The sequence below is a fragment of the Battus philenor genome, unplaced genomic scaffold, assembly GCF_028537555.1.
Source record: "Battus philenor isolate CCGP_79_NKW_IND1 unplaced genomic scaffold, ilBatPhil1.0.hap1 SCAF_23, whole genome shotgun sequence".
Lineage (NCBI taxonomy): Eukaryota > Metazoa > Arthropoda > Insecta > Lepidoptera > Papilionidae > Battus > Battus philenor.
The window spans coordinates 4,305,393-4,366,340 of NW_027181686.1; the positions used below are offsets into that span (position 1 = coordinate 4,305,393).

At 33.7% G+C, this 60,948-nt stretch overlaps 1 protein-coding gene across 2 annotated transcripts; it reads right to left on the reverse strand.

The window, feature by feature from the left end:
* Positions 1 to 11,046: 11,046 nt before the first annotated feature.
* Positions 11,047 to 60,589, reverse strand: Kdm2 (Lysine demethylase 2). Of its 2 annotated transcripts, none has more exons than XM_068767302.1 (21): positions 60,446 to 60,589; positions 59,009 to 59,235; positions 35,997 to 36,108; positions 27,766 to 27,930; positions 26,375 to 26,510; positions 25,449 to 25,576; positions 25,075 to 25,224; positions 24,409 to 24,585; positions 23,702 to 23,861; positions 23,085 to 23,217; positions 22,695 to 22,818; positions 22,091 to 22,172; positions 21,216 to 21,370; positions 20,432 to 20,527; positions 19,713 to 19,812; positions 18,983 to 19,134; positions 17,757 to 17,927; positions 16,706 to 16,842; positions 15,623 to 15,911; positions 14,408 to 14,574; positions 11,047 to 13,578 (listed from the first exon to the last, which is right to left on the reverse strand). In XM_068767302.1, the coding sequence occupies exons 1-21, from the start codon at positions 60,491 to 60,493 to the stop codon at positions 13,461 to 13,463; spliced, it is 3,027 nt and encodes a 1,008-aa protein (XP_068623403.1). In that variant the 5' UTR covers positions 60,494 to 60,589; the 3' UTR covers positions 11,047 to 13,460. The 2 variants fall into 2 exon arrangements, with proteins under 2 accessions (XP_068623403.1, XP_068623402.1); XM_068767301.1 differs by having other exon boundaries at positions 22,082 to 22,172.
* Positions 60,590 to 60,948: the final 359 nt, after the last annotated feature.

Consider the following 60,948-nt stretch of genomic DNA (forward strand, 5'->3'; position numbering starts at 1 on the left):
GCAAACACAACTTTAAAGGACCTTTTTAATTTTGTGATCTGATGTAAAAGTTTTAAAGAGGTAAATTTTCAGCTCATTTGCTATAAACTAATGTACAGTAGTTATAACTTACAAAAATCAATAGTATCAGAAATAATAAAAAAAATTACAATAATATAGAATTAAAAATTACAATAACTTTGTAATGATAGATGTAATCGGTTTGTCGCTATTCGGTAAAAAAATAATGTAACAGTGTTAATGTATACAAGTATATGTGCAAGTTTATTATACTCTGAAATGTATAGCACATTTTAATTTTATCGTGTACACCCAAAACTGCCCTCTCCTTAAAATATTTCATCGCCATCCAAAAGTTGCCTGATAGAGTTCGCCTGGAGCGATAAGACCGCCTCTTGGCCCTCTATACAAATTTTCTATTTTTAGCCATTATCTATGCTATTTTGTTACATTTCCTTTTTGGTGTATTTTTATAGCTATTTAGTGTATATCTGTGATTCAGAGTGATCTCTTTAATCTTGGTGATGGGAAATAGATGTAAAACTTTTTGCTGACATATGGGAAATACATTGATCCCTTCAAAGCTTTTCACTAATAACCAATAACCTTGTATAATATATATATTTAATATTAAAAATACGTTAATGTCACGGGTACAGATATTAATAATAAGAATACTATTTAAATACAAAAAGATTTCTGAAATTTAAACTTTTCGTGACTTCTGGTGTGTGGGTTGCCGCTGAGAGAATGATCAACAAATACACTATACGACACATTATGGTGGGAAATAGGCACCGCGACTGATGGTAATTCAATCTGATTGTAGTTCCTATAAAATTGAACTCTTCTGGACTTCCCATGATTTACAAAAGTACAAATATATAATTCTATGTAGATAGTATATGAATAAAGAACGCAAAATATGGTACGTTCAAATATACTGTAACAAATAGAACTTTTGCTCCTTTTCCTCGTGACTGTACTGCAAGCAGCTGCTAGACATACGTCACTTGTCAACGGCGACGCGAGAATCAGCGGTTAGCGGCATCGCGTGCGGCGAGCAGCGCGTTCGAATCCGATCGATATCTACCCTCCGAGCCCCGGCCGCACTCGACTAGCGGAAATCTTCAAAGCTAATCTTTGTAGACATTTCAATGATTTTTATTCATGCTAATATTATTTACAAATAATCATCATCGTGTAAGCCGATAGACGCCGCTGTAAGGCATTGGCTTCCCGCAAAGATCGTCACAACAATCACACCAAACCTACGCTGCCAACATTGACTATGTCATCAGTCCTAAGTGGACTTTTAAGGCCAACCCCTAACGAGTCAACCGACTCTTGATCACTGCTCGCGAACCTTTCAGAGTAATAATAGTATAAATTGAAGAAACGATTAATAAAGTTGCGTACGTTGACATATTTCTATTTTTCAGAATCTTTCAGAGCAAGTTCTTGTCATTTTTTTTCTACTACTCTGTGACACACACATGTCCTCAAATCCTATTTATAATCAAGAAAGTTGAAGTGGCAGTAGACTGGCCACATAGCTCGGAGAACAGAAAGCCGCTAGATCTTTAGATTTTGGAGTGGAGACAACACAACGGCAAGTGCGGCGTAGATCGTCCGCTCACAAGGTGAACAGACAAAACTATTCAATAGACGCAGGAGCTTTCAACCGATCATATTTTAAATCTATGGAGGATGATTAATACCAAACGTGATCCTAAGCCTAAAATGAGAATGAAGTCATCATTGTCCGCCGACTTAGCCACGCTCTTTAACTAATGCGTTCATCATTTGCCGATGCTTTCGAAATTAGTTGTCACTGTTAAATAGATTTTTAAATTTGAACGTTATGATTGCATAATGAGCATAGCTAGGCCGGCGGACAATTGTAATTCGAGGCTATCTTAAGGCAAACGGACAATAATCGTAACTATTAATTTGAGTGAATATCAACATAAACATTCAGTATCATTTAATTTACATTAAATTGTATTAATAAATAATTAATATAAACTGGGGTTGTAGGTTTTACAGTATCAAAAATAGGTGGTTTTATTTTTCCGCATTACTCGTCTCTGTTCTTTTCTGTGGTTATTCTTGTCCTATTACAAAAATATCTCGCGTTCCATTTTTATTTCTCAATATATTCAAAAGACACAGCCACATGTTTTACTTCATATGGATTGCATATATTACATAACATTAAATCACATTATCTATGTGTACCACCTATGTCCAGCAGTGGATGTCGTATGAAGATGACATTATTTTATGTTAATGATAGTATGGTGTATATGGGCATAATGACGGTATGGATGGAGGGGATGGTATGAATGGAATGGTGGATGTAATGACATATTTAAATAATGAATTCATAATATTATAAAAACAGACGCGATTTTATAATCACAGTAAATGTTATGATTGTAAAATTCATCTGATATAGACAGAGATTGATGAAAACCTTTAGTATGGCATTTTCTTCCATACAACCATAGCCATACAAAAGAAGTATAAATAACGGGTAGTTAATGTGTACAAAACAAACATAAGTGTTTGAACACGTATACATGTTTATTACATTTTATTCATTTATACATATGTCTATAGCATATTTACTTTTAATAAATAAGGTATACATTTTATAAGTAACAATAACAAATAGAAACATAAAACTGACATTGATCGCACTTACCTCAGAGTGAATAAAAAAACTGAGAAAGAAAATAAAATGAATTAAAGGATAAACAATCATAGGTCTAGTAATCCTTTAACCATTTTCTTAAAAATAGATAGTGACATAGCACGCCTTATATTCAGCGGTGAATCATTCCATCCAATCTTTTGCTAATGTTAACACTTGACGTACGGAGCTACATGAATAACATTACATTTCACCACACCCTAAGCCTTGTAAAAACTTGTTATCTCCTCATTTTCTATTTGAGTTACTTTCCTTCTGTCACGACCCCTCTGTAGACCACAAACCCCGAGGTCGGTAAAATGTGAAACAAATATATTTGCTCTCATTTATATTCTATTGCTTCTGGGGACGTCAATTGCCTTCATGCTATTAATTACGCTAACATCTGTCCACATGCTCTGATGTACTAACAGTTTTATTACACAAATCGGTAGTTTTGGTAGAAATATTGCTTACTTACTTGACATTAAGTATGTAATTGTTGTTAATTTTATTTCTTTATACAGGGACAAATCCTCACATGTTTTTTTATGTTGTTTGCTAGTAATAATGATTAATTTATGAAACTTAATAGACTTTAACAAAATAATTGTTAATTGTAATATTTGTCAAATTAAATCTAAAAATTTGTTTTATAGCAAATGGAACTTGATTTATAACGTAATTTGTAATCTTCGTGAACTGGTCTACTTTTTTCTTTGATTGATTTGTTGTTCATAACAAAAAAAATTGTAGGAATTTTTGTTTTAATTTAATTTTAATTTGAATTTTAGTTTTCGTAAATAAAGAACATGCCTGATGTTGTTATTTAACAGTATGTAACGTATATTTTTGCGACTGCTATTTTTTTTTCATAATCATTTTCGTACTCCCCAATTTCTTCTTTTCAGTCGTGCACTCTTGTCACACTGGTTGTGGTCGTGCCCTGGTCGGGTTTGGTGCCCCCGCTGCTCTCGTTAAGCGTCGCCATGAAAGATCTGATCATGTTTTTCCAAGTTAAACCTTAAACATATCAATAGTTTTAAATTACATGTAGCTGTGTATGTTATTTGTCAGTACATATATTATAAATTTTGATTAACAGTTAGTGATAAATTAAATAAAGATTTAAGATTAAAGAGATAAAAATGTGTTTCTAAAATATAAAATCTGTGTAATCTAAAATTTGCATGATCAATTAAGCATTTTTTCTTTAAATTTTTGTTACAGTGACCAAGAAAAGTATTTATAGATAGCAAAATGAAAAAAAAATGCGAAGTAACCGGTAAAAACTTTCTCCTACAACATAACCATACGAAACCTACGAGTATATCGGCACACTTGTCATTGTCTGTCAAACATTTGACGACAATCAAAACTAAAGTCGAAATATTAAGATCTATCTTATACCATAAAGCAATGAAATGAATACATAATCACATTATTATTAAAGTCTTGCAATGTACTACATAGACAACTTATTTTTTAGAGTAACCGTTGTTTATTATTATAACATTAAGTCAAAAAAATTAATTACTCCCAAAAGTTTTATTTAATCTTTATATTTATCATCATCATCTATTTACAAATGACTTTAACCTTCGTTTAGACTTCATACACTTACACAGGCCATCTTTTAAATTTGCCTTATGATCAGTGAATTTTATGATTTAATAATTTATAAACGTTTGTTCACAATAGCTCACTAAAAAGTGTGACGTAATTAATATACTTCCGATATATTATGTACTTCATAAATATTTAAAATTCATCAGACTGATTCTAGGTTAATTTTTCTTAAGTTTCTAAATTTAATTATCTAAAACTAAACTGTTTTATTATTTTTGAAAACAAAATGATCTAATTGTATTAGTATTTGTATATATCTGTTTAAACTGTTACATAAATATTTATTTATCGTCATAATTAAAATGTATTTAGAATTATAAAATCATAAACTGTTTATCTCACGGGATAATAACATTATATTCACTTATTTTTTATTTTATGTAACAAAAAGAATGAAATTAACAAATGTCATATATTTATAATCTGTATAGGAGATGTGAAATACTTTAGCAATTTAGTGGATTTATTCACAAAATATTTATCCTTTGTTTTCCTGATTCATCTCGATTTATGAATCCAGATCGTAAATTGCTCGGATTGGCTCCGATTTGGCCGCGTGTTACTAGGGAAAATAGACTAGATAATAGTTCGGGTAGTTATTGCTAAAAGAATCACAAATTCTAGTGTATACTATACTTAAATTTTTTTTTAAATAAGTCATCTGTCTTATGTTGTTTATTTGGATATGTTTTATTTCATTTCAACTATACCGTTTAATAAAACAGATTTTTTTGTTTAAAAAACAAACCATTGAAACATTTGTAAGACATATTCGTTGAGGGATTCGTACGATTTATTATGGGGACATAAATCTCTCATATCTTTTATTAACAACAACAATGATTAGTGCCTTCTAAATAAACAAGACTGTTCACGCTACCACTTTCATTTTTAAATGCAAAAAATTAATCGAAACGCAGTTTCTCGGTGAAGTTACTAATAAAAAAATTAAAAAAAAGTAGTAGACCCATTTTGACAGTTTGAAAATTTCGTCCAATGCAACCATATGTACATATTCACCATCATCACTAACTCATTTTGAGCAATCACCCTGTATAAAGTGATTACTTTGAATAATCTTTTAATATGTAGTTATGTAAAATTACGTTATTTGTTATTAATGTAAACATTAATTCTTGGATATAGTATACCATGTATTAATTGATAGTAAATGGCAAATTTTTTTCCTCCTTTTATATCTGCAATACCCTTGTTTAAGTATAAAGTATTTTACTAGCGATGTACATAAATACTAATTGTAACAATAAATGTAAACGTATTTATTGAATTGAATTAAATATCTATGGAAATAGCAGCTTCAAAGAAAATTATTATTATTTTATTACTGCTACTAAACCAAAGCATTGAAGAAAATATATTAGCATACCTAACCTTTTAGCATGTGTGTATTTAGAATATTTTAATGAGAATTCGATGAGGCCTACGAAAGTTTACCGCTACGTACATTGGACGTCAGTAGTAAAGCTTTCCTGTCTTTCAGAAATGAAAATAAAGAAATGTGCACTATTTGAATTGTTCGACAACAAATCCCCGCGAGGCGGGCGCCTCTCGTTTGTTGGCACCGTTCACACTAACGACCGCGTTCGTATATTCCATCCCGCTCGCACTTATTGCTTTCCCATCAGTCCCAACGACGCTCCAACCGAAGACACGTTTATTTTTCATTTCTTAAAGGGGCGAAGAAAATAATTTTCTGTGAGCTTTGAACCCGCGTTGAGGAAAAAATGGGATATTTCTAAAATGTAATTGGATTCTCGACTAATCTCGACGCCTCTTGCGTCTTATGAGGGGACGCGGTGAAATAGAAATATCTACCTACTGGTAACGACATTTTGGATAATTATATATACGTTCATAATATATTGAACTTTAAATAACAAGATATTTCACAACTGCTCAGTAAAATTTTAAAAATACAATTATCACACACTATTCTTTTGACAAGAAAACTTTTTCTTTTGCAACTAATGTATGAAAGAGATAATTTAAGCGCTTTAATGCCATCATACTGTTTTTACATTTGAAAAGATTTACTTTCACCAGGAAGGCAGCCTGTATATGCCTAAATCAGTATTTTATTTATAAATTACTTCACTGTTAACAACTGTATACATACACACACTTATATATATATATATATATATATATATATATATATATATATATATAATACTATATATATATATATATAATACTATATAGATATATATATATAATACTATATATATATATATATATATTTATATATATATATATATACTATATATTCACATACCTTTGGAAATAATATCAAGGATTCTCACAGCTACGCGGGTTGTTGTGATGTATTTTTTCAATCCGTTTCTTGTTGCAATTTAGGCGTTAATAGCTAACGGTGGAAGCCTAGCGCACCTAATAGTACCATTCTTATTTTAAAATAAACTCCTTATTTTTAAAACACAGTTTTCGTTTCTGAATACGACTCGAACAATGTTTACGATCATCAGCGAATCTGGATTAAGAAAATTCCTCACCTGCAAACTTTAAGTTTGCAAAACGTTTTGCCTGTGAAGGTTAGAAAGGCTAAATCTCAGCCAGTTTTAAAAGGCTATTAAAGCTTCAGTACTTATCACTATAGTTGTGTACTTCTGACTAACTTCTGGATATACATATTTACATATATAACACTGGAAATATCAATATAAATATGTATTTGTATTACAGTCCTATGTAGTTTTTATTTATGGTACATGTGTTAAGTAATTGTTTTTTGATATGTAAATATCAGAGATATATACATTATATGTTTGTACAAATGAAGGTCGTTGTGGCCGAAAAGTCAGTGGTTGCGGGTAGCTTGCCGTACAGTATCTATCAGCTCACATGATGATGATGATGACACATCAAATCCCTTCTATCACTTGATGATCGCCCGCTCCATTTCTGAAAACCATGTCCATTTAATAGTTGTCTGCAAAAATCGTCATTTGTGATAAAACCTTTTGTACTTCATCTTTTGCATATTAAACACAATTTAAATTTTCATATTTTAATGTACTATAAAGAGTATTGATTAATAAAATGCAGCCTGGTGATACGTATTGTTAGTTTTACATAAGGGAATATATACCTTCCCATACTAATGTGGCAAGTTTGGATCACACCTTCGCGGATTCATTAAAGTTTACCATCCAATGACCAGGGAGACTTAGAAAGTGAACACTAATTAGTACGCCTTTCTCAACTCTTTTCTGCGGATCTGGTCTTTAGCTCCTCCGCCAAAGCCGACACATTCCCGGTGCGACTAATTAGTCACAGAGGGCGTGGAAAACGATGCAACGTTATACAGACACTCCTCTCCCTCAACGAATACTTTCCCTCTGTGAAAAAGGAGGCAGAGGCATCCACCCGATTATCTTAAAAGAATTAAATGATCCTACACCAGGCGGTCTCGGGTCAGCTAAAAGAAGCCTTTTTTTACATCCAGGAAATGTTTTCGAACATCCGTTGCCTTATGAAGGCACAAGGACGTTATGTTAAGCTAAAACCTCCACGAAGATCCTCCATCTTTACTTTATGGCATGGCTTCAAATATCCACCCAGTCTCAGAAAAATCGCCATTTTCTCACCTGAGTAAAAATCCGCCAAAACAGCGCGATTTAATTCTCGACCGAAAAGGAAAACAACGAAATTAAATTAATATTTATGGACAAACTTTTTCAAATTTGTAATTCACATATGTATTTATGAATACACTAAAAGTTATAGGTCTAAAAAATATTTAATGACATTCAGAAGAAACTTTCAATAGTAGTTGTAGTATACAAACAATACAAAAATCATATCATATAGAGACTATAAGATTTAAGTCGTAAAATTAGAGTAGAATGATCTAGATCATTGTACTAATGTACATCAGAAACATAAAGAATATTAAAATGCTAGATGGCATAAATTTTGAAATTGACGCTTAATAGAAATTAAATTATCTATGTATATACTTATTCAAAGAACGTTCTGCACGCCTCGATACTTCACAATACAAAATTAAATGAAAAACAATTCATTTCAGTTTGTTCCGAAATAATTATTTGAAGTTGTTTTATACCTTGCATGGCAGCAAAGTTAATTTCTTCAAAATTTTTCAAGATTTCTATAAAACTATGAAAATTAAGCAAAACATGGTGATGGATGTTCCTAAAACACCTAAAAATTAAGATCACCGAACTATAAATGCAGAAAAATATATAAAATTGCGCCATCTGTTCTTTATTACTAAAAATTCAAACACTGTTCACACGACTGTAATACAATTCTCAATTCGACTGTAATAAATTTCCATATTTGTCGTATAGAGGGCGTTGTTACTAAACTATGTGCCCTGTAAAAGAAAAACCTTTGTAGATTTATAGATTTTTTAAAATCATCCGATCCACAATCAGCTTTGATTAGGCTCGATATTTTTTCTTTAGATTAAAGAAGATGATGGAAATTTGAATCTCATAATCATCGCAATTGAAAAGCAGCAGGAAAAATTAGGACTTGGCTGGTCTTTCTATACCAGAAATTTTAAAACGACCAACCATAATATTAACCGACACTTATTTTGTGAACATAATTTTAAAACTAGTAATTTTTAACCACGTTAACCATAAAAGCGTTTTGCGCAAATCTATTATCATTCGATATAATTACTATTTTATTTATATCACTATATTTTTATTAGCAAATATATGCTAACATATTGGCGAACTTTATAAGTGTTGGAAATGATTTTTCCAGTTATACTTATGTGTATATAACACGTCCGATATACTCATTTTCGAAAATATAAAATCTGTTGAATAAATATTCATTTTTAAGAAGTTATTGGTATCAATAGCTGTAAATTAATATTCTGATATTGCCATTAAATTCTATTTAGGCGATACTAAAGAAATTAGGAAAACCTGTTCGTTTGTCTAAATGAAACAAAAATTTAATATTATAATTGAAGACATTTATCATAACATATTTAATTAAATTATTTGTTTGGTAGGACTTATAAACAGGCTCAAGGTCACCCAGACATCAATGGACAGTAATGCTCAGTTTCAGAAACAGAAATGCGGCGATCCGTAGAACCAACATCACCAACGTAGCTCTGGATTACTTGTCTGTCCTTAGGGACGAAGGGTTCTAAAGTGGCGACCTCTAAGTGGACCAACGACATTGTTAAAATCAAGAAAGTCAGTGATGCAGACAGCCCTAGACAGGTCATCGTGATGATCTTTGTGGGAGGCTTACACCTTGCTATGAGCTGACATAATGATAATCATTTACTTAATTAAAAAATTTAATAAGATTGGTAGAATTTCCAGTTATGGGTCAAGCAAAAAAAACCTTGGTATGATTTTCCGGAACAAATGTGTAAGCAAATACAACCAAAAGACGTTTTCAATGTAAATATTTATTTCAAATACTATAAGTGCTTATGGTAACCAATGATACAATGTCACGATTCTTATCGCATCAAATTTACATAACATAGCTTAGTCATACTCGGCCGTTCCCGACATAATATCACCATCTGTTACAAAGAATCGTCACCCTACGCGAGCCCGTACAAAAATCTCTGTTCCAAAAGTCCCTCGCATAAGGCATCTTAAAAAACTAAATAATATCTATGTTTTACTAAGAGTAAATTTTGTTAATAATCACCACACACTCGTCTATCTGTGGTGAGTAAAGATTGTATTATAAATGTTTCGATTTTAAAATAACTATACACAGAGGCACACAATGCTTAGTTCTAAATCATTTAAAAGCCTAAAATTCAAGACATACTCCTGAATTGTATAACTCGACGTAACTAATTAATATTTAATACAAAACCTCAGCAGCTCTCAAATGTAGGAAAACATGAAGTATCAAATAAAATTTATTGAGATTTTTTTGGTTATTTTTAAAATGTCAAATCAGTACTAATGAATGTAGATGTACAGAAAAACTTAGTTAATACATCTCCAGTTAACTTTGTAAAATGTTTTTTTAATAATTTCAATAACAATAAAACAGTGACGATTGAATAATACTAATGTATTTATATTAAAATCTACACATGTATGAAAAATCAATTATATGTATATAATGTTAAGTTTTGTGTGCTTCGTTATAAAATAATACACTTAATAATACGTATAATTTCTCTAATCTATCTCTACTAGGCGGCCCTCCTCTCATTCCACTACCCAAGTCTGTACTCTTATACACTACTTACATTGTCCGCTTACACAGGCTGCTTCCATCTGTTTCATTCAAAAACTAGGGTAATCCTCCTAATTTCCAATGTTAACTTCTGCTTTTGTAACCTACGTAATGAAACATGAAATTACAATTCTATACTATTTTATTAATGTTTTCACGGATCATGACTTACAATTATAATTCATAATCGAGGATGAGGCACCTATTACCGCGGTATGTAATATCTGCATTTATTACCGATGCATCTGATACGAAGGTATTTAATGCAAATTTTGTGTACCGTGGTAATAAGTGCTTATATTTAATTTATGCTGTAAATGAATAGTCGATTTTGAAATTCGCATTAAATACTATTTTTCATCGATCAAAACCTTAGCAGAGGTCATTAAGAACTTTCCAAACAAATTTTTTTCATCAGCTATACACACTTTTAACGAAAAATTTTACTTGCAATGTTATTAGGGACATTGAACAACAAGCTGTAGTTCAAACAAGCTGTGGTAGCAAACAGGTCTTTCCTTATTAACTCTTATTTCAGAAAAGAAACTAAATGATTAAACCATCATAAGCGCTTCTTCAAAGATTTAGTAAAAGGAATTAACATAAATATTTATTATTCTTCTATATTTCGATTAAAATTCATTAAATTCCTTTGTAAACAAAGAAAATAAATTGTAGATTTCCTTTTAAACTACTAGTTGTTAATTGAACTAATCTTTTGCATTAACTTGATTTTTCTATCACCACATTTATTTTTCCCTTTTCTGTAAAGCTTCGACACTGTCTATAAATTTTAAAGTAGTATGCTAGAACTTAAATTTTGAGGAAAAAGCTTAATATTTAAAATAACAAAAACAAAAATTCTTGAATTTTATCTTGTCCTCATGTTTATTGTGTGTATATTTGTCAATATAAATAAAAATTCTAAGACTTTACGGTTTGGAAAAGAAAATCAGTTTCAAATAATAACAAATGAAATAAATATCTATGCAACAACAGCACACAAATAAAATTATAAAGGTTTAATAAGCATTGATTGTGCGGAAGAAAATACTGTGCAGAAACAAAAATCACTTGCGACATATTGTTGCAAATAAAACTTAAACATAAAAACTAATTATTTTTGGCGTAACTAAAGTAACTTGACTATGTCCACAAAACTAAAATACCGTTAGTCCGTGTATGGGGCATTAAAAATACCGGCACGTACACACTAGGGCTTTCAGCGGATATTGCAATCTAAATAACCACAAAATACTTAATACTAGATATAGATCACAAATACACCAAACTATTTACAAATGTTAGTAGTCTCGTCCATCACTTAACTCCCTTTGAATACATATCCCCTCCAACAGAGCTATGAATTAAGATAGATGTAAACTAAGAAGTTTAAATGTGAACACAATGAACGATCTAGTGATATAACAGTTTATGTGTTTTGTATATTTACAAAGACAATTCAGTTTGCAATGTTCAAAATTTAAAATCACACAATCTTGGCACAATTACTGAATAATAAAGAGATTTCAAATGTCCAATTAGTCTCAATACTAATGTTGGGTCAACAAAAAAATATTTATTTCCAAATATGCTCAAGTTCTCTAGTATATAATTTGTCTGTCTGTAAAATAGATGTGTATATTTACATTTTATTACCTTCCATTTACTTTATAAAGTTAATATTAATACCCTTTTTAGTATCGCATATACAAAAGGTAAACAATAAGTGTGAAATTAGACTTTGAAAAAGTCATTTCTATTGTTGTTTTGGTCTAACAATTAAAAATATTTTTTGAAGTCATTATTCAGCAACGTTTTGTTTACCTTTCGCTTATACTGTTACAAAGAGCATAAAATCTTAATTTTCCTACTGGGACAATTATCACATCTCCAACTAGAATCAAACACCAAGACCATATCACACATTAAGACTTAACATTTATAAACATGACCACATTGGCTGATGTGTGATTTTATAGCAAATGATTAATATATGTAATTAATATTTATGAGAAAATAGAATTAAAACTATACCTATATGCATTTTCCCTTCTTAACTTTAAATGGTAATTTAATGATGTTACATCTAGTGTTAAGTAAATTAAAAATTCACATATAGATAAAGAGTGTATTGCAGAATGCTCTTTGTTGCTATGGTATGTTTTGTTAACATATTTGGACTATTTCAATAGAGATATATCAACTTCAATGTTGTATACTCAAGTCAGTAGCAGCTTAATGACGAAGGTTTGCTAAATCTTATCTATGTTACCTGTCACTCATCAGTGAAACCACCTCATGGATGATCTGATATTTGGTTTAATATAGTCATAGTTAAATTGTAGTACATACAATTAACTTTTATCATTCAAAACGTTACTCCTCAAGGAGCTTTACATTTTAATAATAATGTTTTTTTTTTATATTGTATCACTAACAATATTACAGGATAGGCTTACAAGTCTTTCTTTAAATATCTACAATGTATGTTGATAGCATAGAAAAAAAAAATGATATGTCGTGTGAACATACGTCATTAGTAACAGTCCAAAACTTTTTTTAAATTATAAAACATTAGATTTTATTTTGTTATTACAATACTTATTACCCTGATTTTTAACGAGCCTTGCGAAAACTTTAAGGAACCTCTAAAGGCCAACTTAAAAGGGGAGTGTGTAAGTTAACTTTTAATTTTGTTCAACTACACTGACTACACATGGGACTAGAACTACTGTCCAAATGAATGAGCACAAATAACTCCAAAATCCATGGTATGTAGATCCTATGCCACCAACACACACTACACAGTAACACTGCACTACATCCACGAAGTCCGCGAGCGTTATTCGCACGCCACTGCTTCCTCCTCGGAGGTACCCTCGGATCAGGTGTTCCTAAGCTCCACTAACTTGACATCCTTCACATGCAGATTATGTTTGGATTTGGCGGCGAATTTGATCACTGCCTGTGTCGAGACCAGCGGCACGTGTCGAAGGTCTAGTCTGTAGACAAAGCGAGTTATCAATTAATGTAACACAAAAACTGACTAAACAGCAATGAAATCACCTGAGCTATGAGTTGGAAATAGCAGTGTCCTAAGGGTGCTTGAGCTAAACCTCGTTTCTAGTATCTAAGGGATCCCTTGCAGTCCCGGGTACTCCGGTTGTTAAAGTACTGAGACAAAAGCAAAGGTAAATCCTTATTTCAACATTGAACATCCACTGATTAACATGCCTTCAACAGTGTCTTCAAATGACTTTCATAAGTAGTTTGTCCATCTTTTGGGTAATCATCCTCAAGTTCCGCTTGCCAGTATGTACTCCTATCCATCCAGAACTATGAGTACTCAGTAGCCATCTCTTTTGTGCGCTATGACTATAGAGGGCCCACTGCCACTTGCCCATCCGCTAGACTATGTCGGCTACTTTAGTTCATCTATGGATCACATCCTTACATTCTTTACTTCGCCGTAGCTACGGCTTTTATATTAATTGTGTCACTGTTGTTTCTTATAGTTATTTATTCCAACACTACCGAGTGTTCGTTCATTCAACCGGTAAAAACCATAAACGTTCGTTCAAATGATAGTGCAATCTACTCCAATGGCACCATCATGGCGCAATCTTTCGGTTCCGATATTATTCTTGGTTAAGCCATAGATCATTTATGCCAATTTATTTGAAATTATCGTAATTATAATGTAACTAATGATTGGATTCTCACATTATTTTAACCGGTCTATCTACTACGAGCGCCATCTAGCGGTTTCGTCAAAAGTGAAACTGTTCAGCGTTTATGTTAATTCTAATAAAAGAATTGAGATTATCTTACCGGATGAGGTTGGGGCACCTGGCGAGGTGGTCGAGCGCAGCTTCAGTAAGCAGTCGGCAGCCGGCGAGTGAAAGCCGCTGTAGCGAGTGGTGTGCCAACTGCGCAGCGCCCGCGTCCGTCAGCCGCGCACAAGACGACGCGTCCAGCTCGCACAATTTTGGTAGAGCCTGTGCACAAGTAAATCAATAGTTATTAAATATTAACTGCTTGCTTTGTCAAGATCGTAGAAAAGGGCTGGATTAAAGTCGTTTCTTCATGTCGCTTCTCACCGGGTTGGTTTTGGCAACCAAGCGGGATTGCGCTCATACATCGAATTCAAAACGGTCATATGGGAAATCCAGAGAGAAAGCTTATATCCAACAATATACGTCCTATTATTTTTATTTTATTTTTTTCATTATCCTGACACTATGAACTAAGTTAGAAAAGGACTAATATATAGCTACTTCCCCTATGTAGCAGTAGTCGTGCAATGAAGTGCACCGCCCGCCAGTCCGCTGATAAATGCGCACGCGGCAGACAAAGCGAATTACATAACTGCCACGTTAATTCACTCAACACGTGTTTCACCCCTCCACGAGGCATCCTCACACCGATTAGTGCCAAAGACCGAGTACTAATCGGCACTAATTGCTAATAAAATTACACGACTACTGCTACATAACAGAAGTAGCTATACATTAGTCCTTTAATTACTTAGGATGGACTTCCGCAAAGTAACGCCTGAATCTATTAGACACTATGAACTGTCAAGTCTTTCACAGTCATCAATCAATCTGTCACAGTCAAATTAAAAGAATAAACAACATGTAAGAGTGATTGCTGTCAGATGTTGGACATACATAGCAAAACTTTTTTTACAAATAATAATAAAAAATTTCAGACGAATTTTTAAATTTTATGCTGGGTAATACATTTTGCGATTAATTTTTATTTGCACGCATTTATTGAAAAAGTTTAACAGTTCTTCATAAAGATGTTTGCTTCGTGATACATAATATGCTTATAATGTAACAATAATATCGTGTAAGATCTTTTTCTTTTTTTTTGGCTTAAAATTTACTTTTAGTGAAAATATAACGATTTTTTATGTTAAGTTGTGGATTATTTCACTGAATTAAATCAATTGTTTTTAGCCGTTTATTTTTCATTATTGCGCCCGACAATGTACCTATCATTAACTAGACTATTCTACAAAAAGAAAAAGATAATGACCTGCACGACGTAGCGCATGGCTACATCGGTGATATCAGTGCCGGGCAGGCGCAGTATGGCGAGGGCAGCGAGGCGGGAAGGCTCGGCGCCGGTGCGAGCACCACCACCAGGCCGGGACGTCTCGGGCGGTGCCAGCACACCGCGCAGTTTCGCGTCGTCTAGCGCCCGCGCGAACGACAAGTCCAGTGACGTCAGCGGAGGACAAGCCGGCGAACGCAAGGCCAGCGCGGCTTCGGCAGGAGACCCAGCTAGCGACAGCGAGCGTAGCGTCGGGAGACGTGCCAACAACCTATAAACAATTACCAATATAAGGGTAAAATGTGGACATTATTAGCAAACAAAACTTTACTCGACGATCGTAAAGTATCGTTTAGACGTACTCAAGAAAACCGACATGGCGTTGGCAATATAGAACGTTCACTCTCTAAGGTGAACAGACAGCCTTTATTTTTGTTATTGGAAGATGTTTAATGCTGGTCATTTCCAACTAGTGTAGTTGGAATTCTATGAGGGGAAATATCCAGTAGCTGATGTTATACAGCTGATATGACGATATTTTAAGGGTACTGATAACATGGTCTACCTAATAAAGGAGCTATGATACCGTAAACTGATAAACTAACTTACTGTGTACATGTCAAAGATGAAAGTTAAATATAAACACTGAAAAAGATTGCTATAACTCACTTTCATTATTTTACAAACAAACATTATAATTAAATTGAAATGAAAAAATAATTGAAAATCTTTTAAGTATTAAAAAATAAATGTTAATAGGCTATGCTTTATTTAATTTCAATATACTTTCATTAACAATGAAGACAAAAACTGCGCTTTTAACAGTGCTTTCATTTAGCTATTAAATGCATATCGTCTTCGGCCAAAACCCTGTTGCCAAACGTCTAGTTACGATTATTAGAGTTAAATTAACATTTATTGACAATAATTATACCGTTAAATAATCGTTTCTTTGTTTTAACTGTTAAAGACGTCCTTTCATCAATAGTCGAAACTAGATCTTAGGAATAGGCGACTATATGTATTTACGGTTTAAATGCAAACAATTAAGAAGCTCGATCTTACCAAGCAAGCTGTCTCCTGGCCAAGTGACACCATTCGAGGCCAAGGGAGAGCGGCTGCCGGCGGACGATGCCGGCGAGCTGAGCCGCTGATACTCTTACTTGCACGAAAGACATGTTGCGCCACAATGACGGATCCATCTGTATTACAAATAATAAAAATTATATTTCAATATGAGTATGAGCAGGGCATTTACTTGAAAATAAGTCATAGAGTTCTCCATGGCTACACAAGATTTTACATTATGTATCAACACCATGAGACATAAGATGGTATGTCCCATTATTCCAGATGTATCACTAGGCTAAGGATCATTCAAACTTAAATAAATTAAATTTTCATATATATTTTTAAGGATATTATTTAAACATCCAGTCATACTTTGCAAACATAAACAAGATGTATATATGTATGTCGTATACAATACTAAATGCATTAAAATCTTTGCATTTCATGCTTTATGCTAAAAAGTAATATGTATGAATAGTGAATATACATTGATATAACTGGAGAACTTAAAAACAAAGGTAGAATATTTGTAGTATATGTACACAAATTTGAAGCGTAAGCTTACTTTATGTTTGCAGAGAATGAATTTTATCGTCGAAATAAATTACGGCATACGATAAAATTGCGTATGGGCGGAATACAGCAAACCAAATGAAGTATACAGAGAGACGCCCCGGAATTATATGAAGCGACGAAATAGTAGCAATAGCTGGAAAGAAATGAAGAATAAGAAAGAGACACGGAAGTTTGAATTGAGCTGGACGAAATCTATACTCAGTACTGGTCGCATTGACAGAATACAAAATGTAGATAATTTTAATGAAAAAATGTTAAATTGTTGCAATAATCATCACCATCATAACAGCCAATAGACGCTCATCGTAAGCCATAGCTCTCGACAATGTGATCTCTACGACCTTCACTATGTCGTCGTTCCACCTGGGGTGGGGGAGGGGGGATATCTCATCCACATCTTACCATGTTGCGGCCGAAATGTTCAACCTAGTTGGTATAAAGCAAGGTAATAATATCGTGTATTACTTACAGAATAGTCTGCCCATGCCTTGCAGACAAGAGCGCAATTGGCCAGCTCGTGCGGAGTAAGTTTAGCAAACACGCAGAGCATCGCCTCGCGGTCCAGCCAAGGCGAGCCTGCCACGTTGGGGCACGGCGAGTAGCCGGCTGGCCGCACCGGGTATAGCGGCTTCTTCATTACCTGCACATTAAAAGGCTCATATAAACTTTGGATCGATGTATACATGGGGGTTGGTGTAAAAGCTTCTGTGAATATATCAATTAGTTGCTGTTGATCTAATCAATATATGGGATCAATATATGGATGAGATGTACCATAAATTAGGATTGCGCATACATTCAAATTATTCATTGTTTACTATCTGTCCATGCAAACTTTGCACCGTGAAGAGTCTTTGACCTGTCACACTCTAGTAGAGACAATGAATTAATGTAACACATTTTAAAGTGATCACAATGTACAGAGTGATTGGTAATAGGTGTAAAAGCTTTTTGTTGATAAATGTAAACCCAGACAATCATTTTAAATATAATTTCTGAATTTCAAAAATAATTTCTGTCACACATTTAATTTCAACATTTAGCACTCGTGCATGAGTGCTTTGCAATCTTTTTATTTTCAAAATATTTTTAATATAATAAGTGTCCAATACATTTTATTATCACTTAAATCTCCACACTAAAATATGGATTCTAAGAGTTTTTGTTTAATAAACTTCATAAATTCATTATATGACACTTCGAGACATTACATGGGAATGTATTGTAAAATCATACACAGTTACCCTCCAGAGCTTTAAATTTTATGAAGCCTAGACTAGTAAATCACAACAACAATTATGTTCTAATATATTATTTGTATACCTAAGACTATAGAATTGATCGAAATAGCATATATTTGTGTTGGACATGCATACTCTATTACAACTATATCCGAAAAAATTATAATAATGCAAAAAAAAAAGTGTCAACAATTATTTGTGTTCTAAGGATACAGCTGTAAACGACTTCATAATAAATAACACACCTTAGAGGAATGTAAATATGTAATTATATATGTTAGGAGTTATTAAAAAAATACATAGTCTGGTTGAGTGTTATGTGCATATATTCTTCTCACATTTGAAGCATTTATAATTCAAACAAGCGGTAGGCTTAACTTTACATCAAAATCCATTGTAAGTTGAATAAATAATTATTGAATTTAAATATAAAATACTATAAGTTTTGGAGTACCTTAGCAGTGTGATGTGTTAACTGCAGCGCCAGATGCGCCCTGAGAGCTTGTTTCTTTGGAGCTTCATCCTCATGGCTGGAGCGTCGCTTCTTGGCTGTCGGCTCCCAGTTCTCTTCTGCGACGCCTTCACCGGTTTCCTCGCGCTTTATCTCTGCAAAACCAACAATGTGTAAAAATTCTTGCACAAAATTCCTCTCAGTCATTTCCTCATTTCGGGAGGTTTCCATCTATTTCCGTATGATTTGTATGTAACCTTTTGTGGAACAATGTGCAACATGTTACACTCTTTAGGTTATCCATTGTGTCCATACCACCAATAACAAAAAGGAACAAATTATGAAAAATTGCGACAACATAAGACATTTCACAAATTTCTCGCGTTAACAGATACTATTATTTTGTAGTTCAGGTATGTGATAACATTTATTATCAATGTTGTTACCAAAAGCTAAGGCCAGGTTACTTAAACATATAGACGGCAACATATATTTACAATAAATAACTTCTTGCTTGTTCCATGACGTTCACTGGTGGACATATGCCAATATAGATTTGGAAGTGGCCTACACATTGACATCTTTCCACCTAGTGGGTGGTCGTTCTTTGATGCCATTGTCACTTCAACTTGCCAATCTGCTGAGCGTTGTGGTCGAGTAATACATAGGAAACATTGCTTCACAAAAAATTGAATTAACTTAAAAACTAACATCATTGTAGGATATTACTCACCATCTTCCGATTTAATATTTAAAACTTCGTTTTTGCCTTCATTGTCAGACCCTGCCTCTGATTTTACAGGCACTGGAGGCGGAGGCGGTGGTAATTTGTTCTGTAAATAGTTAATAGGTATTGAATACTCTTATTTATAATATATCAGGTAAATATAATTTTGATCATATGATAGACTCCTTGGTCGTTTATCTGAATTCTTGAGCCTCAACAAGAATAAACCTTAAACATCTTGTTGTTTATAACTATACCATTAAAAAGTTTCTTTTTTGAATGCCGCAATTTCATCCTAATTTTATTGCTTTAAACAAACTCACGTGCCCATGAAATTCCTCACACACTAAATTGTATTAAAATTAAATTAAATTTCTATATCAAAAATATACTAAATCAGAGAGAAGTAATGACTGACATTATACGATCATCATCAGCGCCTTCCGACGACCTTAACAAGATGGTCTGTGTGGCTCATCCACTACGCTATATCGGTTACTTTCGTTAGTCTACGGATCTCCTCATTCCTGATTTGATCTCCTTGAGAAATCTCGGGCTTAGTCCTCTTCATGGCTCAATGAACAACTGTGAGCTCGCCAGTGAGGAAATTTTTTGGTTTAAGGATATGCCATTTCACGAGAAATTTAATAATGACCTTAACAACCTAACCTCCATTGCTTTAATCTTAGCAAAATAAAAAATAATCAAGTATTAAGTTTACTGACTTGTAAGTTATGATGTTGTCCGAGCTGGCTGACATCCGACCCCACGCTCATGCGCCGTAGGTCCGAAGATTTCTGGCGCGCGCGGAAGTGTCGCGGCTGTGCAATAAAAACATATTTCACAAAACTTTTTTAAATGTTAATTACAAAATATTATTTTCACATCAGCAAGTAATAAAAAAGATACACATTTATTTAATAAGCTGTAAATTAGCTTTTGAAACATACTGAAGCAACAAGAGTTATTAATAAGCAAAAAAAGATGAATGACAATTTTTAAAAAGTTAAAGTGCTGCGTCTCCAAATTATAAGAAAGGAAATATTGTTTATTTCGCAATCGCTACATACTATACATAACATAACAAAAAACTATATAAAATGCAGGTAGTCGCAGTTACGACTACATTAAGTGATAACTCTATGTCATAATATTGTAAAAACTTCCTAAAATGTCAAACCAGCTTCTGCCTTCAGTAATAAGGCCACAAACTGATGCAAGATGATCGAAATGAATACAATAAACGGAACTGTCGATTACGTGCACAAAATAACGCGAACAACAAGTCGCTTGGTTGCGTCGCAGGTATACGCTACTTACGTTTATGTGTCATAATATTTACAATTAAAAATCCCAAAAACTATGTTTTATGGAGGTACAACACTGAACTAAATGCCATAGTAAAGCTTAAAAACAAAAGTTGCATGATATTATTTCATCTCGTGGACCAGTGAGTGCTGTTATTGTAATGTTGAAATAATTTATACATAAATGTGCAATGTAACAAACCTTGTAATCATGATTAAGTCCCATGGTGGTACAAGTGGGACATTCCCAAGAGTTGGGCAGGTCCTCATTAAGCTGGCCGCCAGGCGGTACGCAGCCAGGATGCACGATGCTGTAGCAAACAGAGCACTCACGAAGAGACGACGGTCCGTTCCGTCCTGTTAATCGAAATGATAAGTCAGGGAAGTGCGGCTATAAAAGACGCCATTTTATTTATAACAGCTAAAAAGAAGAAAATATTTTAATATTGCAAAATTAAAAATCACAGGTTAACAATTTGAATTCCATGTATTTGTATGCTTATTTATCTAGATATTTTCTTCTGTTAAGATCAAAACTGGTTTCAGTGCCTCACTAATATAATAAATGAAAAATAAGAAATATTTTTGGGATCTCTACCTGCAAATAAGCAAGTGAGATTTTTTGTCTCACTCACACAAGCAGGTATAAATCTAATTGTCTCACTGGTCTATCAGCTCTTTCTATATTTTAATTAGTTTTGATAGAAATGTTTAAATGATAAGCAACATTTAAATTTTAGGTAAATATGTATACACACATCCTCTCAATTATTTCTTTTTATACTATCATACTATTTGGCCAAGTCAAAATACATCAATTTAATTTTAGTGACTCAAACACTATATATGGAACAACCAATTACTTCTATCGCTCTAAATGATCGAAATTCCATATATATTCGTGTAGGTATTTACATGCGCGTTGGAATCGTAGATTATCAGCACACGTTGACCAGTCTTATGAAATACCTTATGATATCAATAAAAATAATTGGAAAAAAGTGTTTGGTAAAGTGTTAGTAAAATAACAAAAACACCCTGCTGTGACTTAGTACAGTAAGCAATTACCCGAGTTACCCTTGGCTTGTGGCGCGACGGGCGTTTGCATCCAGCCGTCCAGGTGGCACACCGCGCAAGAAGCTGTCACAGGCAACATTGGCTGAAATAAAAGTTTTCTATTAATATATTTTTTTCAGTGTTTAACCTATACATAACGTTTAATCCTTAATCATTTCCAGAAGAACAAAATTGTCACGCTGTTTTTTGTAATTGTGACCAAAAAGTTGAAATTTTTAAAAATTTCAGGTTGTTCAATTATTTTAAAGTTAAGTAGAATTTCATTTAATTTAAATCTATAGATCATAATTAATATCTTAACGATATCTTTACAAAATAAATTGAGAGTAAAGCGATAGTATTCTTTATCTTCCGAGCTAGTCAAAAAATTGTTACAGCAAGGTATTAAGATATTATCGCTTCTAGGCCTCTTCTCAAGATCGCCACGTGAACCAGACTTGCGCTGGCCCCATCCAACGACTTACCGCGAGCTTGAATATGTCGAAGCTCCAAGCATAGCATATTCTTAATATATGCACTATTACGTGTATAATTTGAGTTTTTGAATAAGTATTTTTAAATTATTGAATATAATTGACCTTAACGGTACCAAGAGTTCACTTACTTGCAAGCACTGGCGCATAACGCACGTCTGTTTGGCGCGTCCCAGTCCACCGAATTTGACCATGTCATGACAAAAGACGCACTCCCCACAGTCGGTGCGTTGGCATGCTTCACATTTCTTGCATCTGAAATTAAAGTCAGTTAATATTTTTTCTGTGAATCTATTATTATTGTAGGACCTTATATCACCCTATGTATAAAAATTATTTAATAAAAATTGGTATAATTAGGAAATTTACGAAATTAAAGTTTTTACGGGGGGAATTTCGAAAAAATTTGCTGTGTTCAATGACATAGGTATGACTGGCTTCAATAAAAAAATGCAAATGTCAGTTTGTTTCAACAATGGGTCATTTTGGTAATGAGGTTGATATTTGTAGGAGTAGTTTACCTAGTGCGGCGACGACGAGGCGCAGAGTTCGCGTGTTCTGGGCGGGGGCGCGCGGGAGGACCGCGGTGGCCTCCGCCTCGCCCTCCGCGTCCGCTGGAGTGTCGGCGCTCCGACGATGTCACCTCGTCCGGACCTGTATTTACACGTTAATGAAATTCTTATACAAATATTTTTGTCTTTAGAACTAGGTGTATCGACAGGCGACATTGACGGGGGAGGGGGGTCTAGCAAAACGACTATCACTGTTAAAATAACTCAATGCCAATAATCCCAGGTATCCCAGAAAGTGTAACAGTGGTGTGACAAAGAGAAGCTATGTCTTTAGAAGAATGAAATTTTAGTTAGCATATTCTATGAACATCTGAACAGCGCTACAGTTAGGCCTATTAAGCTGTTGCATGCAAATACCTTTAACTAGTCACTGTGATGACATCACACTGTTAACTTTTTATTTAGTAATGATTTGATTGGTTAGGCTAGGCCAGCCGACAATGATATTTCTCAAATTTTTCCGTTATTGCTAGGTTCTTCTATTATTATTCTACATATATAAAGATTGTTTTAGATGAGTAAAAGGACAGATATAAATTACAAATAAATAAAATTTGCCAGATTACCTTTGAGCACAGGGACCCCGGTGACGGCAAGATGCTGTTTGTCGTGTCTGTGCTGTTCCACAAGGGTGCGTACGTCGCGTACCAGTGCGATGGGGTCCGATAATAGTTCAGGAACTGACTTGCGAGCTGCAGGCAGCTGGTGGAGGTACATTACTATCGCCTGCAAATGATGAAACACTTTTTGTAAGACATTATTGAATGCTTTACTCAATGACACATTATCATACATACTTCTCATTGATAATTTGCTTGGAAATAGATTTAAATTCAAACAAGTAGAGACAAATAAAATATTTTAATCAGATGCAATATCAGATAGACATAGACACTTAATACTATGCATTCTTACATGGGCAACTCCCATCTACTGCTGGTGCTGGCTATCTTTAGCCCAACACTACAACTAGAATTCTTCTTAAGTATTCTACCACAAGGGTGAGAGGATCATACTACGGCTCGACGGTTCATCATCATCACCATGTCAGCCGATACTCCCTATGCAGTACATACTCATTTCCGATCCAATCTCCTCTCCAATAGCCCTCCCTCCCCATAGCTCGCTCGATGTTATAATAAAATGATTATTCAATCTTGTTTTCACGCAGATGCCGCAATGTTTTCCTAATAGACTCGGCAACAACGAATAATTAGCTACCTCTTTTTATCTGTCAATGATGTCAAGTTTAGTGATTAAAAAATGATTTAACCTTGAGGCCGTGTAACTCGTTCTGTGTGAGATGCACGTGTTCTTTGGGAGGGGAGAGTGGCGTCAGGAGTCCCCCCTCCAGCGCCAGGTGAGTCCTGCCCAGCAGGGCGTTCACGTAACGATCCAACACGTACCACAGCATTTCCGTGAAGAAAGGATACCGGAACTTCTGTGGCACCTGGAATTAACAAATTAAATATTTTTAATCTTATTAAACAGCTTAATCAAAACAAAAGAAATGTCCATTAGATAGTTAGAAACAGTTATATTTTATTTTCGCCATTTCAGCTGATTAACGCCCACTACAAGGTATAGGCCTCCACCAAAGATGTTCATGATGACTGGTTTTGCTGTCTGTATCCAGCAAATTCCCGCGATCTGTTTTGTTGTCAGTCCACCTAGCGGAGGGCCTACTCACGTCGCGTTTACAGGCTCAAAGTCGCCAGTCAAAGATCTTTTGGCAAAAAGTCGTAATTTTAATAAGCAAAGTGCCCCCGCTGTGCACTGACACTGCAGACGAGCAGTTTCTTGACCAACAACGACTAGGTTCTTCTGCGTATCTCCTCAAAATTTAATCAATAAATTTAAAAAAAATCAGTCATATACTTTACAACATTTTGTTCACAACTATAATTTCTTGCAAAAAGTCAGTTGCTCACTAATTTACCTTAGTAACATCTTCGACTTGTGCGATTTTCAATTGTTTCTCAATGCCAAACTGATGCAAGAAATTGCCGCCAAAAACAAGGGAATCACTCGGCGTGTACACCGCGTGTATCCATCCCGTGGGAATGAAAAATGTGTGCCCGGATTGCAACTGGAATTAAAATAAAAACTTTTGTAAATACAAAATGCTCATAATTTGTGTGTACATAAACATTTTTTAACTTTTCGAAGCTCATGTCGACTATTTTGTTTTCCATAAGTAGATATTTTTTTCAAACATGATTTATTTTGGATCCTATAACTTATAGCACATAGCAAACGAGCTAAGTGTAATCAAATATTAATTAGATAAAAATAATGTCTAGAATTACTCACATGAACACGAATACATTTTTCAACTGTATCTCCGAAGAATACGTCAGACTGTTTTCCGGAGAGAACCCACTTCTCGTACAATTGCAAATTTTTCTCGGTAGGAGGAATCAGCCAGAACACTTTTGCACCTGAATTGTGAATTATATAAGAATAAACTATATACTTTATAAAACTATTAACACCTTGCCAGAGCAATTTTTGAATATTTACCGTTCCGACCGCGTGGGGCGTGTATGACCCACACTTTAAAAATAAAAAAGTCGTTTAAGACGTATGCTTTTTACACTTTTTCAATACTGCATAGCTATAATTAGACGGAAAAAGTCATAAATTTTAATATGCATGACGTATGCGCATACGTGATGTGAAATTATCAATATTCGACCTTACAATTCATTTTTTAAGAATCCTTAGTTGTTCAATGAGAATGGCCCTGATGATGAAATGACCTGAACAGAAAGTGCAGCAGGGCTCGTATACGCCCCACGTGGCATGGACTGTATTAAGGGGCCCATACATTCAAAACCTTTCATGATCCAAGTTATGCCTCACAGGAAAGAAACATTGTATTTTCGTTGACAAACTAAACAAACATTGATTTATTTTATTCAATATTGTTAAAACGTGAACTTTTTATCAAATTTTACGAATACTAACAGAAATCAACATCTTATCACGCAAAATTTGTACAACAACACGACAAAAAGGAAATCAGATGAAATAGGCAAATTTAAGTACAAAGGGCTTATTGCAAACGGCGATTTCTTACAGATAACCATTGGATGAAGTGATATTTAACTGACAGTCAAGAATTTAACACAAAAAGACTTAAAAATATAAGTACTTTTCTAATTTATACTATTACACTATATATAATAATAAATAGCAAGTTGAATATTACATATATATTTAAATACCCCTCTTACCTCTTAAAATGTGATACCAGACTGAAGTTCCTCCAAAATCAATATGAAAGTCAGTGTAGCAACCCTTCACGGACATTAGGCAATACTTCTGTACCTTCGGATACATCATGTCGTCCAGAGCGTTAGTGGACTCGGTCTGGAAATAGTGTTCTTATTAACTTATCTATACCTATTTTATTATCCCATTAGCTTATGTAACGTGTATACTTTATGTTAAGAATATTCACTGTAATATTGTTTATACTACAAGTTGACAAGACATATGGAATTTACACGTTGGTAAAGGAATGTTAATACCCATACACTGCAAAGCTTTACAGTGGAATGCGTAATTATTATAGTGCTACCTAAAGCGCTGTACCACGCTGTTAGGAAATCGCGGAGAGGTGATGATGGCTGAGGATAAGGAGAATGACCGCTGCTAACGCGAGAATTGCTGGCGAACTGTACGGCACGACCAATACCAATACTCTATTAGTTTTCCCGCAATCATACCCAAGGCACGGTACAGTGATTTCGGTAGCACTTTAATTACAGTATCCTTATAATCCAACACAGTTTGCGATCTATTTTGCTTGGTAGGCGATGTGTGTTGGAATAGTACACAAAGTTTGTAAAATTTTACAAGAGACAACCGGTACATTCCAAAAAAATTAGCACTATTCGCGTCCCAACTTGTGAAAACCACCAAAACTCTCACTTTGATAGCCCATCATGTACAAACTTTTTGTACAAACGAGTGATTTACAATTATATCTCTACTGCAAGAATTTTTACATTATTCATTGGTGTATCAATATCTATCTTATCGTATCTTCAGGTAGTATTAATGTTGCCAAGCAATTGCTTAAGGTTTTACATTGTTCATCCCTTTAAGACTGTTACACCTTTAACCAATCATCTTGTATAAATGGAAAACAACTTTTGTTATTTACCCCTTTTACAATTTTTGTAATTTATTTTAGTATATTTTTCACAAAGAAAGAATCAAAATGATCTGTTAATCGAGTGTTAAATGAACAATTATCACATGGTGAATGTTGAAATGGTCCATGTCCATGGTCGTTTCAAGTTTGTACTGTGTTGTAACATTTTGCCGGAAATGTTCGGTGCGTATTTTTGATTCGTAACCAACAAGCACTTTATTCGTTCGATTTCATGTTGTCTTTAAAACCCCATGATAATGGGTGTTTTCATTAATTTTTCAAACGATCGCCCACTGCAAGGCATAGGCCTGCCACAAAGATTGCTCCAATCCTGCGCTGCTCGCATTCAATAATTTCCACCACGTGAAGATCCTACCTGGTTCTTCTGTGCGCTCAAGCAAATCAAATCAACATTTAACTATAACAGACTCCTCCAACGTATTGCTTGTACTGCCCACTACTAACCTGTTGATCCTTCAAGTGCCGCGGCCACACGGTGTCTACCCAGTCGATGAGGCGCACAATCCTGGGCGCCTGCACATAATTCTCCAGGCGCGTATGCGAGAACTCCAAAGAGATCACGTTCAGAAGACGTTCCTTGTTAGCGTCATCGTAATATCGTTGCCAATCCTACGAACAAATAAAAAAAACGTTTAATTATTTTAACTTGCATTTATATTACATGTTTTAAATTTTAATCTGTGAGATGATAACACTGCTAGATAAGCTTATAGAACAGTTATAGATGTAAAGGCTTTAAAGATTTGAATGGGAAAAACGTATGAAACATTTTAATCATTTGCTTTCAATTAACGACAAGGTACACCCACGTAAAAATCAATGATTTCAGAAATAATAAATTACGCAATGATATCATGGTAAGAACAAGTGTTTTCAAAATTACGAATACTATATATTAAAATTAATTATTGTCTACTATCTGTCCCTACAGAATTTTTACTGCCAGAAGTTATTGACGTGTTGCATTTATATAGATAACAAATAATGCGACGTATTTCAAAGTGGATCGTAAATAGCTGTAAAAGCTCTAAAGTTACAAAAATCTATATATTCAATCCTTTAAAGCTTTTACGCCTATACCCAAATCACTTAAATCAACCACTGGTAAAAGTATTTAAAGGTTAAAGTATTACACTACATGTAAAATCAGCATTAATTACGTTGTATTTCACTAACAATGGTCACATTGCTCACTCAGTGAAAGACAAAACTTGTCTGTATATATGTGGAGTAACACTAACTTATTTATAATTATAATAATTTCATTAAAATTGGCGTATATCATAATTATTTAAATATATACCGATTTCAACGTGTTTAAAATATTATATAGTAAATTTAAAAGTTCTTTAAAACTAAAACTTTGAAAATTCTTTAAAACATTTCAATGTAAAGGATAATAAAGTTTTAAAATTTATCGCTGTGTGATATTAAAGAGATTGTTAAAGCGACCAAAAATAAAGCCGTCGAAGTTTTGTGGGTTCATCTGAAACTATCGTAACTTTTGAGTTTGAATACAATCATGGACGAACTAAAGTTGATCAGTTTCTACCTAATTATGCTTTCCTGGCATTGTTTTGCGTAAAATACAAATTAAAAATATATATTTTAGTCATTCACACACACTTTTAAATTTTAATTATTTTAACATTATAAAAATATCAGTGTATGTAATCTGTGACTATGCCACCATTGGCTCGGGATGCTAATCCGCTGAAAGAAGATCCGACAAGAAACTAAACATTTGCTCTTTTTAAACGAATTTCGACAAAATTTCTCTCTACTCCTTATAAGTCGACACACCAATTTCTACAAATTTCGAATAACTAAAATCTCTTGAATACTATAATGAGATTTTTTTTAATAATATACTTTAAATTTAATATTTAAAAGTCATATATAGACGATTTAAGATATCTCTCATTGTAAATAATTCTAAGGAAATAATATGAATAGATGAATATTACGTATTGTGTCGTGTCGGTCGGTTGTGTAGAACCACTCGAAAGCTAAAATACGTTAACACTACGGCTTTTAACGACAAAACAATTGGAACAGCCGGTATCACAAGCCCTCTGATCTCATTTGTAATAGCACTAGCGATAACCCATCGATATGCCCGCTATACTAAAAGTTTCTTTGCGTTGACACTACTAAACATGGAAGCTAAGGGATAAAGGCTTGCAAAGGGTAAGTTTTCAAACACAAAAATAAGACTTCAAGTAGACTAGGTTTGACAAAGACACTTCACATTAGAGAAAGCTTATTTAAGAGTAGACATCTTGGAGTACTATGTAAGTCCAACTTACATAGTACTACAGGCGCGCAAGGAGAATTAATGTATAGTTTTATAATTTCAATCGTACATTATAATTTCAATCGGACAATAAATAGAATCGTAATATTATCAATTTAAGACTATTTATATCAAAAGTCCTAATTTTACGATACTTACATTCATAAAATGATAATCAATCTTTTTGTATTGATAAAGTCACAGCGACATATCATATCACGACATTAAAAATGCTTATCCTATTAATCTATTTGCGAGGCATATATCTAGTAATGGTTATCCTATCCCATCAAAAATGTTAAAAATTAAGACACTAATTTAGTAAGGCGTTAATAGTCGGTTGCCTGTTTTTCGCACATACAAAAACATAATTTGGTATTTATAGGAAATAAATTATTGTGAGTCAATAGAGATCTTGATTTTAGCCATAGGCTTCTATAGATTTCAAATTGGATCGGCGACTTGAATCCCGGGGTCTTCCAACATCCTAGCCAGGCCGTCCGTCATATTGTGAGTAGACTTCCAAAACCATTCCAGTGGCCATCTGTTCTGCACGCTAAGTGGCTTGTGTGTATGTAATTATTGTAAATAGTCACCATCATGGAACTTTGATTGTAAGGAAAGAATCTCAATATTCTGCTATCGGAGTATCCTAACCCACAAAGCATAGGAGAAAGTAAATTGAATAATCAGCGAGGTAATTAAAAAGGTTAATCCTGTTTTAAAAAAAAAAGTCCAAACAAAATTGTTAATATCCTTCATCAATGTGTAAGATTTCCCAAAATAAGAAAAAAATATATAAATCGGACGGAACAAGTTCCGTTTACTACAATATAAGCACTAATTACAGGATTGGCAATTCGCCATACTTTGTTACGCTTGTATTTACGTTCAAGTTTTATTAATAGAAAATTACTATTTTCAATATTTATTTAATAACTTCAGAAAACTTGCCGTAAAATTAATTCATAAGAGAATATAAATATAAGAAGACTATTTAAAAGTGTTTACAAATATACCATATCCTATTTTCGTATAATTAATGTTTTTTTTTAATAAATTACATAAATTGGTACTATTAAAATTATGGCATATAAAATTGTGGGTGTGGCAAGGTTTGTTGGGCGTGCATATGATACTGCGTAATTACTTTAGAAATGTGCACAAACACATATACAGCGTATTTAACTCTAAAATTAACAACACTGCGTATGTTTAGGCATCTGTAATTTAAAAGATTCTTGCTCCGTTGTAAGACATTTAATAATTGTTAAGTAAATTACTCTGAAATATGTTCATTATTTTTTCGGTTGGATAGCGATAGATTAATAACTTCTGGTAGTACAAAGTCTGCAAAAGTAGTCAAAAGATAGTAAACAACAATCAATTATAAAATAGAATGTACAAAATTTTGAAAACGCCTTTTTATACAATGTCACTATTGAGATTTCTGATAGTATTTATTTTGTGACGGGTTGTACCAGGAATTATTCGAAACTCAGTGACGGTGTACATTTAACCCTTTAAAGCTTTTTGACCTATAACCAATCAACGTACACCTTACATAAGAATATCTGACGTTCACGTACGCAAAAGATGTTAATTAAAGATGAAAATAAAATGAAGCTTCAAATAACATAAAAGTAGTATTGTTAGCAGTGTGATAAAGTTCTGTTGTAAAACGATACGAAAAGGCAGCTACAATGCGAACACAATAACGATAGCGTCTGTCCCTACGACAGAGCATGAAAATCCCGCTTTAAAAGCAGCGAATGGTGTACGTGGGTGTATGGGCGCTCGCCAACTGAACGCAGCGGTGCCGGCAACCTTCCGCCGCAAATGTTTGCGCAGATGTTGGCACACAGTTTTGCGCAAACGCGTGAAGTAAGCTCCGTGTCGCGAAGTGCCACCGCAAAGCGGCAAACGACAGTGTTCCGTTGGCATAGCCAGACGTCACACAGCCGGTTCGCAGATCGGGAGCGAATTTTACAAACCTCGATGCGGTCTACGAATTACTTAGCACCCATAATGCATAATAAATATACTATATTATACTTCATAGAATTCATTACTGATCTATTCTATGTCGATAAACCCGATTAAAACAACATATTTATTTTGAAGACTTTAATAGACCGTTTATTTTCGTCTTAAAAGTATGCAACTCAAGCTGAATTAGTGCAATAAACCAGGCAAGCATTTCTTTCCGTTACAAAAAACAGTATCTCGCACTTGCTTGATATAATTTCATAGAATGTTAAACAAAGAAACGTGGTCAATATACAAACACACATAAACAAGCCCTGCGACATTGATCAAGTTATAGTGTATTCTGGATAAAAACAAAACAGTAATTCACATTGTTCACTGATTGCCACATGCCTACAAAAGAGCTTTTCACGAACTTTGAAATATGGCACAGACCTCCCACGGCGTCGTCACTCCTTTAAATACATTGTTACAAACGCAACGCTGCACTACACTAATAAAAATTATTGATAAGTTTAAATGGATTAATAGAAAAAAATAATGTTATATTGCTCATACCTGTATTAAAATAATATTACACCAGCAATTTGTAAGTAAAAAGTTTTATAAACAAATAATTTTAAAGAATTTTATAAACTAAGGAATCAATGAGAAAACTAGCGGTGTTATGTAAAGGATAATTGTAAAGCTTTTGCTTCGCATCTGTCAGCTTTAAAACTTTTACACCCATTTTCAACCATCCTATATAAAGTGGCCACTCTGAAATATATTACACTAATTTATTTTTTCTATTGGAATGCGATAGGCCAATAAGTTTTATCGGTACAAAGTCCGCTGAGAAAGATAGTAAACAATAATTATTTTAAAATGTGTAAATCTTTATTTCGAAAAGGCTTTTTCTTGTTATATAAACAGTAAATTGTTTATTTTTTCTGAAACCATTGATTTTTGTTAATACGGTAAATAACAGTGAATGAGGTGTACATTCACCTCTTTAAGGTTTTTACACATATAACTAAAAGAATAAAAGCATGTTTTTAAAGTAAAGGTTGCGCCGGACAGACATTCACACTTACGCAATTAAAAATAAATCAAGTAAGACACTAGCGGAGGATGATTTGTTGTACCTTTTGACTTAAAACATTATTTCAAATTGATAAGAATTTAGTCAATGAATGTTAGTCTTTGATACCATATGCCTTTTTAGGCCCCTTCCGTGGGAACCCCTCGTACCCCCCTATTTATTGTGGACTTTATTTAACACTTTTTCGCGCTCTTCTATTGCTCCTGCTATGATCTGTCAATCCTTTATTTCCTTTCTTCCTGCAATTCTTCTTTCTTTCCCTTTTATATCCATTTTTCCTTTTATTCGATACCATTCTTTCTTCTCCTCATACCTTAACTATTACAATTTCTTTGTTTTTATTCTGTATCACAATATTGATCTATTCTCGGTATACATTTTTATATGTATTATTTTATTTACTTGCCTATTTTTACAATTTTATTCACAATTTTTTTTGTTTTAGCTCATTTTTAGGAACGTTAGTTTTGCTTCCTAGTCTTTGATTAGCGAGGCCATAGAGTACTCGCTAACCTTTCTGCCTAACCGGCATTCGGGGTCGACCCGGAGTCCTTCGAATGCGGGACAGTGGGCTACCAGATGGATCACAGACTGGACCACGCCCGGTTCACAGAAGCACGAGGGGTCCTCCTTGAGCTTAAACCGGTGAAGGTACTCGGAGAACCCTCTACCACAAGCCTTAGTTTTTCTTAATAAAAACAACCTCGCTTTGGATAGAAAATGTTTAGATTATTTCTAAATTTTTTATAATTAGACTAACAGTAAAATATCTTGAAACGTTCACAGAATGCCTATATATATATACACATGTGTGTGTGTTATTTTTCCTCTCTTTAATTTCTCTCATACTGTCGTAAATTGTTGAAGAGCATAGTACAGTGTTTTCGAAAATAGAATTCAAATTCAAAATATCTTCATTTAAGTAGTAATCTACCATCGGCTCGGAAAGCTGATCTGCTAAGGCCAGAAGCTCAACAGTTGCGCTTATCAATGAAATTTAACAACTTTGATGAGTAAATTAAACCAAGGACGACGCATTTTGTTTAACGAAAAACTCCTGAATCCTATAAACATTTATTTAACAATGAACTGTCAATTTTAGATTTAAAAAGAAATCAAAGGTATAAGACATCTTGTCGAACTTTATTTCATATTAGTGTACACTCAGACCAATGAAGAATTTGTTAACTTTTTAAGATCAAATTTAGATGTTACGAGCCTTTATTTTTATCTCTTGTATTTATCAAGACAGAGTTTTGCTAAAATATCTTGTTCATCGAGCTCAATGCGGGATAGTTCAATGTTATTATATACATGCAACCCTACCGTGTAACAGGAAGGTTAGATAATATACACGGTAATTAGCGGAAACTTTGAATGCAATCTGCCGTGAGCCTATAAAAGCTTGCAAGTTTAATATTAAAACGTTTTACTTTGTATATTCTGCCACATGACGTATATATTCCTTCTACAAAACCACAACTAAAATAGTTTTAAAATCGCTACCTACCACAATGCAAACAATGAAGCTATTTTACAAATAAATATCTATCTACATCCCTGATGATTGTTTATGAGTATAAAAGCTTTTAAAAGGAGAATGTAAACCTCATTATTCAACTTTAAAGCTTTCTCAGCTTGTCATCGTAAACACTATCAGGCAATTTGAAGCGACTTGGCGAGATTGACGCTTTTAATCATCTGTTAACAGATACAAATTAATTAATACAGATTAAATAGATTGTTGTTGGAAGACGGTGGTTGCATGCCGCTTCCAACTGGATCCATTGGAAATCTGTGAAGGAGGTTTATGTGCAGCATTGTACATTCTGCAGCTAAATGATGAAGTAGTCTGTCCACGTTGTTTTTATATTCAGGAAGAGAAAACTTAATTCATATACACATTTTTAGGAAACCTCCTAATTATGTAACATTTTGGTGTTAGAGCCAAAGTGAAGTCTATTCGTCGCAGAGGTCATTGAACTAATTCGTTGTTCCGTTCAAATGTTTTGAAAGCGCTTATTATATTAAGAGACCGCGGTACTTTTAATTGCATGAGTGTTAATGTTTGTATCAATGTATTCTAGGTAGAAAATGAACACGGATGAAAACAAAGTCTGCAAAAAGGTATAAATAACATATTTAAGTCACAAGTTGTTAAGTTAGAAGTGGGCATGGTGGAGTAACCACAACACCGATTTTTAGGGGGCGGCCGCCCGCTATCTAACCGCAAACAGCGTGGGCGAACCGAGGTTGAAGGATCCATCCTTGGCTCCCCTGTGGTCCACGCTGCCGTCCCAAGCCGCATATACACAGCTCCAATTGGGTAAAGTGGTTTACTACATGCGAACGTCATGCAACTGGAATTCTTCTATCCAGCTTCTGTCTTATTTTTAAGTTCACGGACTCCCGCTCCGTGAACTCAGTTCCGATGAAGCTGTAAAAGCCCCCAGTCTAACAGCATCAACTTCAACCGAAACCAAACTTAGTGTAGTAAAAGAACAGACGGTGTACTCAGTTTTGGGTACGTCTTTATTTTATAAGAATATGAAGTGTCGAGAAAAAGAGTATCCATCTATTGGATAACCAAGCAAAGAGGCCTGTCCATTACAAGACAATAACTATCGTAGTTTAGAAATTACCCCGTCTTCCGTAACGTCTAACACCTAGCATTGAAGTCAGGAGTGTAAATCATATTTTATTAAAAAATAAGAAATTTACGAGCCGCGGTGGTACCGATTAGTATCCCCTAACCGTAGTTGCCATAAGAGCCGGCTAAAGGAGAAATATAAATATTCTCAAACAATGGACAGCAGCATCTCCCGAACACATGCAAAGCGTAGCGAGAATTGGCATGTAGCCCCTTATATGAGAAAGGAATAAAAATATTTAATTTTGCGTCAGATTTCGTTGCCATGATACAAAATCGTATCTCATAATTGACCAATGACATTACAAGCTAAGCCGCCCTACGAGAACACAATAATGACCTCGCATTATAACTTACTGCGTACCAATTTGAAAAATTAATTATTATTCATAGATTTGAGTGTTGTTACACTTTTATTTGTGAAAATTACTGTTTACTAGTTGTTATTTATAACTTCACCGAGATTTAAGGTGCCAAAATATTAATGGCGCTAGACTAAATCTGTTTACAGAGACTAAGCTCGAGGGATGTATAATAGGGAAGCCGTTAAACTCTTAGCTCATTTACACGTATGCTCGAAGGACGAATTGATATAAAAATAGGGATTTTAAATACTAAATCTTTGTAGTTCAGTAGCTGTGAAGCGTGGTACTTACCTTCATTGTCATCTCAATATTCTTCTGCGTGTTGACGTCCATCACGTCGAGCAGCCGTCGTGAACCGACGCACATACGCACGTCGTTCACCGTGAAGTTACTCGTGGGCACCCTGCAAATTGCATCCATTTATTATATACTTTTATGACGCAAACCTTACTTAGCCTGATATCTATTTAAACGGAATCATCTTATAAGGTGTATAAAAATGTATTGCATGTTCACAAAAATTAACAATTTTCCCAGAAACTGTGACATAAACAATATACCAGATAACATATACCAGAAGCAAAAACAAATTATTTGTACTTAAATATGTTAGTAGCTAAGAGTTAGCAGTAAATCTTTCTATGAGCAATGTACACGCTTTTACAATATAGAGAAAACGCACATAAAGCTTCCATTGCTATATTTAAAAAAAATCGTCACAGAAACTTTTTGTGCTAAGGGTTACTATACTGTAAATGACTTCATAGAAGATAACACAGTTTGGAAATAATCCGTTCGTCTCTGGGCTTATATCAATGTTAATTAAATTAAGTAAATTTGAATTATTTAAAAAAAACAGTACTGCCGAGTTTCTTTCGCCTGTTCTTCTTACGTCTGTGGCATTTTATACAAACAGGTGATAGACTCAACTCGATAACAAGAGATGTAATCCGTTATATGTTGATAAAGAATTGTTTAATTTGAATTTGAGTGGAACATTCGAATTCGAACAAGCAATAAAGTTTAAATAAAATCGCTATCTATTAATTAACACGTTGAACGCCGTGTGATAATTCCAGTATTTTCGTAAAGGCCTCGCGGCTCGCCGGTGACCCATCTATCATTGAACCATTTAAGCCGTGGGGGTCGACCGTAAGCTAATATAGTTCATCGGAAACATTGTCTACAAGCCACATATGTTAAATGTCGTAGTCTTTATTTCGTCTGTTAAGCTATCAATAAAAGTTTTTTGAGCGTGATATATATAATTAGTAATATGGTATATCCATGCAGCAACTATAAACTGGTTATAGCCCTCCACGGGGGCAGGGGGGGCGTTTCATCGCCCTCGCGCCGTCTGCAACAGCAACACATCGCCGCATGTTTTGTGTGAGACGCGTAACAGGTCTAAGTGCCAATGATAGGGAATAATTGAGCTTAGTCTTTTTAGCGACGCATTACCATAGCAACCGCGAATGGCAATCTCATTAGTGAACGTACTTTATCTTTGTTGTCAAACCAATATCTACTGCGTGCAAACAGTACAACATATAGATATCGCATTGAAACAGTTTCATTTTTAATTTAAAAATGCACATACTTCATTAAGGACTCCCTTTTACTATGCAAGCCTTAAAATTACATAGACTTTTTACGTAACAGACTTCGTAAAGCCTAAAATAATTGGCCTGTCGCAATGCAATAGAAAAGTGAAAAACAAAACGTTAATTTTTAATAGTAAACAACGATTATTTAAAAAATAAGTGATTTTTAAGAACACTGCACGACTTTAATTTAATACTTTTTATTATACACGTTAAAACATGTATACATAGTTGCATAACAGTAAAGACTAAGTACAATGGGCGATTTTACAACACGAGCCAATTTTTTTTTTCAAATAACCATAGTTAATTTATAGGAGAACAAGTATCGGGTAGTTAACCTGTACTATAAAAAACATTCAAATATACATACACATACATAACAATATACATACAAATATACTTATACATACATACATTTATTCTCATAGACTTATAATAAATATATTATATTACAAATACAATAAAAATATAAACATTAAATTAATTTACGTCGCACTTGCGTCAGAGAGAGTAAAGTAACAAAAAAGAAAAAAGCTGAATTAATGAGCAAGTAATCAATGGTCGAGTAAATATTAATTTCTTAAGTAATTAAGTAAAAAACGCGAACAGCGGTAGCCCAACGGTAGATGACAGTCTTGCGATCGTAGGTCGCGATTTCGATTCTCGAGACAGTCTTTTATAATTCACACTTTGTCCATTAATTATATAGGCTTGCCATTGCGCGCAGTAACAAGTTTGCAGAGGATGGGCCGATTAGCGTCCTCTGCATAACAAAATAATACAATGCGACCCCAACTCGCCTTCCAAACGTAGCGATTACGATATGTCCCGCCTTAGATATCTTTGGGAGAGGCCTATTCCTTGCAGTGGGCGTCTATGGGCTGAAACGACGGCAACAGATTATGGTTTTATGATTTACATGTAGATATCCATGTAATATGTTCATCTATTTATATTTTTTTACTTTTTATACGCGTTGAATCATTTTCATTGATCGCTCGTATATGAGATGATATTTTCAAATTTATTGTTCATAATTTTGATTATTTACTTACTACCACGCCTTGTTTTAACCCTTATAGGGACAAGTGTATCAATTTACTATTATGGTCGCAATTTTCCTATTTTTTCTCTTTTCATAAAAACTTCCTCGTGATAAGAAATTTATATACAAAAAAATAGTCGCCTTCATTGACTTTCGAGCATACCAAATTCGGCGATGAATATTAATTTATATAGAAGCTGGATATGATTAGTAAATTAGTTATTAGTCAAAATATTAAAATCTAAAACTACAAATAACACAACACAGTTTGCCAATGATGTGATGTAAAAGTATACTAAAGGTATTCTGCGAAGGAGGATTGTAGAAATATTTAAAACTATAAGTTAATTACGTATTTAAATCAAGTATAGTGTGGTTGTCACAGGTGTAAAAGCTGTAAAAGAGTGAATGTGTAAATCATTCGCAGTCAATTAACGTATGCTACACTCTTTCCAAAGTCAATGGTTTCAGAAACGATAAATAACTTAATGATAATATAGTAAAAAGGTTTTGAAAATTCAATATACGGCTTGTTGAAATGTGTTATTGTTTACGGTTTATTCTTCCCCTATAGACTTTCTAATACCAGGAGTTAATGCCAATAGAGTTTCAGAGTGAATACTTTACACGGGTGATTCTTAGGTGCAAAACTGTTGAAGCTTTTTACATAAAAACCACATACCATATAGCCGTGTACGTTAGTTTGACAAGGCGATTAGATACAAAACCAATAAATAGTTCGCTTTAATAAAACAGTTTATATATCCCAAACCAAGTGCGGTGAGGTTGCGGCGCTATTGACAAAGTGATTTATGTAAGCTATCGCTGCTTATCCTTTACACGGACGCTTTAACCCACGGAGGGATAATAAACTTGATGGCTGTCCTTTTAACCTATTACGTCCTAAAACTAGGATAAAATTTTCGGGTGAGACAGATGTAAATTTTTTCGTTTAATCTGTTCAAATAAATAATGATGTTATGTCAGTTTATAGACTATTATTTTGGGTTGTTTATGTGTTAATTTTTACTAAATTAAATAATTGGTCTTAAGAAATACGACAAAAATAAAAATATAACAATAATATTTCTTTAATCGCCCATTGAGGACGCTTCATAATAACCAAGCACAAGGACGACAGGGGTGTCTGTTGACTGTGAGGTTAAATTTAATTGAATCATTAATACTACATCACACAGTAACAAAACGTAAGCGTTAAATTCATCATCATCATTTTCGCCAGAGGCCATTTGTTATTGGTCAGAAGAAGCGACCTGCGTCCAGCGTCTATCGACCTTAACTAGATAGTCTGCCCACCTCGCGAATTGACATCAAATGATGCGCTTGCCAGTCCATTGTCTCCGCTTCACAACCTGAAGGCCTCAACGCCATCAGTCCTACGCGCTACTTCAGCCTGCCTATCTACTAGGCTATGTCACTTATTTTCGTTCGACTACGGATGTTCTCATTCCTGATTGGATATCGTAGAGAAAACCCGGACATAGCCTTCTTCATAGTTCGTTGAATGACTGAAAGCTTGCAATATGAGGCCCAGAGTGAGAGGCCATGTTTCATTGCCATCACTTACGTACATATTAATCGTAGACTATTTGTCTTAAGGCACTTTTGGCAAGGGATATTGGAAGAGAACATGTTTCGAAGTTTCCACACGCACCCATCCGAGTATGACTTACTTATTTTGTTAGATTATCGAACTAAATATTAATATACTTTTGATAAATTTATAGATATTTTTCATTTTCCTATCAAAATAAGGTTACTCACAAAATATACAATAAAACTAAAACTGGTTAGGGTCATTGCACGTAAAACAGATTCATAAAAACAATGCAATCCTATTGTATTTACCCGAGCATGTTCCCACTGTTGGAACAAAGTCGTACTTAGAAGTACCCACCATACTGAATTTTCAAAAGAAAATAAATAAAATATTACAACTCATTTAATAATATATTTTTCGTAAACAAATATGTAAAACACTATCATAATTAATAACGTTTAAATTACGATACAGTGTACCATAAAACTGAGATTTAAGTAAGGAACTTCACTAAATGAACCTACCATAAAGCCCTTTTGTTTAATTTTTTTTTATTTACCTTTTACCCTTTACCTTGACATTATATTTTCAAGTGACTAACAAAAGACTGTACAGGTGTAGGGTTATAGATGTAAAAGCTTTAAAGGGTGTAGGGCATTTGTTCTCAATTATTGTATGATACCTCCTATCCAAAGTTAATATTTACAAAAATAACAAATAACGTTAAATAATTGTCTGACCTTGCTGATTTTGTACTGCTGGGATAATTATGTAACATATCTCAAAGTGATCTCACCCCCTTTAAAGCTTTTACACCTATAGCCAATCATCTCATGTATACTAAATACATATTATAGGCGATATTTTCTTACTGAATTGCTTACTGATTAAATAACAAAGAACTAAATATATCACGTGGCTAAAAAAAAAGATTTGTTTCTAGAAAGTATAAACAGCTTCATTCGGTTTAGTTATTTGTTATTACTATGCATAATTAAGCACCAAGCCGCTCTGAAAACGAGTGGAATTTTACGGCCTCCCTCGCCCTCTCTCCGATTTGTCCCGTCAGTGGAAAAATCTTTAATTCTCTCGTTATAATACAGCAAGCGGGGAGTCCCGACATGCGACCAAAAAGCCAATGAAATTCATCGTTTGATGTAACGCAAGCGTGGCGCGGCGACTCAGTTCACGAGTGTGAACTGTCTTTATGCGGGATAATATCGAGAAAATAATTCACAAGCGCGATCAACTAATGGGTAAAACTTTTGATCATCGGAAAATCAAAACCGAAAGCTAGTGATGATTTCACAATAGCCGAAGCAATGTAACCGCCGACTGCGCGAATAGCTTTCAAAAAAGGATCACTATCCTAAGTAACGAGAAATAAATATATATAGATAGATAGAATGCGATATCGACTAATGAAAACTTGCTACTAATGATTCCAATAACGTGCGCGAACAGAAATCTCCTGCACCCTAAATGCGACTTCTATCGACGTATGTTTATGTACAAGAAAGCAGAGCAACCCATAAGATCTGACAAAAAAGACGAATCACAAAATAAAAAAAGGAATACCAGCTACCTAAATCATCACTCGAAACAATAATGTATTTGAATACACTTCAAGACTAAAGTTTACGATCAATTGGTTTTACCAGTGGATAGTTTGCGGCAGTGAAACGTGGTTTCCTCACAGGCCTCGTTAACAAGTTCAGTCTCAATGTACCATGGATAAGGCTATGCTCTAAATCTCACTAAGAAATCGAATCTTAAATGTGGAGATACGTAGACGAAACGAAAGTAAGTTGAAGTGACGGCAGGCAAATAGCGCGCAGGAGAAATGGTCACTGGGGCTTACTGGGGCTTTCTGGTACTGTCTTAGATTTTAGTGACTGACAAATACCATAGACTGATAAACGCAACGTACAACGTCCATCCACAAGGTGGACAAATTTCCTAGTTAAGCTTGTCAGGATACGCTGGACGCAGGCCTCTTTCATTATTTATATATCCGCGTGTACTAAATACATCTCTATCTCCGTTTACTTTTTAACAACCTGATGATTCATACGTATTGTGTTAATATTTAGCAAACAAAGTGAATCGGGGGTTATCTCATACGTTATAATACACTTAAACATTAACGAATACTAACTTTTATCCCATATCTCATGCAATTTACAAGTAGATTATAAATCTATTTTCGTAATAATGAATTTCCTCAAACCTACGCACAACCTCCCACTCGTTCTGACGGGGTAACCTTTCCCCTCTTTTATATTGAATAAATCTGTTTTGTTTAATAATAGTTAACACGGGCGATTTGAGGAACTTGTATTGTTCCACGTGTTACAAATTGAATATTATAGGGTAGACACGTAATAACACCAGATTGTTGCTGACTAATTATCCAGAGTAATAAAGACTGACAGCATGAAGTCTAAGTTGTTTCAAGACGTTATTACGCTGAGAGTCAAATAAAAAGATTTTTTTTTAAATTGTAGTGTATGAAAATTGTGTTTTGTTGTACTAAAATCGTGGTTAATCGAAATTGTGTTTTATTCAAATGGTATTGATTTAAAAGTGTGTTGTAATGAACAAAATTATACTGATATCGGCAAAGCTGACATAGTACAGTCTTTCAAAAATACTATCTCAGAATGATTTTTTTCCCAAACATAATTTCTAGGACAAGGAAACCTTTCTCTTCGCCCAATAATTTGTGTAATTATGTTTAAACATTGAAGACTTTGAAAACTTTAAACCTATTATTTTTAAAACTATTTCATAAACAATCACATAATGTTCAAAGGCTTGCTGAAGCTTAATCAACGATGGCGGTCGCGTTTAAACAAAAAGCTCAAATCAAAATTATTATTCGGGCAATGTTTCACCTATCAGGAGGTAACATATTTCAAAGAGAAAATACGAACCGTAGAGCACTATCCATGTGCGGACGGATGGTTTGTTTATGAGCAGCGGTAATATTATACGTGGCGATTCAGAGATGTGAAAGTTTTAAATCAGTGAATTATAAGTCATTTGCTGTTAATTAACATATGGTACATCCTCTCCAAAAAATAATTATTTTAGAAACAATAATAAAACAGGAAAAAGCGTTATAAAGAATTCGTCCTTGCGGACTGTATTGCTAAAATTTATTGGCCTGTCGCATTTCAGTCGAAAAAACAAATATTCGAAAAATATTTCAATGTATGAACTTTATACACGGTAATAGGAAATAGGTGTAAACGCTTAAAAAACCTTTTTTTCACAAACGAGCTCACCTCGATTCGTCCCTAACCACCTGAATTTACCCTTTTTACACCTTTGAACTTCTACACCTATAAATATTCACCCTGTAGAATTCATAAAAAATACGGTATTAGGAATAGAACCTGGGTGACAAGATCGAGGCTACCAGTAATTTTCTAGATTATTTTAAATATACAGCGAATTAGACAACCACTTATTAAACCTTACAGTTAAATAAATTTTGTTAATTTAAATAAAATACTATTTAAATGCGATGATAACTAGAAATGGAGAAGCAATCATAAAGTATAGATACAGTGACACACAATTCATTAGTTATGCGGCAATAATCATTCAAACATCAACATTAGGATCCGAATAGAAACATTGGTTGTGTAATGGCCGCGTTATTAAACTTGCGGAAGTTTCTATGGCCTCTGCAATCCCTTAATTTAGAAATGGTAAAAGTAAATAACGTTTTTCGCAAACACTGATGTGAAATTCTATTGAGCAATCAAATGTGCAATACAAGTATATTTTATTGAAAGCAATCGAAGAAAAAACAAACATTCAAATATTAATTATAAAACCACAGATGAATAGTATAAGTGAGCAATGCGATATTAAAATAATAATAAAAACTGTATACCGTTTCAGGATCATGTTATAGTGCCTAACATACACGTTTTAACAACTTTGTATTTTTCGGTAATCAATTAATTAAATATAACACAATAACATCATTATTTCAGTCGAAAGACAGCCATAGCTAATCATAGACTTCCCCTACAGATTTCTAATAGCACCGGTTGGAGGCGGCTTGGATACGTCATCCAACGGTCTTAACAAAATAGTCCATCCTTGAAGGTGGACGTCCTATACTGCACTTGCCGGTCTATGGTCTCCACTCCAGAAAGTACCTGCTCATTGCCACTTCAACTTGCCAATCCACTGGGCTATGTCGGATGTTATCATACCCTTGTTCGCCTATGGATCTCCTCTGTCCTGACGCATTCTCGTAGAGAAATTTTAAGCCTAGCCACGTGTGCTTGCCAACGAGGCTAATATGAAAAAACGAAGTTTCACTGCCGTAAGTGATGACTTACCGGTGATGATCGGTAACACACATTAGTCATAGATTTTTACTTTTGTCTTAAAACCTTGAGGAATAATGGACACAAGATTTTAAAATGTTACATTATAAAATATCATTTAATAAATAAAATCAAACACAAATTTAACAGAATTACAACAAATAAACATTTAAAATATCATATCGCATCTTACACTTTTGAGAGTAATAGAAACTTAAAATATTTATAAAACACATAAAAACGAAAATAAAAATTAGATTAACATACACATAATACATGCATATTTACAACAATTATTTAACTTGACATTTATATAAAACAAAATATTTATGTTAATTATTTAAAGTATGAAATAAAAATATAATGCCCCAAATAGTAAAAGATTACTTAGTAAAAAAACTGTACAACTATTGATATATACGATAAATTAAAAAAAATATAATAAACAAATATCGTATCTTGAATCATAATAATAAATATATCTTCACCTTACAGTTGTGAAGTGTACAAAATAGTAAACTTTTGTAAGTGCCTGGTTTACTGTGAGTTGTCAGTCAAGGAAATAATCATGCTGAAATAAGTTTACTTTTTTTCTTTCTATTGGACTGCGACAGGACAATGACTTGAGAGTACGAAATCTTAAACAAAATTCAATTAAAATCTTTGTGTTGCAATAACTATGATTTTTTGTTATAAGATATACTTAATGTCCTCACAATGTTGGTGGCAATATCATGTAACCACTACTGTTCTTACAAGAAGGACCTAACTTCACAAAATCTGAGTTTAAATTGCATTCTGTCAGGTAAGAGAGCGAAATGGAACAAGTGATTGCACTCGTTATTATTGCTAAACGAATAAATATATCTACCCTTACACGTAGACTGTCTTGCTTACAATAATACGTTCGTCTGCAGAATAAACAGCGTACAAACGAAAAACATTCTTATCACGCGTAACACAAGATGCTTTATCGTATTTACGTTAAAAGTTGTTGATGTCGATGTAAATTGAACGCAGTGTGACTCAAAGGTACGTTAGCTATCGATAATACGAGTCAAGACGAGGCTCGGCGGGAGAGGATCGATTAGTTACTTACATTTCTGGACTATAACGCTTATTGAAACATTTTCTTTTTAATTATTGTTATGCTTATACTGATTGATTATTGGGATAAAAACTTAAAACAGGGGTGAATGTATAATTCATTTACTGTTAATTAATGTATGGTACACTCTATCCAAAAATCAAAGGTATGCAATATAATAAATAACCATTATAAGGTAGATAATATAATCAGAAAAGGCATTTTCAAAATTCGGATCACTGCATATTAAAATTTGTTATCGTTTACTATCAATTTCGGCTGGCTTTTTACTGCTAGAACTTATTGACTTATCGCATTAAAGTAGAAAAAATAAATTAATGTAACTTATTTCATAGTTTTCACCTTATACAGGGCGATTGGAAAAAGGTGTAAAAGCTTTCTGCTGAGTAATAATGAGCTACACGTTCCACAACCAAAACTTATAGAGCTGTATATGTGTGCATGTCAGACTTGTTTACATTGTCGTGTAAACACTTATTTGATTGAAATTTTCATTAAAATAAACCGGACCTATATTTTTCGCAATCTTAATGTCATTTCAAGCATAGAACGTCCACAGCTGGACCCTGCCTCCATTATAGATTTCCAACAGGGCCGGTTAGAAGCGGCCTGCAGCCAGCAACATGTGTGCGCGGTTAGGATGTATAGATGTAGAAGGTTACGACGCATTTTACAGTTTCGTCTGAAAATGAATCGCCCAACTGAAGTGGTTCTGGTACCTGATTATATATTGACGAACATTTGACAAACATAATTGGCCTTTAGACAATATTGAAGTGACATTATGAAGATATTTTATAGATAATGATTAATATTTCTTTCGTGCACAATGATATGTCAATATCATTTCATTAATAACATTCCTTTGTATGAAATACCCATATTGAATTAAATAAACTTCAGTCATTTATTATACAAACATAAGCTACCCTAGCCTTTTTACACATTTTTAATTAAAGAGGTTTGCGACTGGCAGTAATGACAATAATGTCACTACGGTAATGTGCCACTCGACCAATATTATGTTCGGACACGATATAGATATACATATATACTGTGTGATTGGGGATGAATGTATAGCTCCTTTGTCCGCAAAAACTTTAAAAATTTTATATCTATTTTCAATCGTCCTGTGTATAGTAGTTACAATATTTAATTTAATTGGAATACGATAGACCAATAACTTATGGCTTTACTAAGTCTGCACTGGTACGGTTTACAGATAAGCATCATTATTTTAATATGTAATAATTTAAATTTTGAAAATGCTTTTATCATTACTTTATTTATTTCTGAAAACATTGATTTTTAGACAGGATATACGACTGTAATAATTATTTAAATGCATAAGAGGAATAAATCCACACCTTAAAAGCTATTACACCTATAGCCAATTACTCTATTGTTTAAAAAAAAAAACAATATTTAACAATTACAACGCCAATTTTTAAGTTAATTATTTCTATAACAAAGCGTATAACAATATGCAATACGCGAAAGCTTCAACTGAAGTAAAGCTATGCAGGGCAAAAGGTAACAACATGTACACAGATATTGATCCCATGACTGAGCAAACATCAAACGTTGTACAATCCCCACTATACGTCGGTAGTAAACCATAAAGTATAATTGTGAACTGGGAGTATTTAAATAGATATAAAGGCTTTTTAGACACTGAAACGTGAAAGAGAGATATCGACAACAATAGATATGAAATATAAGTTAGTGTTTAAAACATCTCACAATCAATACTAAATAAATATATCTTCTCGTACAATATTCATAAGTACCTAAAGGAGGTCGATAACCAATGTGTGTTTACTACTCGTATAATGCCTTTTGGTACTAAAATGTGGTTTCTCACGGGCTTCATCGTCGCTTCTCAAGCCTTGGAGAGGGCTATGACTCGAGATTTCTATGCAATATCGAATCAGGAATAAGGAGATCCAAACAAAAGTAACCACCTTAACCCAGGGGAATTAAGCAGCGCTGGGAGCCTTAAGGTTCTGGAGCGGAGACCATGGACCGGCAGGGTGGTCCGTATCTACTACTAAAGTCGGCACTTGTCGTTGTGATAGGGTCTATCTCCTTGCAAACAGTTGCCGATGCGAGTGAACAGTGATGAAACTATTATAAAGGCAAATCAAATAAAGAAAATAAGTCAAACACGTTAAAATAAATACCACGGATCTATTCGTAGCTTAAAAGCGTTACATATATGGTAATTCTTGCAATCTATACATTGTGATTTTTAACATGTCAAAAATTATTCTGGCTAAGTTTTATACTTGTTAGGGATTAGTTCGCAAAAGTTGTTTTTTTTTTTTTCAAGAAAACCCCTTAACAGCGTTTGCGCGCGAAATTTCGTAAAATACGTTCTTAGCCGACCCCCTACTTGGCGCACGGATTATTCTAACCAAATTTTAGATCTTTAACGATTGTAGTTCCAGTGATATTATGATGAGTCAATATGTACAGCTGTAATATCTTTAATAAATGAGCTTATACTTATACAATACATATTACATCAAAATTATGTTAAGATTTCACTTAATATTCATTCGACTAGGATTACCCGTTCACGCGTTGTTGTGTTATGCATTTAGTTAAAAATCTCAACAAAAACGCAGTTTTGATACATCAATTATAAAGTAAGATAAAGTATTTTTAAAAACCTCTTTTTCTTCGAGTACAGATAGACAAAACATCATTTTTATATGATAGTAATACTCTTCCTAATCAACTTCCATTTGGAGTGCTAAATGTGTTTCGAATGACTGCCTTACTGATTAGTTGCCTACACAAATCCGAAGCTGCTAATGCCAAGGGCCAGCGAAATAGTCCGTAAAAAAAGTCTTTTTTTTAAACACTGACGACATATATTTAATCTGATTTTAAAAATATACTTTTGTGACGTTTACAAATTGGAAAAGAAAGATACTAAAGGAAAACTAACTTAAGTTTGCAAACTACATCGTTTGTAGCGCTAAATGATGACTTGATACTCCGAAAAAACAGAACACATCTCATTAAGCCTCTGAAAAAATAATCTGCAATATTTATGAGCTCTCCCTAGCTTTGTTTCAGCAATACGCGGCGTAAAAATACCAGGAAACATTTTTATTTCACGTGTGTTTGTTAAGAAATTGAAATTAACTTTATTGCTCATCACAGCTCCGTTAATATAAATACTGTAAAGCTACTTTTTTCCCCCCTTCAACTTGTTGTAATCCGAAATACAGTAGTGATATTTTCAGGAGAAACTACATTAAATTGCACCAGAATTTGTACTCTCTCAAAGTACTCTTAATTAAAACAATGAACAAATATATGAACGTTGTTCTTGCTGCAGTTAATTGAGAGCCTTTTTCAAAATTATTTTTTACAACTTCGTTTTAAAAGTATATACAAAAATAGTATTACTTATTTTAAAGTAATTCTCTTTCAGCTGTAGTTACAAAAGTCGTACAATTAATTCAATAAAGTGTTTGTGACACAAGTTATGACCTGACTAGGTACATATAACATAGGATCAACTCATTTGCATACTCGTTGTACGTGCAAGCGGCCGAAAACAGAAAAGGCACATCGTGAATAACGATCAACGAAACAAGTCCGAGTTTAAAAGCAATAAAAGATAAACAAAAACAAAAGATCTAAATAAAACTTCAGGAGAGCTCGGAAAGCCGGCACCTTAATCTTGTAATTGGGGCATAGTGTCAAAGTAAAACAATGGCCGGTCCCTTATCACCAATATAACGCCCGAAATTGTACGTACAAACTACTTCGAGAATTTTAAATACGCGCAATTTAATGCATCGGTTATTTTAAAATTGATGGTGCTTTTCCTTCCTATCTATCCCCACAGACGATAATATATAAATTAGTTTAAAATATATAACCGAACAATTCTTTTTGATATTTTTTTAATTGATGAATAACATTTTAAAAGTATTATGTGTGTGTATGTATATATATAAACTTTTCCAGACTCAAACAAGTCCAAAAACACAAAAAACATTAATATTAGTCCAGTCGTTCTTGAGTAATAAACCGTGTAACTAAAGCTACAATACTTTGTATTCAGTATATAATGTCTTTAGATGTAACGTATACAGATAAACAATTCTTAAGCAAAACAACAACGTAACAGTTGTTGTTTCTCCTGAAATGATTTATTTCTATCAAATTTCATGAGTTTTCAATGAATTCTATATCCATAAACATCTGCAGAAGTATTCTCTGCACACAGAAATGTATAATTCATAAATCGACATGCATGTTGGCGCAACGTACGTGGCAGTTTGTCTGATCCCTAAAAGCTGCCTGCATAATCTAGTCTTTTTGAGACAAAAACAAAAGCAATATCATATCGAGGACGCTGAGCTAAAACTTTGATATACATATATGTAACGTATTTTTGTATTACACTAAATTTTGCCTCCAAAAAATTTATGTACAATAAATGAAACAGTTTAAATACTTCGCATTAGAAATTTGCTTTATTGTTATTCCTGTCCATATATCAGATATTCTTGCCCTGTGATGTAGAAATTGTTAAGATTAATGAATTGTTTTCTTGATATTAAGCTTTCGTTTATTTATAAATGGCAAACTTTACGTAACAAATTGAAAATTAACATCAAGAAAATAAACTACAATCCATCAAAAAGTAATAACTAAGTGATCTAAAAAGAAATACCATCAAAACACCTACAATGGATAGTGTATTTGTTCCTTTTGGCTTTATAGTACGTCCACACAAACAAAGTTTCAAAATTAACTTATTTTACAAACATAATTTAGCCGTCAAAAATATGTACTAGAACTACATAAATGTAATTAACCATGTGTAGTAATATATTAAATAATTTATCATTTTAATTTGGTTTTTAAAAGAAATAAAATGGTAAAGAGCGCTTATAGAGAATATTTCAGAGGAAATTTAACAGCATAGTAAAATAAATTACAGTTCACGAACCACTCTGTTCCCGCAAACCCATTTCGACGAAGCTGTAACAGCCCCGCAAGGCTATCAGCGCCGACTTCAACAGAAAAGAGAGTAAAAGAAAATATTTGAATAACGTAAATTAACGTATGTAGGGTTTAACCGATTATTAGGCGGTTAAACGTTTCGTTTTACGACAATTAATCGTGAAATTAAGTGCATGTGTAATATCAGACAATGACACTAAAGCCATGCGAAAGGCTCTGACCTTATATCTTTAATGGGAAACCGGAAAACTGTAACGCTGACGGCAGAAATAAGTCTGCTACCCACCCCGACGACCTCATGGAAAAGTGACCAGTAATAAATGCAAATACGAAGTCTGTAATCATTAAACATATAATTAAAACTATCGTGTTACTTCCGTTGACAGCTAGAGATTTTTATATGAGATATAAGGCATAGTGTAAACATATGCACTATGTATATGTAAATCATTTTGCTACAGGCTGTGCACTCATATATCACACACGTATAGTAAGCGAGTAATGCGATATCCATTAACCTAACGCCATCATGAGCTTAACAAAGCATACTATATTGTTTTATTCACAACGTAATGTCAAATATCATCATCCTTTTTAGCATAGAACGTTCACTATTGGACGCAAGCCTATTCTTTAGATATCCAATATTGGCAATAGGCCTGCATCTAGCATCTTTTTGACGACCTTAACAAGGCTGTCTGTTCACCTTGTGGGTGGACATTCTTCACTGCCCTTGCCAACCCGTGACCCGCGTTTTGCGGGCTATAAAAGAAAAAATAAAAAATCAAATAAAAACATTCACTCATCTAGTCGATAAAGCGAAACGACGAAAAATATTTCCTGAGTTGTTTATTATTCGAAAATATTATTTTTAAATAAAACAGCCACAAAAGCTTTTATGACATTGCATTATATATGTCCTACAAAGCCTCGATTTAGTCAGACTACTTTTAAATATCAATCCGACTAGTGCGTTTATAAGTTAACTAATAAAAAAAAATAAAATTGTTTGAAATTATAATATACAAAATGATTTACATTAAAAAATAATGTTTGATTGCGTAAATAAATTAAACTGAAAGCGATTAGAACATAGTTATTATTGTACATTGCTGAGAGAACTCTGTCGAAGGTTACTTCAAACTTTTCAATAAATTATTTCCATCGTTTCTTTGTAATTCATTTATAGCTTTATTTGAGGTTGAATTTATAGCGTTATTCGCAGGCGAACAATCAACGTGTATATGGGTATTTAGTCTTGCCATAAATATTGTTACAAAATAAAAAAAAATAATTGTACCTAACATTTCTCAGTATTTTCATTTAATACGTTAATATAACCCATTAAAAACATATAAAGCTTATTCAAAGTATTCTCCAATAGCTGCAATACAGTCCTTTAAATGTTGGGGCCAATTATCAATTGCAGCAACATTTCCTCTGAGGAAATTCTTCACTATCAATAGTATGCTTTTCTTTGGAGACTAAATTATTATGGCGTTTACGAGTATAGTTTACGAGTATACTCTCTAAAACTGACAATAAATTATAATCCAGTGGATTAACATCAGGCCTTAATGGCTGTCAGTCTTCAGCTCTGATGAAATCCGGAATTTTTATTTCTAACCAAACTTGGTTGGATCGAGCTTCATGCGCCGAGTCCTGCTGGAAGGACCGTTCTTGCTCTACTACCTTCTTAACAATGGTATCTCGATACACTTGTGCCGATATTTTGATACATTTTACATAATAATAAGACTCAGTCACCCCTCCAAACCATCACTGAAGTCGAATAATTTCTACGTTGCACCCTGTTGACTAATTGGGATGTTTTTTTTATAGCTTTCAGTATAAATATGGACATTTTGCTTTTTAAAATATTGTCCAATTATGGAGATTTCATCATCAGTAAACAATCTTTCTCTGTGACCACCTTTTTTGAACCGCTAAAGTTGTTTTTATTTTATCACCCTATTTTTTTTAATTATTTGCTGCAACGCTGTAGTCCTAATTCATCTTTTAAAATGTGCAACATAGTTCCAGGTGCTATCTTCATCTCCCAAGATCAAATCTTTTGCGTTTTACAGGATTTCTTTCCCTTACAGCTTTAATCGTTCTTTTTCGTACAAACACTACGGCCAGATAGGCTAGATCTTCAGTCACAAACAGAGATTTCATTGTGCCTATCAATAGCCCGGTACACAAACACTTGACTAAGCTTATGGAAGAATTTGAAAATTGTATTTGGCACCATACTTGCTTTATGTAATGCAATCACAGCGATTTAGTTCTCTTTATCACCCCATTCCATTTTAATATCACAATACAATGCCATTATTAAACAAAACAGATTCCAAATTAAAAAGTAATTATTTGTAATTTTTTATGGCCAGACTAAGTATACAACGAACAGTTTTTATCCGTCTATTACTCGTGAATTCTCCTGATACGCCTTTTTTAAATATAAAGTTAAAAAGACAAGATTTAAACGGTACAACAGTATTTTTCATTAACTACAAATATTGTTTACTTTTTAGTACTAACAGTCTCGCCAGGTTCAAGGTGGCAGAGCGCCGAGTTTAGCCAAGACTTTATTAAGGCAACTAAACTCCTCTCTCCTCCCCTACATAAATCCGTGGTATAAGCATATTGTTAAACTTTTTTAAAACGTGTTGTTGTGGAGTTTTTTCCTGCATTTTTCCACAACATCATAATATGTTGCGAGGCTTAGTCTTAAATAAAATAAATTAAAAATAACAAAGAGTTGACGACCGATAAGAGTCCTGTTAAATGTTCCGATATTGAATAAATTAATTTTATCTTTATCTACAAGAGCCGACAGGAGAACCTTGGCCTTGGCTATCACTTAACGTCGACACGAAGAAGCCTCCCCCCCCCCCTCGACTTAGCAATCCAAATTCCACTTGTCCGAACCTGAAGTAAATAGTAGCAGGCTAAGGTCGTCGGAAAACGTTAATGCAAGCCGCTTACAAATGGTATTGTAGGAAACTTATTCGGGACGCCTATGTTCAGTAGTGGACGTATACTAAAATAGAAGCTTGATTAAATAATATTATGTAACGTGATAAAAACTGTGGGCCTCACAAACCGATGCTTTGTCATTAGTACCCATGCTATTATGATGTTTTACGTGCATTTTGATTCATAATACACTACGCTGAACTTTTGTGGACAACTATGTACCGTATTATATAATACACTCCCATGTCATAATCATACCAGCCTGCAGACCTCTCCCAAAGATCGTCACGATGACTGGTCTTGCGCAGCCTGCATCCAGCGACTTCCTGTTACATTAACCATGTCGCAGGTCTACCTAGTGTGAAGCCTAGCCACGTCGCGACACATCCATGTAATGCCTCTTTATTAACTTCAAACTAAATCCGATTAGTATGAAGGATTGTAAAGTGATAATAAAGCTGGGGGATGAATTGCTTCAACTGTTGTAATATGGACATCGTAACTGACCACAAAAAAGACCCGTCTAAGTCTGTGTGCAACACTCAAATAACGGCGCGTTTATGACATTTAATGACCCTAAGTGGTATAAATAAAAATATATATACAACACTCGCTTAAAATCGAGCTAATGTCGGCTTATACCTGCGTACATGTAAACCTCTAGTTAAATACGTAACAATATCTTATCCAAAAATGTTTATTGTATTATGTAATACATGCATATTTCTGTCGTATTTATAAGAGTAAATATTTAGCACATCTATCAGCAAAAAGCTTTAAAGCTTTTACATCTAATTCAAATTATCCTGTTAATAGTGATCAAACAGAAATATAATACATTTTATATTGTTTACTGAAACATTTTACATATGTTGTATTATATCTATTGTAATGCGATAGGCCAATAACTTCCGACAGTACAAAGTCCGTTAGAACGGTAGTGAGACTCTTTTTCTTACTATACTATCATAACATTACTTATTATTTCCAAAACCATTTGTTATAGGCTTGTACCATATACTGATTGACTCGGTTACATCACCTCTTCAAAGCTTTTACGCCTATAACGAATCATTATTCTTATGTAATAGTTATAATATGCGTGTAATATAATAAAAATAAACAAAGATTTTGTGGCATTATTGAAATGTTTATTTTCCGTGAAACGATTAGTGTTACCAATTTTGGACGCAAAATGAAAATAACGTCGCGTAACATATGTACGTACATCCTAAACTGCCCTCTTCTTCATGTCTCTCACATCAATCCAAAAGTTGTCTGGTAGAGATCATCGCCTCTTATACAACTTTTTTTTCCCTCTATTTATCTATGTTGCACAATTTTTTTGAATAAACGAATAGAAATAAATAACGTCGCTTAGTTGCTGCGACCTGCCTGTTGAAACAGTAGGAACGCTGCTGCCAATCAATTGGTTGTGAGCAAAAGCAATCCTGTATAATTACTGGACGAAGTGTAAATTATATAAGTAAGAAAAGGACCAATATTTAGCCACTTCCACACATGCAGTGGTAAGTCGTGCAACAAAGTGCACCGCCCGCCAACCCGCTGACAAATGCGCATGCGGCAAACAATGCGAATTACACAACTGCCACTGTCAAATCACTCAACACATGTTTCACCCTTCCACGGGGCATCTTCAGGAGTTATGTTACACCGATTAGTGCCAAACACAGAGTCTTACTAGGCGGAAGTGGCTAAATATTGTTCCTTTCTTACTTAGGATGGACTTCCGCAAGGTAACACCGGACCGAACCCCCCGACCTACTAATCCTAATTCAGTGTTATAACAAAATGCAAATATACACTTTTCTTTAACCAAGTTTTGCAAAATAAGGTTGATAAAATTTGTATCATTGCATTTTTGTAAACAGTTACATAAAAAGGGCAGCAATGCAAATATCACAAAGCATTTGGTACACCAGTTACACAATGTAAATTTAGCAAAAAAAAAAAAAACTAATAGTAACGAATCCGCCGAGCGTCGCCAGGAAAACCATTTTAAATATGCCGGTTATAGGCAGTTAACTAATTGCAGTTCGACGAAGAACTACTGCAACAACACTGACCTGGTTATATGTACACAATATAAAGATTCAACTGTCTCCCATATATAACAACCTTTTAATTTTATTTCCAAGATACTTAATAAAACATCAATTATTATAACGATTAAGAAGAGATATTTCTTTATATTTATTTAAACCTGTATTGTACACTTTCAACTTCCTAACACGGACATTGTAACAAAGGATATTCTATTTTTGAGCGTGAGGTTCAATATTTAACTTCCTATTTTAAAAAACCGCTGCGACTATTAATGTTTCCATTAATATCCGAGAGCGTTCCGTAGAAAAACTGTTAACGCGATATATAAATTGATTAAAAATAGGTGTAAAAGCTTTGTTTTTTTTTGTGAAAGACCCCGATTATGAGTAAAAATGAAAGAATTGAATATTTATCTTATTTTTATTTCAATCGCACGGTCTCCTAAAATGACATTAAACAAAAAGTAATGCCGGTCGTTAAAGCCGATAGATAAAAGTAAATTCTCTGAGAAGTTATATATGTGAACAATTTTAATACAGATACCACAAAACAAGTTTTTTTTTTAGAACGTAATAATGATAACTAGGGAGACTTTTATACCTTTGTAGAATTTGGGACACTTTTTATATTTTTATAATTATATTGAAAAAATTAAACGAATTAAAAATGATAGATTATCACAATTCTACATTCGAAACTTTTTTGATGTTTGAAGTAATTTATACACATAGATTTGGGAATTATTTAAAAATATACGAATAAAAAAATTTTCAAGAAAGGTAATTTTTTTCTTCGTAAACGGGGTTTTAAGTTAAAAATTAAATCTTTGATATCTCTGAAATAATCAATTTTTGGGTAGTGTGTCTTTAAAGCTTTTGTGCCTATTTACAATCAGCCTTTAAATTTGTGATTATTTACTTTCTCTTATATACATTAGATAGTACATTTTTTTCTAAATAAATTTAATATTAAGTTTCGATTTAATCAAGTTAAAATATGCGCACAGCTACAAATGAGCCTGAAACTACTTAAAAAGTAATATGCCGTGCGTGTACGACGTGCCCACGTGTTATTGACACAACTTTCAAAACGCAATTAACAATAGTTCACAAAGTTGCCACATGGGAATAGAATTTATATTAGCGTACGCAGCCGTATAAGTATTACGTCGCCTGCTTGACACTTTAGTGTTACATGGAAATATGACTATAATTTATATTATCATTATTATTTCAGGCGTAGGAGATCCACTGGTGATCGGTTGGAAGCGACCAGAATTCAGAGGCTTCCGTCGACCTCAACACGATCACCTGCTCAGGTTGTGGGTGGACGCCCTACGCTGCCCTTGTCTATCCGTAGTCTCCAATCCAGAATCTTAAGGCCCAACAACCATCAGTTCTGCGCGTTATCTAGCCTGCCTACTGCCCCTTCCACTTGCAATATTGTCAGGTACATTTAGTTAGTATACGGATCTCACTTCAAGCACTCATGCGGCTGTAAGCTTAACATGAACTAAGTGACCACATTTCTAACCCACAAGTCATCACTTAAAACACCTTGGTTGCAGACGTTTATCTTGAGACAGTAAAAGATATTACAAGAAAAAATCTTTCGTAGTTACCCCAACTGTATTCAGCCGAGTTGTATTTGACGATTGAACTCTTTACTTTTTTGACTTATCTAGTTTGTTTGCCTCAGGTGTGTGAACAAGTCAACATAATTATATATATTAATAAGAAACTAGGCGAAAAATGCTCTACAAGATGTCAATGCAATGAACGACAATCCTCGGAAGAAGGTGACCTAAGTGACCATGACCGGACGGCGGCGCAAAACACTGAACTGAATCTGAATTGAAGTAGAAAAAGCCGACAATAACGCTAGAAACAAAGGCTGAAAAGTTTATTACCGTACATTCCCAGTGTTTACTTAATGTTGCGAATTTACGTCTTTTGTTAGCTCACTTAATATTTTTAGCAGCTATATTCTTCTATATACTGCGATATGTTTTGTTCTAAATTTGTCCCACTTTTGCCAGTAACTAATTAATTTAATAATTAAATTACAATACTAACTTAAATCCATTTTATAATTACGGCTGTGGTAAAATGATTTATTTGCATATATATGTGCGTGTATGTTAAATATTATATATAAACATATAAATACATATATATATATACACACACACAAATATTACGTCAGAGCTGAGGTTCCCAGACACTTTTTCTCTCATAGACCATAAAAATATTATTTCCCTACGTTAATAGATAGTCCAAATAACGTTTTAGTTCTACACTATGAAAAGCGTATTATTCAGTGAAATTTTCGTAGACTGCCCCTTATGGGTTATGAAACATTTTTTCTAACTTTAAACCATTTTGGGAACTAAGTCTAAAGGAATGCCTCGAAACTTGAAACTTACAAAGGTAAAAGAAAACTATTGATATTTTAACTTATTGGTTTTATAGCTATATGAGTATTATTATTAAATACTAAATACTGATACATAATTACGACAACTAATAAAAAAAATTAATTCTTTATAAATTGAAATGTAAGATTTATGCAAAATAAAATTCTTTTTAATAATATACATAATCTATTTTAACAAGTTAAATAAACATTAACATGGCCTACTATATAATCTGGCAAACTTGATGTACGCTATTTGCATTTCGATAAAAATGGCAGGTAAGTAACTGGCCACGTTGTTGCTTAAAATATTATAACTATATGTAGTTTCAAAACGTAAAATAAAGTCACTGGGATTATTCAATTTAATAATACAAACTATCACTATTTGATTTAATTTAAGACAATATGTCGCCAAAAATAATTATCAATAAATATTTTATTGACGAACTTGAAATTTTTTTAAGAAATTAACTGATTATAACTATTAATCGGGCCGAAAGCAAACCCGGGAAAATAAAAAAGCACAAGTAATGACATCACGTGAAAATTTTAATGTAAATTTAAACACAGTAATGATTCAAAATCTATTATTAATAAGGATATAGATCATATAATAGCAAACCTAACAAAAGAAAGTACTTGTCCTTGTATAAGAAAGAAACCTATGAGATTTGAAAATGGTCTACATTATTATTGTTAACTAGAATTTGAAGTTAATAATACCACGTGGAGAACTGGAGCTTAGCTCCTATAACGGAATTATAAGCAACAATTGTTTTCGTTTTCTCGCTTCGTAGACATGTACGTGCCTGCAGAGAAAACATCGCCTTGACAAATAACCAATTGGAACATTTCACCAAAACAAATACGTTTGTGTTCGACATCGTAATTATTAACTTCGTAATCACATTTAGGTCAAGAACGGAAGATTCTGATAAATAGGTAAATTCTTTATATACACTCAAGAACGTGATATATACGCGCGAGAAATTTATTCATAATTTTCTTACAAAAATATGTGTATATTGTTACTTAAAAATCTAAATATATATATACAATATTTCCATTTAATCTAATATATCTTCACACCTAAAAATTTTAGTATATTTTATAATAAATGGTCTTACTGTTTGTAGCATTAATAAAGTCCATAACACAGAACACTTACCTCAAACCCAATCCAGTTTTTTCCTTGAACAGCAACGGAGTAGTGAAACCATTTTTCTGCATATAGGATATGGTAAGTTCAGATCCATGCATCTCAAGCACTGCTCCAGTATGTTCAAATCTGGGACTTTCAAGCTTATCAGCAAGAGAGAAACCTCGTCCCCCTTCAGCCTCATCATCTCCAAGAGCCCATTCATCGGAGTAAAGTTTCCGTTGCTTGCGCTCCCGCTGTTAAGTAAAATAATTACTTTTACATATTTTTTAACTTTAAAAAGTCACTACACAAGCAATTTCAAGTGTTATATCATCATAGACTGTTTTAACTATTAATACCATTACATTAATCATGTTGGTGTCATTTACAACATTATTACCATTTAGAGCCATGGATATTATTAACTTTTTATAATGTTATTATTAATTAAATATTCATAAACTATCATAAAATAAATAATTTATATTTGTAAAGTAGTTTGTATGTGATTTAATTTAATTTAGAATTGATGTAATTACATTTTTATAATATGATGTAATGACTTAGTAGTGGTGTTTTTTAAAATTGTTTATTTAAGAGTATCATTTAAAAGTATCACTTTAATGTTAACATAATAAAATGACTCCTTGTATAAATGGAAAATACATTTTAAATACAAAATGTCTGTTTTTTAAAACTGCAAACAACTTGTTATCTATAAAAGTTAGTTCAATAAAATCAGGTTATATCTTTTTACATGCAAGGCAAACAAAAAGCAAGAGTAAGAACGCAAAGTAACTTCAACCATCGATATATAAAACTTTTAATAATAAAGTAGCCTATTGGCAGCCTTTGTAAACAAAGAATGTGTCGATTGGGTATAGAGCGGCTGAAATAATCATCGTTGTGGCATATTTTAGGCGATCACTCTCGTTCAAACAATAATTGTTCGACAGAAGATTAGTTAAGTAATAAAGTAGATTAGAGTGATGGTCGACGTGTGGTCGCAGTGCGCACGCCCCTGGCCGCCTGCCCTCCGCCAGCCCGCGGGAGGGAAACGCCTTCGTCCCTACCAGATGCCCGCTAGGTATGCTCCAACATTGACGTCTCCTACGCGCGCGCCGCTAAGCGGGCCACTCTTTATCATCGCCGCTATATCACAATGCCGCGATCTCCGGAACTATTATAGATTTTGACACCTTCTCGCATGCGCGAATGCATACGGCCGCCGCGTTTTGAACTCGCTCGCGGCGTAATCGCAAAAAAATTAAGTCCGATGACCCTCACAAATGATCGTCATGTTGATTCCACGGCTTTTAACATAACTTATATCACATTCCCGAAACTTTCATAAATCGATACACGATGCAGCGATGCACCATTTCATGTTTACGTGATCCCAGATAAAGCCACCATGGCGTCACCCGGGACTAAATACGTAAAAATGTAACAATAAACACTCACCAGTTGCCTCGGCACTTGTTTTTTGTTGTTCGGCAGTGTTTCCGACATGTTTCTGTAAGTCAGAAACACTGCACCGCGAATTTTACACTATTTTACGTAAATATTTTACACGGAGCACGAGAAAAAGCAACGCAATCCACCATTTGCAACAGTCGACACTGCTGCCAACATCGAAGCGAACGATCACTCTGGCTACCTACGTGAAGTTGGCGACGCTGTGCGCGACCTATTGGTTCATTTGTGAAATGAGATGGCGGGAAAGTTCAAAACATCGATATAGACATGCAGGATATAATAATAAGTGAACAATAACCTTTTAACGTAATAAATTGCTTATATTAACAATAAAAAAAACTTGATCTTTAGAAATATTTTTCGCCATTATTAAAAATACCATTATCATTAAGTGTTTTAGTGACTAAATAATGAAAACCGTCAATACTATTTCAATTTGAAAGAATATTGGACTATTGTTCCAAAATTAAATTACATATGTATTAAAT

What these genes read in the sequence shown, in the direction of transcription:
- Kdm2 (XM_068767301.1), bottom strand. Translation starts at nt 60,493, where the DNA reads ATGTCGGAAACACTGCCGAACAACAAAAAACAAGTGCCGAGGCAACTG. An exon ending in AACAAGTGCCGAGGCAACTG is followed by an intron (nt 59,236 to 60,445) that starts GTGAGTGTTTAT and finishes TTTACTTAACAG; the next exon opens with CGGGAGCGCAAGCAACGGAA. An exon ending in CTGGTATCACATTTTAAGAG is followed by an intron (nt 25,577 to 26,374) that starts GTAAGAGGGGTA and finishes TTCACAATTCAG; the next exon opens with GTGCAAAAGTGTTCTGGCTG.